Source organism: Pteropus medius, unplaced genomic scaffold, assembly GCF_902729225.1.
Source record: "Pteropus medius unplaced genomic scaffold, Ma_sr-lr_union100, whole genome shotgun sequence".
NCBI lineage: Eukaryota > Metazoa > Chordata > Mammalia > Chiroptera > Pteropodidae > Pteropus > Pteropus medius.
Window position 1 is genome coordinate 17,816,869 of NW_024354502.1, and position 72,089 is coordinate 17,888,957.

The window sequence follows — 72,089 nt, forward strand, 5'->3', positions numbered from 1 at the left end:
TTACAGTCACCCCTTAGCCTGGACTTTAAGCGGACAAAGGGAATTGTTCTCATTGTTGTTCTCATGGGGGCAAGGCCCATTTTCTGTGGGGAGCAAAGGGTAGAAATAAAGGCTAGAAGAAAATTGAACAGGTGGGTAGGTTTGTAACATGGCTACCACCAACAAATCCCTCCTGTCCCTTTTCAGAACGAGTGTTTTTGTAATTCGGAAGGCGTGGAATGTTAGATCTGGGAGGAAACTGCCATCTCTTCCCTATTTCAAGAAGAGGCTGGAGAAGTTGCAGTTAGTCAGTCACGCGGTTGGTTACTAACAGAGCTGGATCTCTGGCAGATCTTTCTGACTTCAGGCCTTCATGTTTCCAGGACCCCAACAGCTCCCTAAACCACTGCAAGGAGAACACAGTCCAAGGCCTTCAAAAAGCTTTCAGAGGCAGTAGCTACAGAAGTTCCTCCATCAGTTTTCTTCTAATTTTTTTCTTCTTGCCTTCCTTCCTTCCTTTGGTCTTTCTTTTTACCCTTTTTTCTTCTTCCTTCCTTTTTCTTTTTCTTCCTTTTTTTTTCTTCTTCTCTCTTTCTCCATGGTATACTTTATTTGCAACCAAAGTTTTCATCTCAGTTTGCTTATTGAGAGTTAGGGAGCGGTATGAAACTCAGACCATTGATTTTCAGATTTTACCCCTGAATCATGCTCAGGGGTGATGCCGTCCCTCCTCCTTCTCCTACCCTCTGCCCCTATCCCTCCCTCCCACCAAAAAAAAAAATAATGAAAGCTTTGTACCCCAGCAGAACCAGATAGGTGTTCAGCATTCCATAGGACCGGTTTCCCAGGGCAGCGCAAAAGTGACTTTCCATGGTTTCCACCGGGAAGGATCCCAGGGCAGAATGGCAATGGTGCTTTATCTCATTGTCATTGCTCTGCAGTTCTCATCATCACAAGATCCTTGGCATCAACCCCATAACCACTGCAGGTCTTCGATCCCTGTTTGAGAAATGCCATTTAAACCCACGTTGTCCTCTCCCTCCACAACCTGTCTATACCCAAATCAATCCATGAATGATTATTTACTGCCTTCTGGGTTCTCAGAAGTGTATAGGAGTAATGGCCCACCACAAAATATCATCGTAATGCTGGGTTCCTGCCCTTAAATAATATAGAATCTAGTTGAATTCACAAAGCTGCTGGAGAAACAGCACAAGATGAATTGGTCACCGACATTATCTTTGAAGAAAAAGCTTTATTGAACTCCTACATTGGGGCAGAACCTGGGTTTTAACTGCCCCAGGAGTTCAGAGAAGAGGGAAAATGCTGGGGGAGAGGAGAAAGCTCAGCATGGCAGAGAGGAGAGGACCTTGGGGCTCACGTGGTCCAACACCCCACAGCACTGAAACAAACATAAACATAATCCACTCTCCTTCTACGAAAGTTTTCAGAGAATTCGTTAGAGTGAAAAGGAGAAAGTAAAAATCATTTTAATCATTAACGTTCCCATGGCCCCCAAACACCTGCCTTTACTATTTTGGTGTAATGACCTCCAGACTATTTTAACTTTATTGAAGAATAATTGACAAATATAACTGTATGTAATTAAAGTATACTATGTGATGATTTTATATATATAAATATAAATATATACATAACATACATATTTATAAATATATAATATATGTAAATATATATAACATTTTCTATATCTATATCTGTAGAATGATTACCAAGATCAAGATAATTAACACATTCAACAGCTTATAGTTTACATAGGTAACTCTGTGGGTGTTTGTGTGTGTGTGTGTGTGTGTGTGTGTGTGTGTGTGTGTAGAATGCTTAAGATCTACTCTGAACTACTTTCAAGTATATATTCTTAACAACAGTCACCATGCCATACATCAGCTTCTCATCTCTATGCATGTTCTTAATTCATTTACACCAAATATGCTGATTCTAAACTGCTTTTATTACTTAACAATATATCTTCAACACCAAACTATGCTAATAAATATAAATCTGCATAGTCATTGCAACATCTACACAACATCTCTGGGCTTGTTTGTATAAAGATTGCTGATTGGTATACGGATATTCCATAATTTACTTTATTCTTTATTAGTATGTTTGTGATTCCCAATGTTTCACTACTATAAACAAGTTGGAATCAACTTCCTCACACAGACTCATATTTTCATACCTGTCTGATCCTTCTCTTTGGATAAAATCCTAAAAGAATTACTGACTCAAAAAAAAAAAAAACAGTTTACATTTTTTCTTACATTATACAATTCAATGAGTTTCTTTTCATTTATAGTTGTCATTCAATAATATATTAGTTTCAGCTGTACAGCATAGTGATTAGAGATCTATATAACTCAAGAAGTAGTCACCCCACTAAATCAAGGACCCTTCTTCTTCTTACATATTTTTTACATTGTTGGCTATTTTTCTTATGTACACTTTATATTTCCATGACTATTTTGTATCTACCCATTTGTACTTCTTAATCCCTTTGCCCTTTTTCACCGTCTCCCCCAACTCCTCCTCCCATCCAGTAGAAAACAGTTCACATTTTGATCCACGGTACTTAACTGCCCTCCAGAAGAAACTGAATAACTTTTACTCACACCAGCTTTCCTCGGCAGCACGAAGTGTTATCATTCTTGTCTTGTCTTTGCCAATCTGATCACCATCAAATGGTATATAATTTATATTTAATTCCTTGCAAATGTTTTTCACCAACTTTTTTCCCTGACTCATGCTGGTACAATGCATTTCCAATCAATTTCCCCAGGACTTTCTCTGATGCTGGATGGAACATCTCCAGGCAAATTCTCACTTGATTGTAAAGCTAGTAAAGTTGTCTCAAAAATAGACCGCATTTGCCACCACGACAATGCCAGAAGGAACTGTCTTTCCTGCGCATGACGTTGACTCAAGCTTCAAGAGGCTGAAGAGCAGAAGGTCTGTCCTATTAGAGATGTGATGCCTGGCCCGTTATGGAGCCTGGGGTGGCCGTCCTTCACCCTCACCAGCCTGTTGCAATTATCTCCCAATACTACTTCACAAACTGTAATATTTTTGTTTACTCTGAACTTAATTTTGGTTTTGAGCCCCATTTGAGAGGCAGAAACTTAATCTAAATTGAGTTGGGTGAGGAGGTTCTTCCACAGTGATCAAGACTGGAGACAGAGGACACACTGGGGCTCCTCCTCCACCTCCACTGGCATCGGCCTAGATGCCACCCTTGGCAAGTTGGATTATCAGTCCATACAACACAAAGCTGTGTCCTCCATGTTCCCAGATGCAAGGACCCTTGAACTCAATGGAACAGGGAAGGGAGAACTTGTGCTTTTATTGGTGGAAAGAGGGCATCCCAGATATGAGAAACAGCACAGGCAAGAGATGGGAAAGTGCTAGAGTCCAGAGTTTTGCCTCGCTAGAACAGGGGCTTCCTTCGTGGTCTTGTGGAATAAGTTTTCATGGATAAGGTGGTGCCAGAACTTGCAGAGCGCTGTTAAGTAAGTAAGGTGCTAGGAGATATTCTAGGTTATCTCAGTGCAACTATTAAGGAAAAGTTCCATTTAATTTCCTCACAAAACAGTGTTCTACTATTTAAAGGGAACTAGATGATGGCACTAACAGACAGAATGTGGGCTTTTAAATCAGACCATCCTAGGTTTGAAGCTGGATTCTGCTGCTTATTGTCTGTGATATTAGGCATCAGCCCAATGGGAATAATAATACCTCTTTTGTAAATCGATACTTCTGTGCATGTGAGAAAACATACATAAAGCAGGACTTAAAAGATGTTCTCTTCCCCTCTTCTGCCTTCTTCCTTTCCTATTTTTAGCACCAGGCCTCAGACTAACTCATAGCGTGCCCTATTCCTACCCAAATTAATCTACTGGTAATATTCCTTGGGTTACTAGAAATGCATTCATGAATATGTATGAATTGTACACATAAATTTGTATGCTGGTGCATCACATGTGTTTCATATCTTCTACAAGGAATTCTGTTATGCTTTTTAATATTCAGTAAGATTTGTAAGAAATATTGATCAAAACACTGTGTAAAATGGAAGTAATGTCCAAATTGGCATTACAAAGTTTTTATAGTATCATCTATTCTAGGAAGAGCTCAAGCCTTTTTTCCTCACAACTCTTTCCTTCTCCTTCCTGCCCACCACCCAGGAAGACTCCAAGGAGGATCACGGTCAAGGATGCCATAGGGAGCAGTGCTAGAGAGCAGGGTTTTAGTCAAGCCCAGCAAAGAGGCTGAAGCCCTTGTGTCTGGCTCTGTGTGAAATGGTCACTCTGGTTTGGCTATTTGGAGATTATCTCTTCTTTGTGGCTAGTGAAGCATCAAAGTCTTGACTGATTAAGCCTCCCTCTCTGGAGATGCCCCCACCCCCACAGGAAGACCAAAAGATGAGATGACCAGCTCCGCTCCTGAGCAAAAGCTCTGGAATCAGAGACTCGTACAGTTCACTCTTCCTTCAGGAGAGATAAGAGGTCAAACACAAGTTTAGGGTCTGGATCTAGGGATAAGAGTCTTATTTCTAGTATAAGCCAGTTAAGTCTGATCAGGCAAACAATAGCAGCAGCAGCAGCAGTAATAGTTAATATGTATCCGCATATTGATGTGGCAAGTGACTCTGTGGCACGCATTGTGCTAAGTGCTTTAAAATCATTTCTTACCTCATCAGAGCCCTATGAGGTAAGTGCTATTATTATGTTCCTTACAAATGAAAAAACTGAGGTTCAGTGGGTTTTTATAACTTGCCTGAGATTAAAAAGGTAGAAAATTATAGAGTCTAGATTTAAACCTAGCCAGTCTGATCTCTAATAGTTCCATGTAGCCTCACCTCATTCACCAGAACAAGAGATCCAGCATAAAAGGCCCCTTAGGTATCTTCTCTCCTCAGAGCTTCACCAAGAACTTATAGGTGTGATAAAGAGGTGTTTGAGGATTCAGAATCCTTAATCCAGCAGTCCCTCATCCTTTTCCATGTTTGAACATTTGACCATTAAACATCTCTACTCCTACAATTTTGTGGCTTGGCTTGGAGCACAGTGCTACCTTAAAGCAAATTTTGAGAGGCTCTCATAAGAAAAGAATGTCAGGGGTTCCAGTCAAGCTGGCAGAGTAGATAAACACTGTGTTCACGTCCTCCTATGACGAAGATCAAAATTACAACTAAACTACAGAACAAACATCATTGAGAATCATCTGAGATCTAGTTGTACATGCCTTAAAACTAAGGACATACAACAGAAGCCACCTGGAGACTGATAGAAGAGGTGGAGACATGGAATGGGTGTAGTCCCACATCCATGTGTAGTGCTTAAAAATCAGGAGGGATATTTCCACTGCAGAGGTTCTCTCCAAGGAGAGAGAAGTCCCAGCCCCATACCAGGGTTTTGGTGCCAGGAAGAGAAGTCCCCACAACTTCTGGCTGTGAAAACAAGTGGAAATTGTGGCTGAGTGAGGCAGAGAGCAGCTGGATCCCCAGGCATTCTTCTTAAAAGGTACGTACATGAACTTACTCACTGGTAGACTCACTTGCTCTGAACTCCAGAAATGGGGCAGCAGCTCTAAAGGCAATAGACACATATGGGGAGGAACTGAATTGTGTGGCTTCAGGGCAAGAGCTGAAGAGATAGCTCTCTCCCAGACAGAAGTGCTGGCAGAAGCCATTGTTCCTGTGTTGAGCCCTCCCCCAACCCATCTTGCAGACGCAGGTAGACATCATATCTGAGTCTCCATCAACCTGGCTAACATTGTTCATCCCTCCCTGGTGATTCTCCGAGACTCTCCCCATCCAACTTACGGGCCCACCCAAGCAGCATCAAGTGGCTTTTCCACAGCCTGTCTTGGCTTATGCTGTGGACTTTCCTAAAATCTCTCAGAGGTTCTCAAACCCCAAACAAGCAGCATCCAGCATGCCACATACCCCTTGTTAAGCAGCCCCAAGCCCAAGCCCAACACTAGTGGCAGCCAGCTTCAGGTCACAGCTTAGCCTCTCTCAGGAACCTCCAAGACCAGCAAAAGAGGCAAAAAACCTGCAGATTACTTTGTAGCTCATACCAATTGGCCCTGGGTAGGGTGCGGGCAGTGGCTGACTGTGGTCTGCACCAGAGCCCTTCCCAAACCAACACATTTGGTGGCCAGCTTCAGACCATACCAGAGCTCCACCCAACCACCTCCACAAACAACACACCCAAAGAGTAGACTCAGCAAGCACCAGAATCCCGCTCAAGTAAATCTACTTCCTAGGGTCGGCTCCTGCACAAGAGCTCCTCCACTGTAGTCATGGCCAGTCCTCACAACCAATCAGCCTGAGGGTCAATCCCTCCTATTGACATGCAAACAACAATCAAGGTTCATCTACAATAGGAGGGCACACGCAACCACACAAGGGACACACCTGGAGCACCTAGCTCAAGTGGCCAGAGACACTGTGCCACTGGGCTCCATAGGACACCTACTACATAAGACTACTCTAGCACCCAGACAAAGACTGGGAGACAGAGCACCTCTACCTAATCTATAGAAACAAATACTGGGAGGCAGCCAAAATGAGGAGACAAAGAAACATGTCCCAAATGAAAAATCAGAACAAAGCTTCAGAGAAAAAAAAAAAAACTAAACTAAATGGAGATAAGCAATCTACCAAATGCAGAATTCAAAACATTGGTTATAAGGATGCTCAATGATCTCAGTGAGAACTTCGACAAAGAGATAAGAAACATGAAAATGAATCTAGAACATTAAAAAGAACCAGTTGGAAATGAAGAACCCAATAACTAAAATGAAGAATACTCTAGAGGGAATCAACACTAGATTACATGAAGCAGAGGATTAAATCAGCAATTTGGAAGATAAGGTAGCAGAAAATATCCAATTAGAACAGCAAAAAGAAAAATATCCAAAAAATGAGGATAGTTTAAGGGGCCTCTGGGACAACACCAAGTGTACCAACATTCATGTCATAGGTTACCAGAAGGAGAAGAGATTAAGAAATTTAAAACTTATTTGAAGAAGTAATGGTGAAAAACTTTCTTAACCTAATGAAAGAAATAGACATATAAGACCAGGAAGCACAGAGAGTCCTAAACAAGATGAACTCACAGAGGCCCATATCAAGACACATCATAATTACAATGCCAAAGGTTAAACATGAAGAGAAAATCTGAAAAGCAGCAAGAGAAAAATAGTTACCTACAAGAGAGCTTCCATGAGACTGTCAGCTGATTTCTCAACAGAAATTTGCAGGCCAGAAGGAATTAGTATGAAATATTCAGTGATGAAAAGCAAGGACCTCCAACCAAGATTTCTATACTCAGCAAAGCTATCATTTAGAATCGTAGGACAGATGAAGAACTTCTCAGCCAAGAAAAAAACTAAAGGAGTTCATCAACACAAAAACAATATCACAAGAAATATTAAAGGAACTTCTCGAAGAGGAAGAAGAAGAGGAGGAAGAAGAAGAAGAAGAAGAAGAAGAAGAAGAAGAAGAAGAAGAAGAAGAAGAAGAAAAAAAGACCAAAAATATGGAAATAAAATGGCAATAACTACATATCAATCAACAATTAGTTTAAATGTTAATTTATTAAACAATCCAATCAAAAGATATATGGTGGCTGAATGGATAAGAAAACAAGACCTGATATACGCTGCCTACAAGAGACTCACTTCAGATTGAAAAATACACACAGGCTGAAAGTTAAGAGGTAGAAAAAGATATTTCATGAAAATGGAAATTTAAAAAAAGCTGAGGTAACGATACTCATGCCAGACAAAATAGACTTTAAAACAAAGGCTATAACAAGAGACAAAGAAAGACCCAGTAATTCTATTTCTGTGTATTTATCCAAAGAAACCAAAAACACTAATTGAAAAGACATATATGTGTATATGTCTTTTCATTGCAGCATTATTTACAACAACCAAGATATAGAAGCAACCTAAGTGTCCATTATAGATGAATGGATAAAGAAAAAGTGATACATGTATGCAATGGAATATTACTCAGCCATAAAAAAGGATGAAATCTTGTCATCTGCAACAACACGAATGGAACCTAGAAGGTATGCTGAGTGGAATAAGTCAGAGAAAGACAAATACCATATGATTTCAGTTATATGTGGAATCTAGGGAATAAAACGGACAAACAAAAAAGAAACAAACATATAGATACAGAGAATATTTTGATGGTTGCTAGGCGGGATGGAGTTTGAGAGGATAGAAAAAGGCAAAGTACAGATTGGCCGTTACAAAATAGTCATGGGGAAGTACAGTATAGCATAGGGAATATAGTCGATAAAATTGTTATAACAATGTATGGTATCAGATGGATGCTAGATTTATCAGAGAGATCACTTCACAAGTTATATAAATGTATAATCATGATGCTGTACACCTGAAACTAATGTAATATTGCATGTCAACTATAATTGAAAAGTAAAAATTATTTTTAAAAAAAAAGGATGTCAGGATTCTCTTTCACTTCCTCAACCCCTGAGCAAAGAAGACATGCTGATATACCTTCCCTATAGCAGAGAAAAGATGGAAGGTATTCTGCAAAAGTATTTGTTAAGGCCACGTGGCTTCCTGAAATGGTTGACACTCACCATAGACCATCTCCAAGTCTATGAAAAAATAATTATTTGTATTATCTATCTCCATGAACTCCTATTATTCTGAGGAACTTCAAGGGAACATCCTTCGCATCTCCCTGAATATGAAAGAAAACATGCAGGAGAGACATGATTTATCCCTACCCCACCCCTTCAGAGTCTCTAGAGTTAGCTGTTAGTTAATATAGACCCAATCCATTCCTTCTTTTATTCTCTCTACTTTCTCATCCACAATGACAGGCAAGACTGAGGCCTCTCGATTTTATAATGTGGAGAGCTGTCAGCAATAATCAAGGCTTTCTCATTCTGGTCTAGCAGAAGGGAGATGGTGTCTCCCTTCAATCATCAAACGAAGGCCTTTCCCTTAACCTGACTGGTCCCTTGTAGGTATATATAATGACTGCTTCCTAACGAGAGGAATATTGTACACTGATTTGCTTAGGCCTGGGTTAATAATACCCATCCTTGAACCAAAGATTCTATGAAAGAGGTGGCATTTTATGAAAGACTTAGGCCAGTTAAGACCCATTCCTGGAGGTGGACTGGGTCTGTTCTACCAAAATGTATTCTACATAGTTCTGATGGTGGGGAGTGTTCACATCCTCAAAAATTTGGATGCAGTTAGGAGAGGAAAGGGAAGGGGTCAGTATCAGGTGGGAGATGGATGAATATACAAATAAATATATAAAGACCTGAAGAAAAAGAAATAGAAAAGGTTAGCAGTGATTATCTCAATGGTGGGATTAGAAATAATTGTTTGCTCTTTGTATAAGCATGTCATTCTTACATAATTGGTGAGAAAAGTTACTTTTAAAACAATTTACATACAAAATATTTGTCAAGAGAGGAACCAAGTAAAAAAATACCAAAAAGAGGACAATTCTCTAAAATGCCATACAATGGAGAGACAGTAGTATCACATTCAAATACATAAAGAAGAATGTATTCCTCACAGTTTTGCCAATTGGTCAGTTGGAATGAAGACACACTAACCAAGAGGTAGAAAAGGAATAGTTTAAGGACATACAAAAGCCAAACTTCACATCATGTGAGATTGTTACAGAATATTGAACTGCAGCCCCACATATTCATGAGACAGATAACCATCCAAGTCAAGGATGATATGTAATAATAAATTAGCCAATTTTTGTTAAAATTTATTACATGCAAGTGCTTGCATGTCTGATCACATATAATAACCACAGTACTGCTCTGAGGTAATATATTCTTCCCACTGGAGAAAATCGGTGTTAATGCCCTCTGGCCTGCATCCCCCTAGTTCTCATCATTATCACTGTGTCAACATCTTCATCCTACAAACGCTAGCATTTCTCTGCCTCAGGAGAAGGCTGCAGGTGCATGGGGCAGGCCTGAACTACTACAGAGTTCACAGTCCGGGGAGTAACCCTCAATAATACAGAACAGTACTTGGTAAACACTTATCAAGTATTAAATACTTGATAAATAAGTACTTGATGAATAAATAGCTTCCTCGCCCTATGGATGGGTTAGCTCCGAGGCATGTTCTATACATGCCGGGGTCAGAGGATCTCCGTGGGATCCGGTCTCAGCTGCCCACAGTGGCGTTCTACTCACGGACACACTTGTGTTGGCTTCCTTTTCCTCCTTGTCTCACTTTCCCGCTACCTTTGCTTCGTATGCTCCCAAATATGATCTACACTCACATTTTTTTACCTCAGGGTCTGCTTCTGAGAATATCCACTCAAGATACTCACTTAAAAGATAAAGCAAGTGAGACTTAATGAGTGAGTAACTTGTCCAAATCACACTACAAATAAGTGAGTAAGGCCAAATTCCAACCCACAGCTGACCCCACTTAATCACTAATGCTGCCCCAAACACAGCCCATGCACTGCTTACTGCAGGTACTTGAGAAGGTTTCAGATTGTACATGAATAAATTGCTTTGTTTTTATTTTAATGTGTATTAAAGGTAATACAACATTCCATCAAATTTAAGAAACTTTCAATTGTAATATACACCAGCTAAGAAAAAAAAGAACATGGCTATGACCCAATGTTTTCTTATCACTTGACGTTTTTATTTTATTCTTACTGAAAGAACTCTTTTAGGCTTCTTTGGACATAAACATCTTAAAATAAATTACACTTGGGCATACATAAAAAAAGAACATATAAGCAAATTTAATTGGCTAAAATATTTCTTAAATTTCTTTACAATCAAGTTTTCAATTCTGAATCGCTTATAAACTCACGGTCAGTAATGTCCGTAATTGGCCACACGACGTCACTGTTTGTGCCGTGGGGTGGCACTGGGGAAGCTGCGTTTCTCAAGGGTGCTCCCCCACTGACCAGGAATTTTCATCAACACTGCTTGGCATCCTTTAACATTTTATCTGGCGCTACCTTCTTCTCACCAGAAGGTGTCGGGCAAGACAACTAGGCCCTGACTGCCGCCTAGTCAACTACAAGTGCAAGGATGGTCATTGGCGTCCATTGCAAGACACACCGTGACTTCCAATATGTTTACAATGTGAAAAAATGTGTATCAGAGATATAATATATAATATTATATTATAATAGCCAACTTGACTGGGCTACAAGATGCGCAGAAAGCTGGTAAGACATTATTTTCAGATGTGTCTGTGAGCATGTTTCTGAAAAAGATTAGCATTACTCAGTATACCCAGTAACAAAGATCCACCCTCACCAATGTGGGTGGGCATCATCCAATCCATTGAGGGCCCGATGCAACAGAAGAAGGGTGAATGGCCTCTCATATTGAGCTGGGATGTCCATTCACCTGTTTCTCAGGCCTTCACACTTGGACTGAATTATACCTCCAGCTTTCCTGGGTCTCCAGCTTGCAGATGGCAGATTGTGGGACTTCTCATCCCCCATGACCACGTAAGTCAATTCCTATAATAAATCTTTTATAATATACGCATGTATATATCCCATAGGTTCTATTTCTCTGGAGAATCTTAATACAGATGGAATATGTAAAAAAGGACATACGTTCTTAGTGCAATGGAAGATTATTAAATATGTTCGTAAAATATGGCTCTAGAGCTCCACGCCAAGTACTCTGGATTAGGAGCTATTACTTAGAAGACTATTAAGAAATTAAAGCATGGAGGCATGGAGAGCTGCACTCCCTGTGTTAAAAACTAGAGAAACGTGGAGAAATATCACTTCGATGCAGAAAGAAAATCAGGGAAACGTCTAGGTTTAGACCGAGAGCTTCAGAAGGGTGGACACTTAATGGAATGAAGAATGAGGTGATGGGAATGACAATACAGAGGGCAAGAGGGTGGTTCTAGGAGAAACTTCCAGGCTTCCTTTAGAACGGGGATGATTTTTATTCCCTTTGTCTCACCTCTAACCTCAAAGTGGAGTGTATGTGTGTTGTGTATTAGACACACAATAAGTACCTGCTGAAAGAATGGGCGAATATATGAGGAATGGCAAACAAAGAGTAAAGAATAGCATTTCTCCCTCTTCTCCATTGTCTGCTTACTCCTGACCATAGGGGAGACCCTGGTAGAATGTGGAAAAACATCAAATTTCCAAATCTTGACTGCTATACTTATCATATGGGCACCTTGGACAAGTCAAATATGATCTCTAAACTTCAGTTTCCTCCCTATAAAAGAATAGCCACACCTGCCCCCCTCCTTCAAAATAGTATTAAATCACATGTGTTCATCCAGCCTATACTACCATGTACAAGCAGACCTGAGAGGTATTGCAGGTTCAGTTCCAGACCATCGCAATGAAGTAAGTTCATCATCTTTTTTTTTTTTTTTGGTAGATGGTCTTGCATTCAATTTGTAAAATACACAACATCTGTGAAGTGCAAGAAAGTGAAATTCAGTAAAGCGAGGTATACCTGCACTTTAATCATATACGAGGAAGTGTTCCTTCCCCACAGAGCTCAACCAGCTTTCTCTCAGAATCTCTCTCTTCCTCTCTCCCTCCCTCTCTCCCTCCCTCTCTCTTTCTCCACCCCTTTTCTCCCCTCAACCAAACACACCTCTGGATGTTTCCAACAGTCACGTGTTGGTTATATGGAACCATAGTCAAAATCTCTCCTTTAAAAAGGGGCAAAAGCATTTCTTCCACTTTCTTACCTCAATGAAATGATAATTGATAACAGCATGAGAGCACTTGTCTTGTACATTTAAAGGCACACCCACCAGGACTCTTTTATTTCCAACAACAAATTAACAAAATGATGAAGAACAGGATGAACGACAAAGATTTACTCTACTCAATTCTCACTTTATCACACTGAATAAGCATATTCAAAGTAGAATGTAGTCAGAGACTTATAAAGTTGCACCAATTGCATAGTTACATAACTCTTACACTCTTTCTTTTATTACTTTTTTTAACAAATAAAAAAAGAGCGTACCTTCTCTCTTCTAAGTCATCCCAACTGGGTTAAACTCTTGGGGGAAAGCGATTCTGCTCTTCTCACTTTTAGGTCTTTAAAAAGGCTCCTAGCACAATTCTCTACTCAGAATAAGCACTCAATTAGTACATATTTATAGAAGAAATGAATGGGGGAAAAGAGAATGAAAACTATTATTTCGCAAATCCATAATACAAATGCTTCAAAGGAGAGGAATGTCACTGACTCTTTTTATTCCCTTCTGGCAAATCTCCACAAGATTTTAAAAATCTGTGCATTGCATTCTCAAGCTATAAATCCCATGGCACTCAATAGGTTGTGAAATACAGGAGAAATTCTATAATGGATATTTCTACATCTTCGTTTTGACATGAAAATTCAAGAGTGAGCAACATCTAAGAAAACTTAAACTCTCTAGTTCCTACCAGTGAATTTGGCTACATTTATGCACGAGTGTAGGATTCCTAGGTTTCGGCCGCAGAGTGAGGAGGAAGTCCTGTGGATGCACCAGCGCTGTGGCTCGGAGGTGAGGATGCCCAGGAAAACATGCACAGTCCTCACTGATGCTCCCTGTAGAGGTAATGCCCACGTCGAAACGTTGGGCCCGCCTCACCGCATAGGATCACTTCCCAATGGGCATAGAAACTACTTAAATGCTCTGATGTTTTTTTCTTGTCCTCACTACCCACCACAACGTGCCTGTCTGTACATGAAATTCTATGTGCGGGACCCATTTCTTTGAGTTTCAAGCTGTATGTATTCATCCATTTATTCAGTGGGTATTTATTAAGCATCTGCTATGTTCCAAGGACTGTGCTACGGATACAAAGGCAACTGAGATGTGGCCCCTGTCTTTAAGAGAATTAAAACTAGTGGAAATACTGATAAGGCAGAAATACTATTGAGAACAGTCACATGTTAAGCTGTTATTGATACCATCTTGTCATGTTTTTGTTTGTTTTCTGCTTTTTGGTTTCTTGTCTGTAAAAGGAATAAAACTGCCCGTTAAGCTTCCAAAGAACTTTCTCACGATCCTTTTGCCTTCGGTTTGAAGTTCGAAACACAAGATGACGCAACTGTGTCTCATGCCAAGTAATTAAGTTCTCTTAGTTTAGAATATTAAAAAATAAACAGAGGCCCTTGTAGTTACTAGATGGGATGACATCCAATTCATGAATAGCTTAATAAAGCCAACTAGATCTTCAAAAAAAAAAAAAGTAAACAGCATGGTGGAACTTATGTCCCTTGAGACATAAAGTATTGTTAATTAATATAAGTTTAATGAAGTCACAAAATACATCTTCATACGAAATAATTAAATATAACAATAACAGAATAGGAATTCGGCAACTATACTCCATGGCTTGCGGGTGACTTTTAGTCTCCTGAACACTCTTTTCTTATTTCGTCCACTTGGAAACCCTCTGGTCTTCGCTCATCAGGCACCGGTCCCTCCCTCCCTCTTCCTCTGGGAGCTTTAACACCTGGTGCTAGTGATGCTGTGCTTTTCTGTCCACTTCCCTGGCCTCCGGTGCTGTTTCGTGTTACTACCTTAGCTACTTAATTCTTTTATTAAATTCTTTTTTCTAAGTAGGGCCTATGTTCTCCATTTCTGTTCAAATCCTGACATTTTCTGAATCTAAAACATAAACTCTTAAATCAGTGGTTCTCAGTTGGGGACAATTCGCTCCCCAGTGGACATTTGGCAATGTCTGCAGACACTGCGGACTGTTACGACTGCGGAGGGGAGGACGGGATGGAGATGCCTCTGGCAGATAGAGGCTAGAGGCAAAAGATGCTGCTAAACATACTACAGGAATTAACCAGCCCCTATTAGTAAGAGGTTGAGAAACTCTGACTTAGAAGAAGCTGGAGGAGGGGGCTATGGTCACAGGAAGCCTATCAGAGGAGACCTGGGTGTGTGAAGAAATGCAAGTTTCTTCCCCTCGTGGCAGAGATTTCCATGTTATAGTCCAGGAGACCTGTCATCTGTCAGAAGCTTAGTTTTACAGATTTAAAGTCACAACATACTCCAAACATAACCTCACAAATAGCATTTTTATGCAGATCAAAACCTTAATGTTTCACACTTTATTAAGAATTAGTTGACAACTAGCTGGGAACAAGATAAGATGCCAGCCATGTGAGAAGAAGCCTTTAACTGCGGATGTGGGAAATAGCAGCATGTATGTCTTTGCTTTAGTCTTGCCTTGACAGCGTTGAACTTTATCTGAGCTCTGTGTTCCCAGAAAGCAGCTACAGCTACGAAATCCCCCTCTGCCCCACTGTGTTCTAAGGGCGAAGCACAAAGGACCACTCTGCCCTCACACAGACTCCTCTGACTGGACAAGACTCGCTTGCTGTCCACCTGTCTTCAGGTCTCCTGTCTACTTGACTCTTTAAAACTCCAGATTTTCTCCCTTTTCTTCGAGATGGTCCATAGCAATGAACATTTTCCCTACTGTGATAGCCCAAATAAAATCATCTCCTTCATGGTCCCTCCGACCCTCCTAGCTGTCCCCCTGTTCTTTCTCACTACATTTCAGGCAACTGGACCTCAGCGCTGTTCAGAGGAAGACTAATGCCTCTAAAATCTCCAGGCTATGCAAACTGTGCTGAGAGAAAGGAGTCAAGTTCACTTTCTCATCCACCTTCCGTGATGGTGTGTGAAACGCTGCTCTGCGGATACCAGTCTCTGAGGTGTTTGTAGTGAGTCTCGCCTGAGGCCAGGCGTTGGGGCTCTCTCTTCCACACCACTGCTGCCCTGCCGGTTCAGGCTCTCCCACTCCGTCTGTTTGTGTGCGTGTTGGGGGTTAATACTCAGGATAGTTAGAAAAGGAACCCCACGGGATAATCCCTGAGGAGGCGAAGTGCCCGCATGGACCACCCTCCTCCAGGAGCTGTGAGGAATACGGCTGGCTGGGTGTGTGGCAGGTGAGGAGTCAGGTCCCAGGGGCTCCTTGGCGTTTGCCACCTTCCAAGCTTTCCACACACTTCCCTCACAGAGCCTCCCAGGTGACCCCGCACCTAATCCCTGTGGTCTTTTCCCTTAAACTCTCTCCTTTAGCTCTCTTCTTATTTTTATTACTGTATACACTGTAAATGCTACCTGCCCTGGGGCTTTCTTTTTCAATTCTCAAGAACTCAGTTTGAAAGTCAAAAGAACTGAAAAGTAACTCTTCTCTTACTTTTACAATTTTTGCATTGAAATCCCAATCCCCACCAACACCCCCACACCCCTGCCCCACCCCCCGCCGCCGGGTAGTCTGCCTTAGACAGAGGAGGCAGTTGGTCAGGAAGTGTAGGCAAGAAAGAAAAACACTAAGATTAATACTAACTGAAACCTCGATACTAATTCTTTTGGTATTCAATGGCCGTTAATGGTTCAGTACTGGCAACAGGATGGATATAAGGCTTTAATAAGAAGGAGGAAAGAAAGATGACCCCAGGTGAGACCTCAGGGAATGGGCCTAGTGGGGAAGGTGAAGAGCAATCAAACCTCTGACCCTACATGCCCTTACGACTCTTCCCTGGTAAAGAGATCACCCAGGAAGTTTAGGAGGCTTATGCAGACGTTATTATTGACAAGTCGTGGTTAATAGGGCTCTTAATAGGTTTAATAAGGTTAATAACTTTTCTGGGACTCCTGGGCAATGTTCACAGCCCTATCTTTTTGTTTCGGAACAACTTCTAAGTCAAGGTTTATATTCTCGATTTGGGTTTGAAGAGAAGTGTGCGGTGGGGAAAGCACCGGATTTAAATTTCAGCCCTTTGGATCAGCCGATGTTCTGGGTCTGCCACCGCCCAGCTGGGAGGATTTGACCAAGGGCAGCAGCTTTGGGCCTCGATTTCTTCATCCATGGCGGAAAATGGGGTTATTGAAGCGTTAATACTCAATGAAGTTGTGTTGTTTTTTACTACAGCCCAGTGTGTATGTGTAAGGTATTTAATATGTATTTGCCATAGAAAATTGAGTCAAACTAGACTAGAAACAGGAAAACTGAGAGTTTTATCCCCAAATTCTCCCAGTGAATGATAGAATTAATTCTAAGTCTTCTAGGTTTGGAATAAATAAAATAAACTGAAGAAGATGTGCTGCCCTTCACACACAGAGCATGCGGACCCAAAAGAGAAATCGATCCCTGGGAACAAAAGTCTACTTCTGACTCAAAGGTTTACTCCAGGCTCCTCCCACTGGCGTGTCCAGCTTCTCCACTGGAGTTCGTCCTCTGCAGCGTAAGGAAGCACGTGGAAGGACACCCAAGGTCGTTCAGTGAGGCTGCCCGGAACATCAGTTATGTTCTGGTTTTGAGTGGGGAGGCAGAGTAATTTTATATTATAAGACAGGTAATGGGGTACATTATGGTCCAGAATGCAAAATGCACACGATGTTTGGGATAAAAACCAGGACTTCAAAGTAATTTCAAAATAACAGCAGACCATTTGGGGCCACACAGGCCCAGATCAATGGACATTCTTTTAACTCTTATTTGCTGTTATGTGTACGTCAGTGGGAAAATTTGAATAGCACTGTCATTGTGTTCCTTATTCTCTTTTCACTGGTGAAGACAACTACCAAGTTCATTTTACCTCTACTTAGGACAGATATTCAGCCCTACCAGCAGACTTCTGTTCTCATTGTTAGTTGCCTATGTCACACCAATAGTTAAGTCGTTTGAATAGCTCACCTGATATGTGTATTTTCCTACTTGTTTTATTCTCTTCTCCTTTTCTGGGACTCCTGGGCAATGTTCACAGCCCTATCTTGCACATAATAGGCACTCAATTAAAAATTAAACTAAACCAAAGACTACCAAAGGCTAATAATTACCCCTGGCATTAATAAGTCTCATTATGGAAATTTACTATTTAAAAGTACTATTTTAGAGCACACACTCTCTTCTGATTCTCACAACAACTTAGTGAGAGAGGTCAAAACACAGCCGCCAGGTCAGAACTAGGAACCATGTCCTCAGAACGCTTTTCATTTACACAATCAATCCACAAGTATTTACCTATTATGTGCTCAGCTCTCTTCTAGGCTTTGGGAAACACGATAGATAGATAGATAGATAGATAGATAGATAGATAGATAGATAGATAGATGATAGATAGACAAATAGAGATAGGTAAATATAGATATAACTCTCCTCGTGCAAGAAGAACAGATATAAAATATAACTAAGTAATCACCAATGCACTAATTATTAGAAAAAGAAGTTCATGGAGCCATGTTAACACATACAAGGAGGCTCTTATTTGGATTAGTGACTATTAGTTTCCTATCAGCTGTCTATAAAATCTTTTAGATGCTTCTTTCCTGTTGCCTTGGGACCATTTTATGTCAGGAGAAGAAAACGTGCCAAGGAAAGTGCTAGAGCTGAAGTAGCGGAGAAGCCAAGTAATGGGAACAAATATTTGGCCAAAGATCTGTTTAACAACCCAGCCTGTCTCTCCGGGAGAGTTCGAGGTCCATAAGGATATGCATCTTTTTTATTATCTTCTTTGCCATAGGCTTAAATTTTGATGGGGCAGTTTTTAGGGCTTAAACACTTGATTGCTACTAATAACCAAAGTAATAGCACAACTGTTTTTAGGTTTAATCTATGGCATTTAACATAACTTTGAGTACGGATTTCTCCAAATGCACTTGCCATTCCTTGGAGCTAACCTGCAAGGACATCAAATCCTGCTGGAAAAATCACAAGTAACGAAAAGAGACCTGTATACTTATCTAGACCCTACAGATCCCTTATAATACAGAGCAGGATGACTGACAATGACTAACATCAGTTTGACAGATATTTTCCCCCTGCAGTCCTGTTTTCGTGAAGCTTCTGAGTTTGATTTTTAAAAATTCCCTTACTTTTTTAAAAGAAGACTCCTCTCTTCACTTCCTCACTCTAATAGAGGTGACTGCCAAATGCTTGTCTGCAGTTAGGCCCGCGATCTTCTGCTGGAGTCCACCAGGGGCCGCTGTTCTGCAAGCAGTAACATCAAGGGAGGACTTGCCCGCCACCGCCAAACAGGATGACATTGCTGGTGGAAGCAACAAGAATATTCCCTTCAAAATGTTTTCCAACCTTGGAAACACTATATTAAGTGAAGGAAAACAGACACAGAGGCCACATATCATATGATTCCATTTATACGGAAGACCCAGAGTAGGCAAATCCAAAGAGACAGAGAGCAGATTCGGGGTGTCAAGGACTGAGGGAAGGGGCAGGGGGGATATAGTGACAGCTTAAAAGGTTCAGGGTTTCCTTTCAGTGATGATGTAAGATCTGGAACTAGAAAGAGGTGATGGTTACACAACATTGTAACTGTATTTAATGCCAGTGAATTGCACATTTTAAAATTAAGATGGTAAATTTTGTTATGTACATTTCACCACAATTTAAAAAAAAAAAAATGTTGTTTTCTAGCATTCCTTGCTCCCTGGCATTTACATCTTCTCTGTGTCTTATGAATCTCCTATTTAGAGATCGTAAGTGGATCCTACAAGAAATGACATCCGGTCTGTGTTTGCTGAATCTTGCTTCCATTCTGGAGGAAGCTCCTGACTTGAGTCTCACATTCCCACAGCTCTGACAGCAAATGGATCTGACTTTGAATCCTGCATCCCCCAGCTATTATCCACAAGGCCATGGGCAAATTCTTCAACCTCTTTCTTAAAGTGTTCTTGTCTGTAAAACGGAAAATGCCTTGCTTCTCATGAGGCTTAAATGAAGCAGGAGCTATGAACTCATCTATTGCCTATACTCGGTGAAGGTTTATTTTGGCTTTACCAGTCTGCACTGATCCACACATGGGTCTAGCTTTTTTTCAAGGTCCATATTAAATAATATTTTCTGTACAAAGTTATTTCTGATACCTCACCTCTTTTTATATCTTTTATCTCTTTAAATTTCCATAATACTGGGTTGATGCCTCTTATATTTACCTCACCTGCCTCTTACAACAACTATAGTGTGTCTTTGAAATCTCCTCCATTCTTTCCTTATATACTGTATAAGTGCCTAAGATAAGAACACCGTCTCACTCAAAGTCTATGTGGCACACATAGCTAGGCTGCCTCACTGCACAACTCCAGGGTGACAGTCACATTGTAGTGTATGGGAACTGCCTCCTCTAGATGTGTGCAATGCGCAGACCTGCCTGCAGTGATGTTTTGTGTATAGTACATACTTAACAAGTATGTGTTAGGATAACCTCTACAATCTTCATATTACTGATCTGTAAATCAGGGGTATCTAGCCATAGAACTCTTTTTTCTCCTGTACATTATAAAATACAGATAGAAATGGAGAAATCCCAGTGGAAGAAAGAGAGGAAAGAGAATGGATCCTGACCTTCCCAGCACCCCACAAACCCGCCTCCCTCAACAAGCCTTTGATGAATCCCCAGGAAACCCCTGGACTACGTCATTTCTGTGGTTATAGGTAGGGCTGATGTTTCCTGCCGGCGCCCTCAGTGCCTACAGGGTAGTTGCAGTGGTGAATTTAGGAGCTAAAGCACCTGAGATGAGTGGGCCCTGAGACTTGGGTGTGGATGTCGCCTTTCTCTTCGTCAGTGTTATATTCACGAACAGGCATGAGGAATATGAGATGAGATATAGAAGGAAGCGCAAGAAATGATAATCCTGTGTATAATGTCAATAAAATGTAACTTAAAACTTGCCAAAAAAAAAAAATTGAAGGCAAGTGTAAAGGACACATGGGGGAAAGTCTTTGCTCTTCCATCCAAGATGCCGCCCCATTAGTGGTGAGTTCTAGGGGTGCAGATGTTCCTGCTGAGTCTAATGTGGACTATCTCACAAGGATTGAGTCCGGCTGCACATCATGACAAATCCAGCATGCAGTGGCTTATCCAAATAGGGTGGGGTTTTTTTTCCTTCACATAACCGCGAGCCAGAAAGTAAACAGTACAGGGTTGGTATGTTGGCTCCATTATGCTGCTAGGAACATGAACTTTCTACTCAGCCAGCCTTGACATAGGCCTTTGTCCTTGTTCTTGTAATTTAATGCCACAATTTTGGCATCATATCAGTGTTCAGTGTGAGAATAAAGGTACTTTCACCGATGTTTGTCCCTTTTACCAAGAGAGCAAAGACATTTGCAGGAGCCCCTAGGATACTTCTCTGTAGTGTCTTCTTCAGAATCTACAGCACCTCACCATTTACAAATCCAAGCAGCTCTCCTCTATTGAGCAATTATCATGAGCCAGGCACTCTGATAACCACCTTACATGCATTATCTCATGTCTTCCCCTTCTATTACTTCGACAATTATATATTGAATGCCTACTATGTAAAAGTAGTAGAACTTAGCCTAACTGCCAGACAGCACAGTCATTCGTTGACCCAGGAGGTTTACATTTCTGAAGACTTTCACTCTGAGAGATAAACCACGAATGAATCAGAGGGCCTTCCCAAAGTGTTTGTGTCTCATCTCACGACAGAGACGAAACACAAGACACACACACACAGAGACAGACACACACACTTTTGGGAAAGCCCTCTGACTCATTCCTGGCTTCTCTCTCAGGCCAGAAGCATTCCGTTAGGAAGGAGTTGCTTTTCAGATTTCATTCTAATCAAAGGTGTAAATTTCTGTCTATTACAAGTGGCCCAAAATGTATCTAATCAGAACTGCCAACTATCATGTACGGCCGGTCCTCAAATAATGCCATTTTGCTAAATTGTCACGGTGAGTGCGGGTGCGGGTGTGAGTGGCTCTGCCACGGAAGGACGTCCTGCCCAGGGTGGGTCCCACCTGCACTCTGAGCTGCTGGGAAAGATTCCGGCCACTCGCAAACATGAACCGGAACAAGCGGATTGGAAAAGAAAATCTTACTTGTTTTCATTTATCTTTCTTAAATGTATGTATAGCTAAATTTATTTCATTGTTTAATATTGTAAGTATTCTGGGTAATAATTTAGAAGTTGGTGATGTTTTTGCGACCAAAAATATGCCACAAGAGCTCAATTCTTGTTTATATCAATTAGCTTGTTATAAAATTGGCTTCATTATTTGTTGTTTTGCTTAAAGACGCAGTTTCCAAGAACCTATCATCGACGTTAAGTGACGATGTAATAATGTCAACTACACATATCACTTTCTCTCTTTATTCTGAGAGCCAGTTAATCTGAAAGCTCGGCTCTTTGCATATGTTTTACATTTGCAAAGAGAAAAGAAAAAGAACGGAAATCTTTACTCAAACTTCAACATGTGTGTGGCGGGGGAGGGGTTCTTTGATACTTGTGCCAAGAAGTGAAAAAAACAGCCAAGGACTCTGCCCTCAAGAAGCTATATCTGGCTGGATACATAAATTCTGGTCATGTGTAACTGTATCTTTCATATAAAAAATACGGTCTTATTATTTTATATTCATTATTTTATATTCATACCTTGTATATGTTACTATTTTATATTTATACCTTGTATATGTTACTATTTTTGTTGATTAATACATCCTAAGTAATGATGTTAGTTGACTGGACTTAACACTCATACTTGACTCATCAGGTAACCTAATTTTTAGTTCAGAAAAAGTGGTCACAGTCTTGATAACATGCCTGGCAATGTCGAGCACAAAAAGTCCTCAGGCAATGTTCCCTAACAACAAGGATAAGTGGCAGCAAGATTTCAGACACAAGCCACTATCCTCAGATGTGAAAGGGAAAGGCAGCAACATGCCGGAGGCCATTTGCTCTGCCGGTTGACCTAGTCTGTTTATGCTTCACTGATGGAGCCTTTTTCAAGCTCTAGGAGATGCGCCTAGTAGACACATCCAAAGGGAAAAAGGGGAAGACACATCCGAAAAGGGAAAACATCCTCTACCTCCCCTCTCCCCTCACGCTTTCTTCCTACCGGCCTCATTTCAGCAGTGTTTTCTTCTTTAGCAGGGTTTCTCAACATCGGCACTTTGGCCAGATAATTCTTTGTTGTTAGGAACCGTCCCATGCACTGTAGGATGTCTAGTAGCATCCCTGACCTCTACGCACTAGATTCCAGTGGTACCCTGCCAGCTGTGATAAACAAAAATGCTTTAGCCATAACCAAATGTCCTGGAGGTGGGGGCAAAATCTACCCCAGTTGGGGATACTGGTCTACATATGACAGGAGAGAAGGTAGGAATGCACAAATACACTGGCTTGTCTTAGTAGAGACAAATGGCAGACTGGCTCTCTCCCTACCTACCTATCCAGTAACGATAAGGCAATAATGTAAGAACCAAGAAGTGAGCACCCACTGAATGCCAGGCACTCCTCTAATACTTTACTTAAAGTATCTCTCATGTTCATCACATTTCTAACAGGAGCATATTTCCAGCTCCATATTCAAAGTGAGAAGAAAAAAAGGTGTGTACAGTTGTCTCCCTTATCTGCAGGGGGTACATTCCAAGATCTCCAGCGGATGCCTGAAATCACAGATAGTGCCAAACCCTATATATATTATGTTTTTTTCTATACAGTTACGCACTGCATAATGCAGTCGATGGACCTTATGTACGACACTGGTATACCACGTAGCCTAGGTGTGTAGTAGGCTATATCGTCTAGGTTTGTCTAAGTGCATTGTATGATGTTTGCACAATGACAAAATTGCTTAATGATACATTTCCCATTAAATGGCACGTGATGTGTATACATACCTGTGATAAAGTTTCATTTATAAATTAGGCAATTTCATGGGTAGAAGATTGGTTTTTACATAGATCTTCACAACCTCAGCACGTGATTTCTTCTCTTTCCTTATCAAGTCAAGAACTTTCACCTTTACAGTTAAAGGAAGTACTGTAAGGTGTCTTTGGCATATCCGAATTGCCAGCATCACTACTCTTGCGCTTCGGGGCCATTATTAAGTAAAATAAGGGTGACTTGAATAAGCATTGCAGTATCTTTAGAGTCAATCTGCTAACTGAGAGTGCTACCAAGTGACTCATGGGTGGGGGGGTGTACGCAATGTGGAGACTCTAGACACAGCGTGATTCGCAGAAATTTTATCACACTACTCAGAATGGTGCGCAATTCAAAACTTACGAATTGTTTATTTCTGGAATTTTCCATGTAATATCTTTGGACCACGGATAATTTAAACCTCAGGAAGCAAAACAGACGGCGGGAGGCGGGGTGGTGGTACTGTACAAAGTTTAAATCACTTGCCCTCAACTAGCTGAAAAGTAGAAGATCCATTTGCAATTTGGTTTCTCTTCCTCTAAGTCCCATGCACCTTCTACTACACCTTCTGGCTCTAATCAATTGGTTCATCTCTGCTGCTTATCATCTGATGTACTCACTACTGTTTCTAAAAGCCAAGTGTCTTGCCCAAGGCCACAATGCTAGCAAGGTCAGTGCTGGAATGCAAATGCTTTCTGTACAACCCAGCCCAGGAAAACCATCAGAATGTAACTTGGGCTCTGAGCCTTGCATGACCCATAGATAGCCGGCCCGGGCATGTAGTGAGAAAAACAGCCGAGAGAAGAGTATTCTGTGAAGGTCAGAGCTCTGAGGTCAGACAGGTCTAAAAGGAATCCCACCTCTGCCACTTTCTACGTGCATGAACCTGAGCAAGACCCTCTCTTTCTTTGTCTTAGTCTCCTCACTTATAAAAGGGAAATGAGGATGATACTGTGCCCCTCATAGGTGGTTGAGTTGATTAAATGAGGCAGTACAAGTAAAGTACTAGGCATGGTGCCTGGCATATAAGAAGCTTTCAAAAAACGTTCGCTCTCATGATTGAATTTAGTTACTATTCCATCGCTCCTAAGTGGTTCAGGTTTATCCTCAAAGGTCTGTGACACTACTCAAAAATCTTTTACCCACACACTGCTCTTTTTCACACTCTCCATCATGGAAACTTCATACTTTTACTACTCTCCTCAAAGTTCTGACTCCACCCCACACCACCCCTTTTGTTTAAACCAGTCCGTGCCATGTGTTTCGCAAGGCAGATAAAGACCACGTGAAGTATTTTCTCCTCCATTCCGCCCATTCTAAACATATTTGCAACACCTTAGCAATCGGTATCTATATATTTATACTTCACGTCCTTTGATTCTTTCTTAAAAGCAAGATGACTCCTCTTCAAAAACAAATCCCTTCCATTATGCCACCTTTCAGAACCTCTTCCATTATTAGTGTGCCCCTTCTCCCCTCTCCTGTATTTTTAATCTTATCCTCCCCGCTAGGTTTCTCCCCTACACCAGCAAATGCTGATGCTAGGAGACTAATCTTCAGGCTGAATTCGCATAGCAATTATAATTTATTACGAGTTTGTATATTTATTTGAGACGGTTTGTGAGCATATTCAGACTCATAATCACCTCCTGAGGCCGCACTCCATGTAAATGAACCTCAGTTTTCTTGAAAGAGAAATGTGATTCCCCGCTCCTACTCACCACTCAATCTGTTACAGTCTGGTTTTTTTTTTCTTTTTTTATAATAGAGAACATTTAGAGTAAGTGCCCTGGTCACAGCTATTTCCTCAGTGACCCTGTTTGACATGCCCTACTTTTTTTGGAGGAGTTTCTCCCCACCCTAACCCTTCTTCACATCAGCTGGGAGCTGCCTCCCTCTTACACATGTGCTTAGTCCAGGGTGAGCCTAGCCGACAATCAAGGAAGGCCCTGACTGCAGCGACTGATCCAGTGGGCAGGCATATGACCCGAATAAGACCAATCAAAACCCTTCTCTGAAATTTCCAAACTGGAGTTGCAAGGGGAAGGGTTTTTGTCCTCTTTAATAGTAAAACTATAGGAATGGGAGGCTGAAGGTGCCGGTAGCCTAGTCTTCATAGAGAAGCTTGCTAAGAGAATTAAACTGACAGAGAGGAGCTGAGCTAAGAGACCAAAAGATCCAGAGTTCCAGTCTAGCCATTTCTTAGGCCAGCTGCATCCCTGCCCTACCCATATTTTGGTTATGTAAGCCAGTTTATTGACCCAAACTTTTTATACCCTTAAACTTGGTTGGGTGGGTTTCTGTCATTTCTAAACAAGAGAGTCTTGCTTCTCCACTGGTCACTATTCTTTCCATCTCTTTCTCTTTGTCCTTAAACTTCTTGACATAGAAGTCTACACTTACTATCTCTAATTTTTCACCTTCTATTCAGTGCCAAACCCATTGCAATATGACTCCTGTCTCTATAACTCTACTATAGTGGAGCTAGCAAACAATGACTAAAGACTTCCTAATTAAGAAATCCAATGGCCTGTTTTAGGTCTCATCCACTTTGATCTCACCACAGAGTTGACACTATAAATCTACAAGTTTCTTCTAACCTTTCCAACATGCCACTCTCTCCGTGATCTAGTCCCTTGCTGGCCCTTGCATCCCAAGCTTCGTCACAGGAAGCCTTCTCTGTCAGCTTCGTAAGGTCTGGTGGGTCCCAGAGTCCACTGTTAGTTCTCTCCTCCCTTGACATGCTCTCCCTGGAACATCTTACCTATGCTTCAACTTCTCTCTCTATGGCTTCTGCTTATCATTTCAGTCTTATTCTTTACCCTCAGCACCAGATTTGCACAGTAAGCATTTCCACTTGGATGCTCCACAGGCATCCAAAAATAACCTCATCATCCAGTTCATGACATCGCTATTGACCCCGCTCACTTACTAAATATTTATTGACCATATGCTATGTGCTAGGCACATTCGAGGGCATATCCGTGAATGAAGTCCTAACTCCAGTGAAACCTGTATTCTGGCCAGAAACTTCACTCACTTCTCCTTCTCCTTCCATGCCAATTAGTCTCCAACTCTGTAAATTTTTATTTCAGAAATATAGACTAAAGTCTATGCCTCGGCTCTATCACTACTGCCAGGCTCATTCTCTCACCGCCTTTTTTCAATAGCCTCCTATTTGCCTTTGAAGACCCTTTATCCTCCAATTTATTCTCCACACTGATGGCAGAGTTTTCTTCAGAAACAGAAAAAATTGTTTATTTTCACTTTTCTGCTTCAAAATCCCTGCTGGCTCACTATCACTAGATGATAAAATTAAAATTCCCTAATTAGACACGTTTATTTCTACACAATCTGGTCAGAACCTAACTCTTCAAACTATTCACGCTGCTCTGTCGCATGCTCACCACACTGCAGCCCAGCCACACTCAGGACACACCAAGCCTCTCACGCTCCTCCAAGCTCAGGGCACTCGCATGTCTCTGTCCCCTTGCAACTGCTGGGTCCGCATCTAGAAACGGCCTTCCTCTCCCATTCCACACCTTCCTCCTTTTCCACTGATTGATGCCCTAGTTATTTTTCCCAAGTTTGTAAGATGTGGTCTCTCCAATCCAGCTCATCACACTTACTCCTTCCTTTGGTTCTCAGAGCACGTTAGTGATAATGTATGGGCTTAGAGCATTTTAAAGTATATCCACTTACAAGTGTGTCTCTCCCACAAAACAACAGGCTCCACAAGGACGGGGACTGTGTCCCGTTCCTTACTGTGTTTCCTACAGGCTACGTAGAATCTACATAGATGTCAGCATATGTGTAGCCCTAATGGGAGGCGGGGAGCTAGCTAACATTGAGCTCCCACTCACTCAGTTTTCTTTTAGTTACAGTTTTTGATACCCGAAATCACTGTCACTAGGTTAAGCATAAAGAGATTTAAAGCAGGTACTAGGGAGCTTACAAAATTGCTGGAGGGGCTGAAGGAGCAAGTTCTAGACCAAGTGGCCAGGAAAAACTCTCAGCTCTCAGAATCACAGATAATAAGAAAAGTGGATGCTGCTGCTGCAGGAGCCTCACCCTTGGGAAGCTGCTGACAGCTGAGTCACCTGGCCTCCATCACAGTCTGTGTCAGCAAAATGGGTGCTTACCTCCTGCCAATATGTTTCTTTAACTCCATTCTGCATTCAAGTCTTGTTTGGGTACATATAATTAATGGAATTGAAATCACAACCAGAAGTCTAGCTTCAAGAGACTCTGAGAAATGTCCTTTTCAGTTTTCCAGCTTCTGCAATGAGGCGGGTACTCCAGGGAGTTGGGGGTGGATGCTGAAAGGGCAACACGTAGCACCCACGAGCATCTCCATGTGGTGGGCACCTCACCAACTGGATAAGATGTGTACTACTGTCCCCACTTTACCAACAAGGCGACAGAGGCTCCAAGAGAGTAAAACCTTGCCCCATATGACATAACTCTAATTCAAAATCAAATCTGCCTCATTTCAAGATCGTATTCTTTCTAGCATTCTAGTTATTTTTAAATGTTTTAGTTAGAGATATCTCACGTGGGTCTAAAGGAAATTAAACAATGAAACACAAGAAATATAACAAAGTCTATCCCTTGTTGTTACTGTCATGTTACCGCTACTCTAGGGAAGATGTGTTTGTGGTAGAAATCTTTGTCTTTTTACTCAGGTCTTTACTTTGTCTTTTTACTGATAAGATTAGTAAATGTACAATGCATAGAGCCTGGTAAGAAATATGGTTTTTCCTGAAAGTCATGGATTTCAAATATAGACTGAGTGACTCCTTAAAACAGCCAGCCTTGTTTCCTAGGGCCCCGTTAATGTCCTAAAGCACGGCATTCTCTCATTCTGACCAAATGTGAAATTACCCAAATTAGCATTAGCATCAGACTTGAACGGCATCTTCTGCCTCTACACAGAATGTTCCTTCAGTGGCTTCCTGAGTTATTTATTGATCAGATTGGTCTTAGGGTTGAGAAAGTCAGTTAGATTGACTGAACCCAAACAGTACAAACAAGAAGAGCTCTTAAGAAATATATCGAGGGCTGAGCTCAAATCAGGTTACCTCGCTGGAGAAATGCTAAGAAAGAGCAGCAACAGACGGATCGCCCACAAAGTGCCATCATATCACTACTCAGGACAACTGTCTGAGGGTCTGTAGAACCCAAAGCTGGAACTCTAAACAGTTCATGAGCAAAGGGTGAAACAGAATCCTTTGGTCCCAAACAGAAAGTCAGGCTCCTGTGCATGTAGAGGAATGTGGCTGCATGTACGAGGAAAGGCATTGGACTAGGAGGCAAGAAATCGGTCTCCAATCCCTCTGTGTAGACCTGGGTAGGGCTTTGTCCAAGAGAATCAGTGCTGCTGTGTGGCGTAAGGGCCAGAGATTCACTTGAGTGGTTCTCTAGAGCAGCCAGCAATAGGAATACCATTAGGTGGATAGAAATCTTTTATCATCAAGGTTCAAGGCCAGAGAGGCCAAGTTCTATCACTAGTTCAAGGGATGTGTGAGGCGCTATAAACTGGAGACAAAAATAAGGGAATCGGATGTTAACTGAAGATGATAATGCAGCCAGAAAGAAAACTAAGAATTGCATTAAAGCCTGGGGTGAATGACAAATCATTCCATTTTCAGATTACCTGAGGCTCATTTATATTGATTATTGCATACCTGAGTTATTGTCCTGTTTTTTGCAATTTACCCTCCAAAATCCTAATTCAGAAAGACATCACACTCTGATCACACGCTCCTGTCCTTCCAGTATACCTGCACATCCAGCTTGACTACACTTGTCTAGGACCTAATGGAAGCATCAACACCACCCCCACGCTCTCGTTTCTTCCCCAGAGCAGTGGGAGTCAGTGCCTGGCTCATTATATCTTATCAAGTATCCCAAAAGCACTTTCATTATGTTCTGAAGAGGAAGCTGTAAGAAGAACTGAGCACAACTAAGAATAGACACGAAATGTATATCCAAATCTGAACTGCAATAACCCATTGGTCAGATAAATTCCAAGGATTTGGAATGGAGGAAGAGCATCCTAGGATGACTTTGAGACCAACAGAATCACACTTTGAAAAAAAGATGAAAAAGACATTTGGCAAAATCTGAGAGGAAAAGAGAGCTCTCCTGCTCCCAGTGAGACATCTTAAATCTCCATGACACCTCACTCTTTCTAACACTAGTTAGGGAATTAGATGAAACCTGAGTCCTTCTTTAAAAATCAACCAGGTCCCTCCCCACCCCAGCACCAATTATTATACCTACTTTGTAGATCGTGTGTTCATAATTGAATGCATTCAGTTTTTCTTATAGCAACACCCAACATACTTTTGGGAGATGAGTTCTAACTCTCTGGGTCCATTGACCACAGAAGTCAAAACAGACTTTGCCTCTAATCCATGATCAAAAACCAAGCCTTAGCACCATTTACCATGTCACTGCTGTCATTTTTTGAGCCCATTTTTATGCGAGGCTCCTTACCTACATTGCCCTATTTAATCCTCACAAGAAATCTATAAAATAAGTACTATTATTGTCTTTGTTTTTCAGATGAGAAAATGAAGGCACAGAAAAATTAAGTAACTTGCAATAAGATATAGTAGCGATTAAATATCAGAGCAGAGATTAGAGGCCAGCTCTGACTGACTCAGTGTCTGCCCCCTAATCACTATGCTACATTGTCTCGAATCAGCTGGAAAAAAGTAAAAACCACATTCGAAGAGATATAGCAGCCCAAACAGGGCAGCATCCTTTCTTGAAAGGTAAAAGAAACCATGGCAGACCTAAAGCAAAGTAAACCATGGTTCCAAAAGCTGTTGCATGTATTTTGCCTCTCATATCTATCTGCCTCTTGAGTTTGGGCTTTACAAAAGCCTGTGCTCTAAACTCAGAAGCAGTCAGAAGTGCTTATCTTCAGTCCGTCTCATAAGTAGATGTACAAGAGAAAGTGGTGAGGATAATAACATCTCACAGTTTGGGGACATTAACCACGTGACAGGTGTTACACTTCAGTTTACATGTTTTGCTTCATTTATTCTTCTCACAGCCTTGAATTTGATACTGTAGAATCCCTGTTTTACAGATGGATATGCAGAGAAAATGGATATACAGAAAGGTTAATAACTTGCCTTAAGTCATATAGCTGGTAAGTAAAAGAACAGAGATTTAAACCTGGGAAATTTGACGCCAGGGCCTGTGATCTTGTGCCTTCTTAAGAAGTTTCTGGGGCCAGTGCAAACTGGATGTTAAACGACACCTTTGGTTTTTTTTTTCAGCAGAGAGGGGTTCCAATATTTCACATTTTCTGCGTAGATACAGTGTTCTATATCTAGTACCTACTAAGATACAGTGTTCTGCCTCCTTAGCTCACCCTCCAGCTCCAAGCTACATAAAAGACTATGACATTCATTGAAGGTCTGCAGAGGCAGGGAGTGACGATTGCTCTAGATAGGGTCACTCTTCTTTCCTTTGAGTCCCTCTTCCTTGGCAGAGGGTAATCCTGCCCATCGCCATGTTAAGCCAAGTAAGGGGCTTCAAAAGAAACATTCAGGGAGCAACACACATGCTCTTTAGAGTTTAAAGGGTGTAGGGACCAGGACCTCACTTAAGCTGGACATTCACTGTCCACAAAAGACCCCAAGCCATGTCCTTTGCCTGTCCTTCTTGCCCCTATAATCAAACCCAGACAAGCCCAAAACAGTAGATGCTGGTAACGGGTGAGGACAGTTGGAGAAAAAACTGACTATCCTCCCCTGGCCCACCACAGGTTCCCCGGCCTGAGATGGGACCAAGTGCAGAGGAAAGAGTTTTCACTTACTTTTTACAAAGACAAAACCCCAATGGAAAATTAGGATGAGGCGTCATGCTCCTTAGAGCCCCAGACTGGAATAAGGCAAGTTTAGAATGAAATGCTGCTCACTTGCTTGCTAGGTAAATAATTTGGGAAAGGAATGTAACAGTTTTCAGTTTCCTTGAACCAAGAAAAATGAGAAAGTGGGTTTCCTGTGAGGACTAAATGAGATACTGCATGTGATCTCTTGCAATGCCTGACATGTGGTAAGAAATCAATAAATGATAGGTATTATTATTACGAATGCCTGTGATGTCACGTTTCATCCTCCCAAGTCTGTTGGAAGCCCAAGCAGTTTTTTCTGGCCTGCATTGCCATAGCAGTGCAGCATAGCAAAATGGTGTGGACTTTGGGAAAAACAGACTTGGGCTCAGTTCAAGTTTTTTCACTTATGGATTATGCACTCTCAAGCACAGTATTTACTTTCTGAGATTTAGTGTCTTCATCTGGATTTTTGTCTTATTTACTGACTTTTGTTTTTTCTTTTTCTTTTTCTCCAGAGCCTGGACACTGTAAGGCAGAAAGGATAAATATTTATTGAACGAATGAATTCTTCCATAAAATAGTAATAACAATACCGATCTCATGATTTGGAGGATTAGAGGAGATCATGCATACGGGGAGATAATACACTAGCAAATTAATTTTTGTCTTATTTCTGCTTGTCTAGGAAATTCCAAAAACATAAAAGCTGACCTTTTTTTTCTTTTTTCTTTTTTCCCTTTCTCTTTCTCCCATCTCCTAGCAGAATAGGGCTCTGTCGTGGACTTCCTGGCCACAGAGGGAGAACTCTGGTTGCATGAGCTGCTCCAAAGACAAGCGCACTCTGGCCCTTCTGGAAGGAGGAGATGTGGAGGGGAGTTATGGAGAGTAGATGGGGAGGAGGCAGGTGCTTTGAGGGAGAAGGGAGTGTTCCCGCCCCTCGTACTATGTAGACTGGGATATGGAGGAGAGCCAGACCTGCTCCCAAAGATGACAGAAACCCTAACGGAGGTGACACCAAGCTCCTCGACATTGGGAAGCCTGGACAATGGCCCAGGGACTAAGATGACAAAGAAAGAAGACACGCAAAATAAGTATCTTAATAACAGTAGGCCAAAGACCAGAGGACCTTTCCTAACCCCCTGGCTTCTGCAAATCCTGAGGTTAGGGTACCCCCGCCCCAAAGGAGGGGAAGAAGCCTATTCCTCTCCAGCAAGAATTGAAATTGAATTTCTCACTAACCCTGCGGGTCTGGGCCCAGCCCAGATATAATCTGATTTAATAAAAAAGGAAATATGATAGGTGTTAAACATGACTGTCGTGCAGCTAATTCATATAGGTCCTGAATGTACATAGCTCCTGATCTCATGTCTGGCACGCAGTAGAAACATAACAGATGCTACTTCCCCCTGTTACTGACCAAATATTCTGTAATGCTCGTTTGTTGATCTTGGAGATGAAAGAAGGCAATTCCTGCCCAAGAGAAAAACCTCATGTTACAGAATAAAAGTTTTCTTTACTTTGCGACATGAGTCAAGTTCTTTGACCTCATTCTCTCTGCTCCCTCCATCTCCACTCCCCTTGCCAGATGAGTGCTCCCCAAACCTCTTCACCCACTGTCTTTTTATTCCTTAAAGGTGTTATGCAAATACCCATCTCTCTGCCCCTTCCTTGAATTTGTCTTCCTGCCTCGATTATTGGCTCTTCTTTCCATTCTTCTAAGTCCTGTCTATGTTCCAAGTATCACCTTCTATCTTTATTACTTTACGAAGACTTCCCAGTGCCTATCAAATATAGTGTTTGATCCTAATCGAAGCTCTATTTATTCAAATGTGCTTCTTTTTAAAATTTTTTATTTCAGTTTATTTAAATTTTTTTTTTAAGTCACTTATTGCTCCCTGTACCCCTGACACTGGCAACCACTAATCTGTTTTCTGTATCTGTGAGCTTGTTGTTTTTTTGTTTTGTTTTGTTTTTTTAGGTTCCACATATAAGATCACCCAGTATTTGTCTTTCTCTGCCTAACCCATTTCATTTAGCATAATGTCCTCAAAGTCCATCCATGTTGTCCAAATGGTAAGATTTCATTTAATTCTTTTTTATGACTGAATAATATTCCATTGTATATTTACCACTATTTCTTTATCCATTCATTTATCCATTGATGTACAGTTAGGTTGTTTCCATATTGTGGCTATTGTGAATAATGCTGCAGTGAACATGGGGATATACATGTCTTTTCAAATTAGTATTTTTATTTTCTTCAGGTAAATACCCAGAAGTGTAATTGCTGAATCATACGGTAGTTCTATTTTTTATCTTTTGAGGAACTTCCATATGTTTTTCCATAGCGATTGCACCAATACACAATTCTACCAACAGCACACAAGTGTTTCATTTTCTCCACATCCTCGTCAACTATTGTTATTTCTTTTCTTTTTGATAATAGTCATTCTAGATGATATTTCTAGATGATTGTGGTTTTGATTTTCATTTCCCTGATAATTTAATGATGTTGAGTATCTTTTCATGTACCTATTGGGCATCTGTACCTCTTCTTTGGAAAAATGTCTGTTCAGATCTTCTGCACATTTTTTAATTGGATCGTTTTGTTATTGTTGTTGTTGGTGGTGGTGGTGGTGGTGGTGTTGTTGTTTGCCATTGGGTTGTATGAGTTCTTTGTATATTTTGGATATTAGCTCCTTATCGTATATACGATTTTCAAATTTTCTCATTTAGTAGGTTTCTTTTTCATTTTGTTGAGGGTTTCCTTTGCTGTACAGAAACTTTTTAGTTTGATGTAGTCCCACTTGTTTATTTTTACTTTTGTTGCTTTTGTTTTTGCTGTCAGGTATTGCCAAAACGTATGTCAAGTAGCTTACAGCCTATGTTTCTTCTAGGAGTTTTACGATTTCAGGTCTTATGTTTAAGTCTTTAATCCATTTTGAGTTCATTTCTATGTATGATGTAAGTTAGTTGTCCAGTTTCATTCTTTTGCATGTGGCTGTCCAATTTCCCAACACCGTTTACTGAAGAGACGTGCTTTTTATTCAAACATACATTCATTCAACAACCTTTTTTTCAAGTGCCTACTATAGTCTAAGCTCCATGAAAGCCAAATGTTTTGGCCTACTTTGTTTACTGCTATATTTCCAATGCTTATTATTGTGGTTTGTTTTTAGTAAATATCAATAAATATTTGTTGAATGAATGAATAAATAAATTCTGGAGATAAAACAGTGAAAAAAAAATAAAATTTTTGTTGTTATTAACATTGTTTCTTATTAGTGATTATAGTGACAAGTTTTTTGTCTCTATGACTCATAAATGACAATATCTCCCAAGGTTCTATTCTAGATGGTCTTCTTTCTACATACACCCTCCAGTGGTAAAGCCATCCACTCCTGCACCTTCAACCATCATCTGTACACAAGTGAATTTGTCTGATTAAGGATTGATTTTTCTTCTTTTAGGGGAGAAAAAAAAAAGATAACTTCCTTTTTATCTACATGAATGGAACTAAACAGAGACCCATATCCTTAGGCTAAGGGTACATTGCAGCCTTGAGATCATTAACTCTCTCCAAAATACAGAGAGGAAAGAAGGTCCAAAGACAAAGAAACAAGTTAGGATTGAGCTTTCTCATCAATCCGGGTGAATTCAAAGGAAATGGAGATTTTACATGAGATTTCGGGTGGCTAGAGAGAAAGGTTGTCCTGGTATCCACAACCATAGATCTGGCAGAAGTAAAAAGGCACTTTCATTAACGGTTCCAGTAGGTTACAACAGCAGACCAGCCAGGTATTTCATGTGTATCATCACCATCCTGACATATTATTCCCAACTCACAGATAAAGAAATTGAGGCATCGAGAGGCTCAGTAATAGTTTATGAAGTCTGCACATAGCCAGGTTGCACCAAACTGGAGTCAAAGCAAAAGCTTTCAACCACTATAACATATTGGCCTTGAAAATATGAAGTGACATTTGCTTGGAAGGGCAAAGCCTCCAGGCATAGGGTTATCCCAGACATACCATACCAAGAGCCATTAGAAACAAATATATATCTTTAATTCTGACCTTCTTCGTAAGCTCTGAATCATGTTTATAACTGGGTTCTACAGAATTTCACCAAATTGTCCCACTAGCACATTAAACTCAAAATGTCTAATGATGAAATCATTACCTTGTCTTCCACACCAGATTCTCTTCCTGAATTCTCTACTCCTGTTAATATTATCCCTACATTTTCAATCACGCTGTCTAGAAAAGTTAATACCTGTTTTTACTCTTCCCACTCCTAACCACTGTACCCCTAATTAATTGTCACATCCTATAGATTTGACTTCTGTAATACCTTTAAACACGTCTCCTTAATTCAACTGCTACAACTTCATTCTGGTTTATATCCTTCACTGCATGATAGCTGCTAGCCTTCCAACTGTTTATACTGTACCACTCTCAAATCTATCCAGAAAAACCTCTATTAGCGTAGTCTTCCTGGAGCACAATTCTAATCACTTTGTTACCTTATTTAAAAATCAAACCTTCTCTGACAGCCCTCACCCCCTGCAATTCCATGTCAGAATTCATACAAAATCCCTCACCCGCCATTAATCTCCGAGATACCTTCCAAACTATATGCTCTTGCCAAATGGCTTTGTAGGTACATACTCTTCTACCTAGTGAAGTCCTCCTCATCTCTTCAGTAATGCAAACCAACCCTGTCCAAATTCTTTACACACACAGACACACACATATACATCTCTATCCATATGTCTTTCTCATGTTTTATTTTGAAGGGATTGCAGGATCATGGAAAGGAAGGGGTGACAAGAGAGTCCCTACTCCAGAGAGCTCTATAAAAGTTCTTATTCAACTGCCAATCAACCAAATTGCTTTTGTTTCTCACCATCACTTTCAAAAGCACACCAATCCATTCCGTGTACAATCATTGTATTGATGTCACTCCTGTGCTCAGAAACTTCAATAATCCCCTTCGCCTTCTGCTAAATTCTGTGCCCAGCCTGTTTCAGTGCTCCAGTGCGTTCCTACATGTCTCATGCTGCGCTATGCCAATTCAACGCTTTCTTTTGAAACTGTCTGCTTTCTCCTTCTATTTGAAACGTCTTTGCCTAGGTCACCCCAGAGTATATGTGAATTCCCACTCCTCAGAACCTCTAAATCATTTGTTTGCACCTCTTTATGACACATACCACATACCACTTTGTACCTTAGTTTTGTGATAAATTCCATTACCAAGTTGGAAGTTCCTATGTTAGATAACCAGTCTGTCCTATATCCCCAGTGTGATGATTAATTTTACAGGTCAGTTTAGCTAGTCTATAGGTGCCAAGTTGCTTGGTCAAAGACTAATTTAGATATTACTATAAAGATGTTTTATAGATGTGATTAACATTCACAATCAGCCGATTTTACATAAAGTAGATTAACTTTCATAATGTGGGTAGGCCTCATCTAATCAACTGAAGTCCTTTAAAGCAAAAACTGAGGATTCCCAGGGGAAAAAGAATTCTGTTTCAGGATTGTAACATGGAAGTCCTGCCTGAGTTTCCAGCCTGCTGGCTTACCCTATGGATTTTGGACTCAAGACTATAACCTCAACTTCTACCTAAATTTCTAGTCTGCCCACCTATTTTACAGATTTTGGTCCTGTCAGCCCCCATAAGCATGTGAGCCAATTCCTTAAAATCTCTTTCTCTCTTTATCTATCTCCTTTCCTATTGCGTTAATTCCCTATTGATGTGGATATGTATATACGTAGCATATATGTGTGTGTGTGTGTTCTGTTTCTGACTGGTATGCATGATTAGGTCACATTTAATTTTGTTTTAAAGCCAACCAATTTATATCTTTATTTCATTTATCTCAATAACACACGTCTTCCCTCAGTAGAAAGTCTCTCTCCCCAACCCCTGGCCACAGAGAAGTTAAAAACTACAACGGGCTAGTAAATTGTACCTATCTTTCGAAAAGTCCATTCTCTTCATTATAGGGTTTCTGCAAAAGAAAAAAGAAAGAAAGAAAAGAAAAAAAAGTGCTCTCAACCAGTCACTCTGGTGATCCTGAGCTGTCCTGTCTACTCCTGGCCATGCTCTGGTGACAGGAAACTTACTGTAGGACAGTGTTTCCGCCGAGTGCAGGGAAGTGCTGGAGTAGCATCTCTCTCTAAGTCTTACTCTCAGCAGTGCTCACAGCACGTCATAACTGGCCTGGGCTTCCTAAGCCATAATCTATTGTTGGCTCAACTCTTTAAGGTTATATACACACACACTCCGGATGCCTTGTGTCTACTTTTTAATAATGGTGCTGGCCTTGGCCACCACTCTAGACTGCCCTCCTCCTTAATCTGCATTTCCTCTTGAGGCCCCCATTTATAAACAGCTGTCCTCCATCATGGTTGCTTCGATCCTCCAGACATGTCGTAGAACATTGAACCTCAGATGCAAAGGCGCCGGTTCCCTTCCTTCAAGGACTCTCATTGGTCCCCACCCTATTTTGCCCACATCTGCATAACTAAAAGGCATCACCAATAACTTAGTGGCAATTTTCTCATTATAAAATCGTTTTGAGTATCATTTACCATGTATCACCTTCAGCTACCCCCCAGGAAATACACCCCGAACGAATCAATGAATCGATAAATCACTTCTCCTTTTGTCCATGCATCCTGTCTTTTCCTCACTCTAGGCCTCAGGAATTTCTCGGAGTACTGTATTTTATGATATTTATATTTAATAAAAGTGCATTGCAATCTCACATTTGGCCTGTAGATTTTGGGTGCATGAGGTTCAAGATCTTTTGAAACCCGGGCAAGGGAAGCTGAATTTAATTTGGTAAAGAATAGGGAGCCATTGAACCTGAGCACTTAATTTCAAAGTAATAAAAGACTAATTCTCTGCTTTATCAAGACTATAAATTCGGCATACTAGACACCGAGATTTTTTAGAGCAAGGAATAGTTCTATTAATTTGTTTTCCTTTATGAGATGCTACTGGTAAGCCTTCATGCCTGCAATGCAGGATCAGAGTTTCCATAAACTTCGGTAAAAAACAGTCCCAGATTGGAGAATTTTCAAATATTCCTCGCTTTTGCCCATCACATTTCAAAACAGAGAGCATTTACCTATTCAAGGTGAAATCCCATGGAAATATGGCTCATGCCCAGTTTTATAGGATAATTATTTCTACATTTTTGAACTGGCACCATCTTCAAAATATGTCAGCTCAAACTGCACAATAGACATAGGTATTAATTAGCCGGGATAATTATCCAGACTTGTTTAGACTAATCAAGTGATGAAACAGCTTCAATCTGTTGGATTTTTCTTGAACAACTAACAATAAAACATGAACTTGTTATCACTAGTAAATTGCACAAACACAATTTGTTACTAAAAAAGAGATTCTGCATTCCCTGAATGCAAGTCTTGCTCACAAAGCCCAGTCCACAGTCAAGTCTGCCTCCAAAAGTACTTTGAAGAAAAGTCTGCGTCCTTACAGCAGAAAATCAATACTGCGCGCTGGCGGGGAAGATGGAGAGTGAAAACGCCCTCTCCTCCGATGCTAGGGATGCCGCAGCCCAGAACTGCAGGCTGCAAGACCTACTCCGAATAAAACCCTTCCTTCCCCAAGCAAAGGGGTGCGGCTGACGCTCAGCCCCGAAGCTGGCACTACAGACGCAGAGCCCTCTGCCTTATGTAATTTCATTTCTGTGCAACTACAGATCAGTGTGTGCCTGCAAAATTACATAATGTGCCATTTACCCTGCTGTTTATTCCAGCAAACCTATTCTTCGCACACCTATTTGCCTGCCTGCCTGCCTGCCTAATAAATCGACAGGAAGGGAGGGAGGGAGGGAGAGGCAAAGTTTTCCCTGTCACACTGTTCTCACCTCTCCTTCATCTTCATCGCCCCTCCCAGAGTTAGTGAAAATCACAGGCCTCAGAGCTTCAGTGAACAGGAGATTTTTGTGGATCGTTCGTTACACAGCTCTCACCGCTTTCTGAGAAAGATAAATGCTTTTTATGTTGTGTCTTAACTTGGTTATGTCTTTCTTCCCAGGTCTAAAACAAAGCTTCCCTTCGTCTTGGCATCTCCCTTGCTGCTCTCCTGTTCTTCCTGAATTGTTCTGGTATTTCTGGCTTCCCCCTACGCTGAGTCAGATCCGAGTAGGGGTTGCAGAAAGCTTCTACCGTCGTCTCTAAATACTAAAAGGTAGGCAGGCTCCCACAGCTTTTAGCAGCCCACATCCTCAGGCTAGTATTTTTCCGTTATAGTGGTGATAAAAGATAAGACATTGTTCAAATGTTCATATGCTGGGAACAATCTTAAAGCAGGGCTTTGGAAATACAAAACATTGCTAGTTCCCAGGGACAAAATTCACATCTTTCTTTGTGCCACCACGAAGCTCTTCAACACCCGCAGCAGAAGGGAGCCCTAATTACTTAGGGCTCTCCAGATGAGCCGCGAGAAGCGCAAAAGGGAGCTGATGTATAAAGGATGAGGGACTGGGGATCTTGCCCTGAGTGAATCAGAAGTCGATCCTCAATTCGAATAAGCTGCCACCACCTTTCCCTCCTGAACTCCCTGAGCCCTGCTCAGAGGGAGGCACTTACTTTTTCTCATTGATCTTTTTCACTATTAATTAAATCAGAATGTGAAATGATTTTTGAAGAATTAAGCTCTCCGTATATGAAACAGTGTATGTATATGCACTATTTAGGTCGTGGCATATAAAATAAGGGAAATGCGTGTGTGTACTTGGATTTACACAGTAGTCATGTTTTTGTAAATATGGATAAATTAGACTTTAGAAATCACATCAAACTCTTGGGGGCTTTATTATTTAAAAACATTTTACTGAATATCTGCTTATAAAACATAAGGTTTCTGATAATATGGTTGTTCTCCTGTTTTTCTTTTCAAGTAGAACATAATTTCCTCATCTTAAAATGAGTATAGTAGTATATTTCTTCAAATAGAAAATTCTGAAAAATTTCCCAGATTCCTATTCATCTACTGCAGTGCTCGTTAGGGTTAGATTTTGAACAATCTATAGCCAAATCCTGGAATAATCCAGATATAACTTCTATATCCCACATAAGCCCTTTAGTTTTATATGTTCAGGAAAATATAGCAACCCTGCTTTAGATGGGAACATACCTTTCTATAGGTGTCCTTGCAAGACGGTCGTCCCCTGCCCAGAACTACATTTCTACATTTTCTCCTAAGATACAAATATAAATGTGGGGAATTTCTGAGATACCCAATATCCTTTCATCCTGACCACTTGGCAACTCTCTCTCTCTCTCTCTCTCTCTCTCTCTCTCTCTCTCATATAAATTGTAATTCACTTTAATAGTGAGTTTTCTGACAATTATGGCTTCCTAGAAATGAAATGAGCCTACTTTTGAGATGGCAATTTTCTTCTCAGTGAAGACACTTTAATAAAATCTGGATGACCACTCATCAGTATGTTGCAGAAGTACCTTAGAGACTGAACTTGATACTAAGCAATCAGTAAGATAATTTTTTTAAGTTTGTGTGTGTGTGTGTGTATTTTTTATCATAAAGTGCACCTAATATAAAAATTACCATAAGTGACATTTAGTAAATTCACTATGTTGTGCTACCATCACGACTATCTAGTTCCAGAACATTTCCTTCCCCTCCAAGAAAACTTGTACCCGGTCAGCAGTCGCTGCCCATCTCCCCGCCTCTTTCCCCGCCCCTGGCAACCACCGATCTGTTTTCTATCTCTATGGATTTGTCCGTCCTGGATATTTCATGCAAGTGGAATCATACAATATGTAGTCTTTTGCGTCGACTTCATTCTCTTAGCATCAGCAGCCCTTCTGGGTACAAATCGTCTTTAATTAATTGCTTTGAGATCCATCTTTCAGTTCCATCTTCCTGCTTCTCTTCTCAGCCGCTCGCCCGTGTCACTGGCCTCTTACTCCGTGTGAAACCCCTGGTTTGGATTGCCACCTCCACGGAGCCCCTCTGGACACCACCCCAACAGCCTTTGTGCCACCACGTGTTTCAGGCCTGGCCAGGGCCGCCGGTGAAGCTGGAAGAGCAGCAAATCACCCTCAAACTTTTCCAAGGTTTTCATATTTTAATTATTTCATGTTTCATATTTCCCCTTCTTGACAAATTTAAGTGATAATTATCTGGTAACAGAAAATCTCCCCTGAAGTGTCACAACGTGCTCGTACTTAACAGAGCCACACTCGGATCTGCACCACAGATCGGCTCCAGGCAGAACGTCTGCTTACGACTGAAGAGCCGGTACTGCTCACCTCATCCTGGACGTTCATCCACAAGTAATGGACCGAACCGCGTCTGCATTTCCTTCCGGTTATAGCAGCGCCGTAAGGAGGAGCAGACTGAGGTGAGCTGCTGAGAGCGCTGGGCTCCAAGCAGGAAGACCCAGGTTCAGATCTCATCGGTGTCATTTGCCACCACCATCACTGCGGGCGGGTCATGGAACAACACAAACCTTTCGTTTAAAAAGATCATTTTAAACGGAGGCTAACCTCGCCATATTGTTGCCAAGATCAAAGCCAAGAATACATACACGAAAGCTCCTTGCAAACTGTGGTTATCTTCCCCAAAGGTCCACTAGCATGTAAGCATCGTGAAGGCAGGAACTTTGTCATAATTTCTGCTTCCATGCCTAATGCATCGCTCAAGTCGTAGCAAACACTCTGTTAAGATTTTAATACATTAATAAAAGAAAGAATAGTGTTATTATTATTAGTCAACAAGGGCCACACAATTAGCCTCCAATGTGCATCACTATAGATACTATAGAACTATCCAGATCATTTGTGCAACCAAATTATCGCAAGGTAGTGTCTTATCCCAGGATATTTTTCTAAATAATACTAGATTTAGGAAAAAAAAAAAAAAAAAGGAGAAACAGCGTTCTACTAACGTAGAGAGCAGGAAAGAAAAGATGACTTCATATGAGATGAGCTCTTGTTAGAAGCCTAAGAAATTTGACTCAAAATTTGCCTCTTCTAGGATGCATTCCTTTTGGTCTCTACTCATGCGTGCTGTGATTATGCTTTTATTTCATGCCCCATCACCAAGCAAATTCACCACTTCGTGTGTGTTACATTGTTACTGCTGTGTTTTTAAGTCTAGAATCTTCTCCTGGACTGAAACTAGCTAACATTCTCCTTCCTCCCTTCTTCCCCCTTCTTCCTTTCTTTTCTTCTTTATTGTTTCTACAGTAATTTTGTTTGTTTGTTTTTAAGCAAACTATTTGAGATGTAAAGGACAATATTTTAATGTGAATCCCTGACATATTATTTCATCCTAAATACTTCCAATTTTTACCTTTTTTTAAAAAAAAGATATTTCGTCACATGACCAAAATGCCTTTACTATACCTAACAAAATAAAAACTTCTCTTTTCATCTAGTATCCACTCCACATTTAAATTTCTCTAAAAAAGAAAAATGTCCTTTCATAGCTGGTTTATTTAACTCAAAGTCCACTCTCAACCTTTAATGTATTAGAGACAGAAACTTTGTGTTTTGTTATTCTACTTCTTGGCCTTAGTACAGCTGGTACTTATTGCTAAGTGGGGACTAAATGAAGGATTTTTCTTTTCTATGCAATGGATACTTATCGATCCCCTCTATGTGCCAAACAATGTCTTAATTGCTGGTGATGCAAATTTATTTATTTTTTCCTTTTTTTTTTTGTTAAATTTATTGGGGTATCATTGGTTAATACAATCATATAATTTTCAGGTGTATATTATCATTTGACATCTGTATATGCTATTGTAGCAAATTTAAATAAAACACTTTTTGTTCTCTAAAACCTCAAAATCTGAGTGAACCAAACTGAATACTGAAGTATGAATGAGTTCAATCATATTGAATCTACCAAGCCCAATATCTGCTTTTTTTTTTCCTTCAGAGAAGACTTTGGGGTGGAGTTTGATGAATTTTCCTGATAGCAACTTATCACTTGATATGGCTAAAAACACAAGTAAAAGTTCTATCGTGTGAGTAATACTTCAGAAAGTTTGCTTAACACACGTTATTTTCTGTTGTTGGTTCAGAAATGGCTCTTCGTGTCTTTTTGTCAGAAAGAAACTGGATATTTAAATATTAGATCACCCTGCTCATTGGCAAAACAACCCATGATTTCATGGCTTTCTGTTATCTACAAGACAAAGGGCCACCTCCTTAAGCAGCCTGCCGGACGCTCTGTAATCTGGCCTTGCCTACTTCTCCACACTCATTTCCTGAATCGCATCTTAGGCGCCACTAAAACTGAACAGCTAATGTTACCCCACCCTTAAATCCTCCTGTATTCATCCCATGGCTCATGTCCTTGGCCTCCTCCAGGCCCTAGCTCGTGCCGTTCCTCTGCAGGGAAATGTTCCACCTGCTCTTTACATGCCCTACACGTGGCCCCTACACATCATTTAAAACCCGGTTTAGGTGCCCCTCCCAGAAGCTTTCCATGATCCTCCTTGGGTCACGGTACCCCTCTTTGGGCTTCTGGGACACCATGTATAAATCTCACTTAGCACGTAACAGGTCGTGCTGAGATAATCTGCTGACAGTCGTCTGGCCTCTCCCTCCTTCCCGCTCCCTGGACCAGACATGACACTCTCCAGGGCTAGGACTCTGTATCCTGCATCTCCGTTTCCCCAGGGCACAGTGGAAACTAGGAGGCCCTCAAGAATTCTCTGGGCAGAATTCCTAGAAGATGACAATGGTAATTGAGCAGACAGTTGCACACATTTAAGAAGTAAAGGTCATGATGTTCCTTTCAACCACTTTATGATGTTGGAGCTGGAAAGATGCAAGGGAATGTTCTGGTGTACCCCTCTCATTTGGCAGTAGAAGAAAGCAATGCTCAGAGAGGGCATGGGAATGAGTGTTCATGGAGACCCGGTGTGTCACTCAAAGTACCAACAAAAAAGCGTCAACCTGCTTGAATAAGATAATTCCAGAAGGGTGTGTTTGTTTTACAAGGGGACTATTTACAAAAGTGGGATGAGGTACAGGGGAACTACAAGAGACAATACAGTAACCTGAAGCTAGAAGCAGCAGAGGGGCTGGTAACTACCCCTAGGGCTAGAGTGACCAACTTGTTCCTGTTTGCCCAGGACCATCCCGGTTTGAAATCAAAATCCCATGTCCTGGCAATACCCTCAGTTCCAGCAAACCAGGATGGTTGATCACCATGCTTCATGCTGAGAGAGAAAGGAAGAGAGTGGTTATTAAAACCTGAAAAGAAAGGCAGTCCCCTTATCAGGAAGCACTGATCTTCAGACAAGGTCACGTTTCATTCAAAGTGACCTCGCAGGGAGGAAGACGGGGGAATGGAAATCCTGACCTCACCCTCCTCCTTCCTTCTGAACTGCAGAGGCTGTGCTGGGCTTCCCACGAGCCAAAGCCAACCGACAGCCAGATCCACACTGACCAGCCTCCAGGGCAGAGAGCAAAACGATGAGGGGTGGCGAGTGTGCCTGATGCAGCAAACAGAGCACCCAGCTCAGCCACGGGCATGCAGGACCCCAAGGAAGATGCCCCACCCCCATCCAGGAGGGACCTCTCAAGTCAATGCGAGTAATAAGATGGTATCACTCAAATCTTCAAACCCTCTTCGTAATTTCCAACAAAATGGGGGTTGGGGAGAAGGGTGCCTTTAAATTCTCATGTCCCCCTCCAGCTCCCAGCCCTTCTACAGTCTACTCATCACCTGCCATCCCACGGGCATTATCTCTGGCAGGCTCTGCACAGACCCAGATGTAAGACTCAGCCTTTCCTCAAATTCCACAAACAACGACCACTCACAAAAGGCAGTTTTTGCGTTTTTCTGATCACATGAGAGGTTTGGAGGGAGACCGAAGAAGACTTTACATTGCAAGCAACTTCCAGCCGAACAAAACACACCAGGGCTGGGAAGTCCTTCAGCCCCTCTGACCGCCCGGAATGCGTCACAGGCCACCGAATGTTCAGCCTCACCCTGTATCCTCATGCCTCTCTTCCCCCTGCAAACTCTCCTGTCATACCCTCCTCCAACAGCACAGAAAATGCCTCTGTGTTGAGCAGTGTGCCATTTCCTTCTGGGTCTCTGCAGGACCAGTCAATACCCAAGCCCTCCAGATCTCCCCTCTTCCCCAAGAGATGTCACAGAGAGGTCTGCCTACCAGACCCAACTCCTCTCCTGCGATGGATTCTGCGGCCAGCTGTCAGTCAAGAAGTTTTTCACCTCCCGTTGTACAGTATTCCAAAAAAAGCAGTTGATTTTGGTGTAATCCTTTGAGAAGTTTATTAATCAACTTGCATAAAAGCCTGTATCAGTGGTTTCCTTGTCTCGTAGAATTCAGTTCTTCCTCTGAACATGTCACAGTGCATTACCGCACTCAGTTAGCATATTTGAGCATCGTATAGTCATTGGAGTAGCACAGCCATAGCATACCAGGCTCATCTTTTTATTTCAAAGGCTCATTCAGGCGGCTTAGGATCTCAGCTCTTTAAAATTACATTGAGATGAATCTTACTGCATACAGGCTGCCAGTCCAAATATAATTTTGATTTCCAAATCCTATAAGGTTCTTTACCTTAAAGCATAATATTACAAACGCCATCGGCATGCCTAGGTCTTTTATCAGCTTTATGTTGCCCTTAATGTAGGAGCCAAGTAAACAAAAGGCCATGTCCTTTTAAGAATGTTCAGACTGCTAGAGAAAAGCTTCCTTTTCTTTTTTTTTTTACCCTTTTTTATTATTAGTTTCAAGTATACACTACATTGGTTTGACATTTATACAGTTTATGAAATGATCCCTTGATTACTCTATCTTCCCTCCGGCTCTGCACACAGCCATTACCTTACTGCTGACTTCCCTATGCCGTGCTCCCCATCCCTGTGACCATCTGTTAGCTACTAATCTGTACTTCTTTAACCCTTCGCTCTTTTCTCCCAGCACCCCCTAGCCCCCCTCCCCCCCCACTCCCACTCCCTCCCTCCCTCCTGGCCATCACCAGATTCCTTTTCAATGTAGCATGGCTTGATATAGAAAGCCGAAGGGAAATGGACGAACCTGGTTCAGAGCACTGGAGGACTGCTCCCATTTTATGCTGTGTCTTTAGTAGCTAATAAGAGAATGTACTTGCTTATTGCTTGATTTCAAAGTGGAGAAGGATCTAAAGGAGACTCCAGAGAACTAGGGACAAACTAAATTATTATTAAGTGATTTACATCGCAGAGTATGGGATTTCAGAGCTTCTGCCTTGTTTAGTCTTAATCCAGACTTAAATATTATATAGCAATTTTCATCTTTAGGACCTTGCTTTTGTTGTCTTATTTGTTGGATTTGATCGATTTTAAAGATTCTTAAAATTAAACACAATCTGAAATTATGTCTGTTTCTATACTAATGTCCACGCATCTGAGTTGTAGAAATATTTTGTTCCTTTACCTTTATAAACTGCACATACAGAGTCAGAGAACCATAAAGGAAGAAGGTTTGGTTTAAGTCCCTATTAATTGGGTTTCCTATTACATCAAGGTGGTAGATCTGGAATCTCCGCAATTCTCTTGGGAAGAAACTTCCCTCATGGTCACAGGATGGCTGCCACAGCTGCAGCCATCTCACTTAGCTATGGTCAAAGGCAGGAATCAGGCGAGTGGTCAGGGCAGTTAGGAAGCACTGTCCTTGCATACTACTTTCTTTTTTATCAATGAGGAAAAATTATTCCCCCCAACCCTCTTTCCCCAATATACTTCCTTTACCATCTCATTATCCCAAACCAGGTCTGGTTTCAAGAGAGGCTGGAAAAGCAGACATTTTATCAGACAGTGGCAGACAGACAGGAGAGAAGGTATTTAGGCATAGCTGGACAGTTTCTGAGCCTGCAAACCTTGCATTACCAAATGAGACCCCTCACAGGAAAATTCTCTAGCGCTGCTATATTTAAAAATTTATCAGAGCCTCATGACTATAATAACACAGAAGTATATATCAAATCGAGCAGTATCTTGAATAATTCAAATGGTGACTATAAGGAAAACCTTCCTATAAGAAAATAATTCAGAAAGAAAAGCAGAAAATGGAATACGGGAGAAGATTCAGAAGTGCTTAAAGTTGCCAACCAAATGATCTCCTAGGCCTTTGATCCTCCAGGACATGACTTAGTAATAAATCAAAAGTGGAAGAGTAAGCAGTAATTCTTTCACAAAATCCTAACATGCTCTGAATTAGGAATAGATTGTCCTGATGAATGTAAATCAGAAAACAAATTGGGAAAGGGATGCGTGTCTTCCTTTGCAGACGTCTCGCTGTCCTCTCAATAGCCACCCTCGAGTCCCTTTTCTCAGCGCAAGCCCAGCAGGGCCTTGTGCACAAAGCTGAATTAGTCAATGCAGAAATTAAGCTCCAGTCTCACAATAAGCATTTGGTGACTTACAGAGACATGCGTCATGAGAGAAATGTCACCAACTTGGCAGATGTAAATGTCTGAAAGAAAACATTCCAATAGAATGTACTGAAACACACAAAATTCAAACAACAAGCCAGCTATCCGAAGTAATCCATGCATATCCGGGAGGTGAGAAGACCAGATTCTTAAAATAAAGTTCCAAATTAATGCCTCTTCCTTGGTGTATGGAAATGCCACATCTGGGGTTGTGGGAAATGGCACATCTGTGCTAAGCGAATTTAGGTTATTCGTTAAATGCTTTTTGGTTGACTAGTGATAGGATTTCTTTCTACTAGCAAATATTCATCAGCTTCTTGACTTGCTCATCCTGATCAGAGATAATCCAATCAAATCCAGGAATATAACATTTTCCCCTGCAGCTTAATAGCCACATACATTTGCTGTTCATTTAACTAAGAGACGTGGAATCAGAAGAAAACTACCAGAGGCCTGTTCTTTGCTTTCTTTCCTGGACACTGGAAGAAATACGGGAAATGGAGATGAAAAGGTGAACATAGATGAGGCAACCGCCTTAGAGGCAGGGATGAATGAGCAAAGGAGAGGACCTTGTGGCAGAGGCAGTGCAGCGGTCCCACTAGGCAGGAGATGCCACACACAGCAGACCAGCCTTGAGATCTCAGAAGCCTCCAAGCAGAGTGCTTGCAGCCCAGAGCCTGCAAATAACCGGTGCTCAGCTCCACTGGGAAGCTGGTGACAGGGGACTGCTTCCAGCCCAGTCAAAGCAGACTGGAGACCCTATACCAGTGGTTTTCAGTCGGGAACATTTTGCCAACCCCACTTTCCCCCACCCAGGGGATATTTGGCAATGTCTGGAAACATTTTTGGTTGCCACGACTGGGGGGACGCTGCTGGCATCTAGTGAGTAGAAGCGAGGGATGTTGCTAAACATCTTACAATGCACAGCATTGCTCCCAACAAAGAATTATCTAGCCCCGAATGTCCATAGTGCCCAGGTTGAGAAGCCCTGCCTTAAACCCTGAAACAGGAAATCTGAGGATAGGAAAGGGGGATTAGCTGCATGTTACTCATCTCTGCCACCAGCGCTCAGTAAATTATACCGAGAGTAATAAACTCATTCTAAAACCAGCTCTACTGCTAATATATGTGAAAAGTTTGAACTTGATCAAATCTGTTGATCTCACTCTGCATCAACTTCCTCACCTCTAAACTGGGGATGATAATATCTACCTAATAGAGTTGGTGTAAATCCTTCATATATTATTTTCTAAGCTTCGTTACAGCCTTCTGCTAATACTATTTATCTCCCAGAATTTTTTAAGAACTAGATGAAATAATGCATGTGAATTTATTATGGAACTTAAAACACTACAGATAAAAGGAACAAGGGATTAGAAAGGTTTTCTGTGCTTCCTATATAACAAAGTGCTAATATTTCATAAAAGAAGATGATAAACTGTGTGCCCATTTTCTTATTGATAATTTTCTATTCATTAGAGTAAGATAACTAAGTTATAAAAATATATATTCCCCACCATGCTACTTATGGAAGGGAGTAAAATTTTTTTCAGTTGTAATTTTTAAAAAATGGGGCTCATTCTTGGGACTTTTTTTTTCTCTTGTCTACATCCATTCCATAGACAAATTCATCAATCTCAAGACTTAGGTACCAGCCTAAGACTGTTTTCTCCTGTCCAGAATACTCTCCTGCAACAAAGACTCCGAATTCATTTAAATATCTAGTTGGCATCTCAAATTGAGCATGTTTAAACTGAGCTCCTGGGTGCCCTCAAATAGTAACTCCATCCTTCAAATTGCTCAGACCAAAAATGTAGAAGTCATCCGTGACTCCCCCTTTCCCACATCCCAAATTCAATAGATCAGTAAATACATCCAGAATTGAACTACTTCTTGCCCCCTCCGTCATAATAATCTTGATCAAAGCTACCACCATCTTTCCCTTGGATTATTGCAATAGTTTCCCAATGGCCTCCCTTCAGCAGATTTTCAACAAATCAGCCAGACTGATCCTATTACAAAATAAGTCAGATCTTGTCAGTCCTCTGATGGAATTCCTGCTCCCCACTTCACTCACAATAAGAGCTTCCGTCCTTATAACATCCTCTAAGATCCCACCTGTCCCGACCCTCCCTCACCTATTGGCCTTATCGCTCACTATTCTCCAACCCCTCTAGCCTTTCCTGGTGCCAGTGGAGACAGGATCCCTGCATCTCTGTCTGGACCACTCCACCCTCACATCAGGGCTCAAATGTCACCTCTTTACTATTCTATTAAAAATTGCAACTTGCCCTACCTGGCACTCGTTTTTGCCCTTCTCAGCTCTGGTTTTCTCCATCGTAATCCTTGGCATCTGACATGCTACTTTTGTTACTTAATTATTGCTTTGATTCTCTTCCCCCACTAGAATGAAAAAAGCCCCATGATGGTAAGAATTTTTGTCTTTTTTGTTCAATACTTTATTCCCAGCAACTACATCAGTGTTTGATTCATAGTAGAAACTCAAGAAATATTTATTAAATGAATGAATAAGTTAACTATTAGACTATTAGAAGACACACACACACACCCCTCCCAACGATAAACAATAATTTCTGAAGGGACATTCTGATTTTGTGTAAGGAAAGGAAACTGGTCACTAGTGTCATCTGTACAGCCGTCCCATCTGGGCACGGGTACACCATTTAACACTGGTCTGCAGAGCAGCTTCAGTTCCCCTTTCCTGGTTCCATGGAATGCTCAGGAACCTGCAGGTACATAGAAAACAAGGCCCGTTGTGATACGTGTCCATCAGAAACTTTATACCCTTCTATCTTCATTTGCAGAAAAACCTGATGGAAGTCTGTAGTTAAAATTTTCCTTCACTTTGGACAGATCGAATTCTTTAGCAGGATGTTCTTGCCGATGCTCCCCAAACGCTTGTCAGTTGAAGGGATGCAGAGTAAGAATTGATTTTTGGGTCGTCCAGAGAAAATGCTCAAGGTGTTGGGATGGAAGGAGAGCTCTTCCAGATGCGTATAATTTGGCTACAACTCTATTTTTATTTTATTATTCATTTTATTTTATTTTATTATCAGTAAGGCATATATATGTATATATCTATTTACACTGTGTTCACCTCTCATAGTTAGATTTCTTTCTGTCACCACATATTTGACCCCCTTTACCCCGTCTACCTCTCCCTCTGCCCCGCTCTCTCTGGTAACCACGAGTCTATTGTCCATGTCCATGAGTCTCTATTTAGATCACGTATTCAAAAGGTTAAGAGACCTTAAAAGATCACATGCTTTGATCCAAATAGGTAAATAATGTGCGGTTTGGTGTAGTTAGAGTTTGGGGCCAAGTTCCTTAATCTCTCAGAGCCTCTGTCTGTTCATCTGGAAAACCAAAATAGTTAATACTACCTTAGTACCTGCCAGGCTTAGATATGGCTCTCTGGCTGGACTGAGCCTTACTTTATTTCTCTGAGTGCAGAGAGAAGGAAATTGCAGGACTCTGGGAGCCAGACACCAGTCAAAGAAGTTTTCTTTTCCTTTATTTTCCATCCAAGAAAATGCTATAAAAATTCAGATATTACCCTCACTGCTCCCATCTCTCTGCCAAAGTTGGAATACTTTGCTGTCTAGCAGCCCCAAGCTTCTGAACTGGAGCAGCTCATTTAGTCAGAGAGGAGGACCAGAGGAGTTTGCCTGCAACCCTCATATACTTTAGACACAGTCTGGCAACTTCTTTAAAGGCAAAGGATGTTCTAGCCCTTTAATAGATTCCCAAGAGGGAATGGTGGACCAACAGAGATAGCCAGGCATCTCTCTTCCACCATTTGGGGCATATTTATTTTTTGTTGTTCTGTCCCATAACAGAGACGTGGGAAGCAAACTAATATACTTCCAGAGAGATTTTTCCCAGGAAATTTGCAAACATTACATGTTCTTTTTCTTTTTTATTACGTATGGTCTATCTTCCGGGAAAGGGCACATGGGTCTTTAGAGCATCTTCACTAAGAAAAGCAACAATTGTCACAGCTTGTTATTTCTAATGCTTTCTATAGAAAAAAAGAAAAGAAAAACAAATTACATGATGAGTATATGTGGTGGGGGTGGAGGCAAGCAGATGCTTAAAGCCCAAGAAAAGGATTTCACCACAGGAGCTAAATAATAATTACATATTTCATAGGGGTACTATGAGGTCTTAATCAAATCAATATGTAAATGCATAGACAGTGCCTAAACACTCTGCACTTAATAGATGTTAGTTCCCTTCTGCTCCTTTCTCTTACATCAGAATGATTGCTAGTGAAATTGAATACTTCAACAGCTCCTTAACACCTCTTATTGCACCTAAAAATGGGGCAAACATGATGATGCCATTATTTAAGCAGCCAGCAAGAATGAGGCAAGTGCCGGTGGAGACAGGATTTATTCACTCTGTGGACTGGTTTCAATACATGCACGTGATGTATGGACAAGTTAGAGAAGTAACAAGTGAAAATCAATTAAGACACTTTAGCCATAGAAATTATTAAATTATTCCTAACAGAGGATCAATTAAATGAGGTACGATACACCCCTACCATGGAATACCAAGCAGGTGTTATCAAGAATCAGATAAAGAAATTTGATCCTATTTTACACATATTCATATCTGTGTGATATATATGATAAGTGTGTGTATCTTAAAGGGCACAATTCAAATTATTAAACATGAGATATTTGCTGAGAGGAGAAAAGTAGATTTTCACTTTTTATGTTTTACATGTGGCAGAGATATTTAACTTTCATTGACTATCCATATGCTCCTCCATTTCCTCATGCAGCTAGGTGGGATTGTATGACTGGTTCCTGCCCTCGAAATGAGAGCAGAGTGGCTTACATCCTTTTCTGTCTGGGATACTTAAAGTTGAGTTCTCCAAGCAATCTCCATGCCACTAAAGGGAAGCAGCCTGAATCACTAAGTTACCCAAACATGACAATTTCCCAGGGAGTCCCTAACTTGAACAAAAAAATGTAGTATGAGTATGTAAGTGTGTATGTTGCGAGTAGGGGGGGCATACTGTGTAAAGCCACATCATAATTCATATAGTGTATTAGTTATCTACTGAACATAACAAGTTACTCTTCAAACTCAGCAGCTAGAAGCAACAAACATATATTATCTTACTGGTCAGGAGTAGTTCTGACTAAGGACCCCTCAAGAGGCTGTCATCAAGGCTTTAGACATCTCAAGGCTCCACTGGGGCCAGAGAATCTACTTCTAGTCCCACTTATGTGGCTGTTGTCAAGTCTTAGCTCTTCAGTGGCTGTTGACCAAATACATCAGTGGCCTCTCCATAGATGTGCTCAAGGTGGGGCAGCTTGCTTTCCCAGAGGGAAAGATTCCAGAGAGAGAAGGACAAGAGAGACTCTAAGATGGAAGTCACAGTCTTTTTTATAACCTAACATCAAAGATGGCGTCTCATCACTTCTGCCTTACTCTTTTTGTTAGAAATGAGTCACCAGATCTATCTCATGCTCAAGGGAATGAGAATTTCAAAATAGCGAATATCAGAAGGTGGATCATGGGAGCCATCTCAGAGGCTAACAACCACATGCCCCATGCCTAGCCTGTCTTCTACTCTTTGACACTATTTAGAACAAGCATGAATTACTTTTATAATTAAAAAGTCAAAGATTAAAATCTAATATTTTATGTTTTTTTTAAAAAGATATCCAGCTAGAATTTCAGTTCTTTTCCTTATTAAAAAAAAAAAAAGCCACCTAACATGATAACCAAATGGTAAAACTATCCGTTTTGCCTTCAGTCAAAGTAACCCATTATTCTCCTGTTCTTAAATGCACATCTTGGAAGTGACTCATTTTATCCCTTTTCTATTTGTGCTTTTGTCACACTAAAGACATTTCTTTTGCTACAATCTAAACTACTGGGAGGTCCCTGAGCATTTTCTCTAGAAAAACAGTTTCCTCTCCATTTCCCAAGTGTTAATTGTATAGAGCAGCAGCCTCTAAAGTGAAAATACAAAGTGAACCAGACAGTAGCCTCCTTCTAAAGTCAGGCCCACGAAGTTCCTAGCAAGCGAGCTTTGGAGATGCTGCCTTGCAGTAATCAGCTACAGATTTGTTCATGGCTGCAACGGTATAGCCACTTCGAAATTTTAAGGTAATAAGGCAGCCAGGCAATTAGGCTAAACTAGGACTAAACAGTTCACCAAGCCAGGAGGATTTGGGTCAATCTTAGAGGGTTATCACTCATCTCAGGTATCTATTTTTCTTGATGAAACTGAAAAGGAAGAGGGTGAATATAATAACATAGTGAATGACTATGAATAAAGAATAAGGATAAAGTTTTCAAAGGGGTTCATCGATATTTGGAAAGAGAGAACTAAACAGGCAAAGGCCCAGAGGCATATTTAGTAAGAGAAAAGTCCGAAGTACAAAGAAGCTAATATAGGAGACAGGCTGTAGAAAACAGGAAATAAAATCAAACAGAATAGGAGATATTGGAGAGGTAAGGTTGACCTTGATGGTGTAGTAGATTTCAGCTCTAGTAGTCATCAAATTCCACATTATTTTGAGAGTGGACACACTTGGACTGTCTGTACTCTTTTTAAGAGCTGGGTAAGATTCAAGTGAACCTAACAGCATGGTAAAATTGGCAAGTGACTGTAAATCATTTTTAATAGTAGCAGTTTGTAAAATAATGGGTCCTGTGGGAAGAGAATGAGGAGTTTTCACCACAGCTGGGTAGTTCCTATAATTTCCCTCAATTTTCCTCTAAAAATCCCACATCAGCAATGTAATTGTCTGCCTCACTGTCTCCCTTCCATCCCAGATGGAAGAGAGAGAGCAGTGAAGAGAATAATAATGTGACATTCAATAAAGTGTTCTCGGTAGAGCCCTGGGTTGGGCTGGGGACTGAGGGCAGGATCCGGAGAAGGGGGTGCAGCACCACTTCTCAGCACAGTCCTTTGCTCTACCAGGTCAGAGCAAACCAGCACGGACCCCTCTGGGGCCAGGAGAGGGAAGATTTATAACACTGGAATTTGTCACCATCCTCCTTTCAGAGCATTTTGATTTATGTTTATTTTACTTATTGGCTTTCACTCAGGGTCCATTTGAAAGAGCTTGGAGGCACACAACTAAAAAAGAAGAAAAGCATTTTTTAAAGAAATTGTATGAAATTTCTATGCCAAAGACAAACTTTAGCCCTTTTGTTCTTTCTCCTAAGAACTGAAGTTTTTTTAGGCATAAGAGGGGGAAATATTGGAATTGTAACAGACTCACATTCTGATAATAGCCCAGGACCTTCCAGGAGACAGATCACCTGAATTTCTGCATTTGCCTTGTCTCCCTTGTGTCTGCTAGCTTTAGCGTCTATGGATAGATAAAGATTTGTTGGTTGTATTAGTTAGGATTAAATGCAGCTTCATGTGACAGGTAACCTCACCTAACAGTGGATAAACAAAATAGAAATGTGGCGGCCCCACAAAGTCATTAAAGATCCATGTGTCTTCCATCTCACTATTCCACCATTCCCAGGATCTGGCCTGCACACTCACTCTGCACAAAAGTGGCTAGAGCTTGAGGACTAAATCTGGTGTTCCAGACAGCAAAACAGACAAGAGAGGACACACATCAGCTATTCTTTAGGGAGGTTTCCAGGGCTGCCTGTATGAGTTAACTACTCTACAACGATGCTGTTAGATTCTTTTCGGGCTCATGCCTGTCTGATCTCGGTAGGGCTCAGCAGGATGGTTCTGCTTCAGATTGCAGGTCTGACCAGGTTTGAGACCACCTTGAAGTCTGGACTCAAATCTGCTTCATGTGTATTCATTCTGTGGCCCAGGCTGATAAGAGTCAGCAGCTTCTTGAAACCTGTTTTTCCCATGGAGGAGGTCAATTGCTCTCAGGAGGGCAAACAGAAACATGCGATGCCTCATAGGGTCTAAACTTTGAACTGGCACAAAGTCACTCTACCCACATATCATTGGGAAAAGCAAGTCCCAAGGCCCAGTTCAATATCAATTGTATGAAAAGGTATACTATTCCCATGAAAGTTGAGAGAAAGAGCTGAATATTTTCTGAATAATAATATCATAAATAATGCAATGAGTAATTTATTTGGGGGTTAATTTTGGATATGGTGATAGGAAATGTTGACATCCCAGTGACACAATGCACACATTCAATTGATTCAGAGCATTTACTGAAAGACCATCCCTTTCCCACTATAGTGCCATGTCACCTTTGTCTACAATCATCATGTAGAATTTCTTCCTTATTGAAAGAGCTCTTTTAGAATTATTTGACAAAACTTATAATATATCACTGTTTAGCATTTAATATATGCATAAGGAAAATAGATTAAAATAGTCCTAAAACTTCTGCTCATTTAGAATATGACTCTTCAACTTTTCAACTCAGTCACTGATAACTGCTTTTCCACAGAGTGTGGTCCTCTCTGCCATCGAGAATGTTGGCATGGCAGCAAAACAATGCTCCATTGATGTCCCAGGATTTTCTGCATGTTTTGATTTCAAAGTGAAGAAAATGACAACTTTAGTCAAGGCAACAATGATTTTAAGATTCATCCTAATTTCATAATTGCTAAAATATAAAAATATGAGTGGCTTAAATATCAAAGAAATATGGTTTTTGGTCAGGTTACTAGATGCCTGAAATAGACATTCAAGTGGTTTATTGAAGAAGTGCTCTTTAGGAGGAAAAATATCCTGTACAGGAAGGAGAGAAGCAAGACAGGAAAAGCAAAGAAGCTGAGCAAGAATGTGATCTCAGGAGAAGTCTAGGTTTGTGATCTTTTAGCATCAATAGTCAAAACAGCTGAAGGATGGGTGTACTTTTAAAGGGAATATGAGCTAGGCACCATAGTGTTTTATATAGTCATAATACCTAAAATTTATTGGGCACTTATTACATAACGGGCACTCTGCTCTTTTTAAAAGTGAGAAGATTGAAGTTTGGAGAGGCCATTTAACTTATCCAGGGTCACGCAGCTGGTCAAGGGCAGAGTTGAACACAGGTAGTCTGACTCAAAGCCCCTTGCTCTTAATTCCTATAATTTCCTACTTCCAAATAAACTCAAACAGGTAATCAAGTGCATTATTTATGTGGTGGAAAGGCCAAGCGCCTTGTATACACAAAGCTGGCCAAATAAACAAGACAGGAAGATTATATTTATTTTTAATGTGTTGGTTATTTTTCCAAACTCACAATTCTGTTTTATCTTCAATCCTGGCTTTTTGTTGTTGTTGTTTTGTTTTGTTTTTTAGATTTCTAAACAGGTTCTCATCCCATTTTTAGAGCCAAGGGAGATTGACGAGGGATCATGAAGGATCTTGGCTGATTTTCTTATAGTGGCAATGATTACTTTGGTTCTTTGTAATTTTGATTTTCATTAATTCTTTTCTTTGACACTTAAAACCATTTTCTTCCTACATATCTTCAATAGCTTTAAATAGCATTTCAAAGGCACATGCTGTAGAAGTCTGAGGATCGCATTCGTGCTTACTTGATTGACTTAACCTCAAAAGAAGCACAAAAGTTGGATCTTTGCAAAACTGCTTAGTCTCATATTAAAATTTTCATCTCATTTTTTTTTTACTTCAACCAAAGTTAATTAATCTTAACTTTCCCATCCTTCCCCACCCTCCATAACCTCATCCCCCATAATGAACGCAGCACCTTTAAGTGACAAGCCTCATATAAACCAAGTCAACATGTAAATCTAGGGCTCAAAATACAAACCAGTGACCAAAGAGACTTGCATTGGAATCCAAAAATCAATTCCAGGTATCCCAGGCTTCTATTACAATAAGTAATGCAAGCTCAAGATTATCAGGGTTACTCAGGTGCTGTACTATCCCAAGGTAGATCTTCTGGTTGCGCCTGGTGGAAATCTAAGCCCTCGTAACTAACTTTATGCTTCATAACTGAGCCAAGTGATAAGCAATCCAAAAGCCCCAGTGGTTCCTTGATGGCACATATAAAAGAAACAAATGGCACTAAAATGTTGACAGGAATGAGCATTGGCAATTGGCTGGGGGTAGAATTTCAGAGAAACTAAGACACTCTAAGGATAAAACTAATCTCTATCTTGAAAATTGTGTTTAGCTCTCTGTGTGCAGGTAAGACAGAGAAATGTAAGAACTCACATTTGTGCTTCAGTTTCCACTGTTCAGCATCTTTTGCCATGCTTAGAGAGTCAGGGTTGGGGCAGAAGGCACTGTTTGTTGCCCTGTTGGACAGCTCGAGGTAAAAATCAGAGGGGAGAAGGGATGATCTTCAGTATCTTCTCAGTTCCTCTTTGAGTGATTCTTTCCTTGATATAACTAGTGCCTCTTCTTCCCCATGGACACCTGTACTCTGGACCTCATTTCCCCCTATCTTCTTTGTGACAATTCAGAGAGATTTGAGTAGAAATCAGTGCCTTCCGTAAAGAAATAGAATCTCTAATGGTGGACTTCTAGGCAACTCTGGCAGACTTTTGAAGAGTAGAAGGGGCCTTCAGAATTCACACTGATGATGCTTTATAGGTAACACCAATGACAAGAAACACACTGCTGATCTGGAAAGTGTTGCAGGCAAAGACGTTGAAACAGTCTGAAATCCTTATCTCCTACTCATACTTCTGTGTTTCTCCAGGTGCCATTTTGTTTCTTAATCTTGATGGCAAGGAGGACAACCGAGTGCTGGATTCTCTAGTTAATGAATATAGACACATAAGAGTAAAAGGTTTTGCTTCCCTAGGGTGAGAAAATGGAGCAATGTTGAATTTTTTCATGAAGATTCAAATGAATCTTAGTGCCTTTGCTTTGTAAGCTAATAAATAAATCCCCTTGATCCTAGAATAAAGTATTCCAATATTTATGAAGCACTTAGCAAAGTGTCTTCCCAAATATTTTTTCATTTATCTTTCCACAGCTCTATGAAATAGGATGACCTGTGTTTCATTATCCCCATTTTAGAGATTAACGGACAGACCGATGTCTACACAAGAGTTAGGTGGATACCTCAGGATGTGGCCCAGTTTTCTGGCTTCTAGTCCTATGATTCTGAAGTTTGAGCACATACTGAAATCTGTGTCAACAGTTACTTCATCCTCTGCTCTTACGAGCCTGACATTAGAGATTGGCTTTGTCAACAAATCTATTCAAACTAATTTCATGTGTCTTCACTTTTCTCCTTTCTAGTTCCATTGGTTTTTGCCTAAATAGACTCATTTTATCCTTCATCCTTCTGTTAAGGTAAAGCACACAGACGAATTGTCTCTTCCACCTGGGAAAGGAGTGAAGTGAGACATTGAAAAGATAAGACAGAGCAAGAGGAAAGCAAGACAGAAAATCTTTTTTTATTACCTACGTTTCAAAGGAGATTGCTTTTATGATAAAGCTACTCTGAATAGCTTCTTTAAAATCCTGGTAAACAATAGTGAAAGATTATTTTAGTAAAAGGGCCACTTCGAAGAATTCAAGAGATGACATGTGAGTGAGAACTAGATCCAAGGAAAACTATGGTTGTTAAGAGAGGGAATTCGCTGAGCCAACTCTATGCTTCCTGGGTAGAATGGGTGCTTCATGAACAGAAAAGATAAACACTCCTGTCCTCAGAGAAAGACAATAAAGCCATAAAGTAATGAATAATTCAATTTTATAGTAGGTTACCGCTGTTTAAAAGGTAGAGCAAGATACGAGGAATTAGGAGTACTAGAATTTACAGTTGCAATTTTAAGCAGAGTAAGGGGGTAGGCGTCAGTAAGAAAGTGATTTAAGCAAAGACAAAGTTGAGGTGGTTAGCCAGGATAGGCCAGTGCAAAGGCCCAGGGCTAGAGTGTGCTTGTGTGTTTGAAGAATGGCAAGGGAGCCAGTGTGGCTGGAGCAAAGTAGTAAGGGGATGCATAGCAATGATGAGGTTTTAGTGGTAAGGGTGACTTGCTTTCATTGGGCCTCAGAAGGCATCTGCAAGGATTGGAGCTTTTACTCCAAATAAGAGCCTCTGAGGAGACATGAAGCACAGTTTTCCTGGATCACTCTGGCAGTTATGTTGAGAATACTTAGAAGAAAGGGGAAAAAGATGAAACTGGAGAGACCTATTTGGAGGCCACTTCAGTCAATGAATTCTTAATTTTTTTATTTTGATGATAGAATTAGTTTTTACTACTCTTTTTGCAAATTCTTCATAGATGGCCCTACATTTGCCTTAAATGTGGAGATACTTGAAACTCATCGTTCTCAGCTTTGAGGCTTCACACAAAACCCCAAGACAGGAAGAGTCCAATTTTAATGGCCTATTACAGTCACCTTACATTAATGAAAAATGCTTCTCCTCAGGCCTGGCTATCCCTCAAGGGCGTGGCCACTGTGTGTGTGTGTCAGCCACTACAGGAGTACCTGGGCAATTTCAGGGTCAGCAAACATCACCCTACAGTCCCTAATTAACAAGATCCTAATTGCATTTCATGTGTTGCCTATTGGATACCAGAATCTGTGCTAGGGATATTACAACCTAAATAAATAAAGTCAATCAGTTAACAACCAGTCCTCAATCTTGAGCTGTTCCCAGTCTCGTTGGGACGGTGGGAGAGTTGGAGAACCAGATCCATCAATAATAATTGCACTACTGGGAATAACGGGGGGCGATGCACCAGGAGATGTATGCACCCAGCGCCATGGGAACAGAAAAGAGGTGCTTTATTCTGCCTGGTAGACACAAGACTCCTCAGACTAGATAGCCTTTGAGCTCAGCCTTAGAAGTTCTGTTGGGTTCAGACAAGTGGAGATGGGAAAATATATTTCAAGAAAAGGAAACAGCTTGACCTGAAGCAGAAAGGCTGGGATTATAGGGTATGTTCAAGGACTGCGGAGGGGCCTTGTGGTCAAAACCAGGTTAGTAGGAGGCGAGTTGATGAGAGGGCATATGATGGGGGAACAGAGGAAAGTGTCCTGCATCCAGGTCATTAGGGGCGTTGACATTATGCCAATAGTGGGGAACTAGCAACAATACGTAGGCCAGGGAGTGATAAATATTGTATTTCAGATTTTAAGAAATAATCTGGAATGCAGAAGAGGAAGAAAGCCTAAGCAAGCTCAGTGACCCAAGAAACAAAAAGATGGGGACAAAGTCAAGGGACATTTTGTAGGTAGGTTATAAAAGGGCTGGAGTATGAGTATCATGTAAACGACAGAAAAAAAATTATAGATAAACATATGCAAAGGAATCTCAGGACAGTGATACCCTTAACAAGCTAATTGGACTAGGGAGGGAGGTCAAGATGAATGATCGCCATGGTTTTCTGCGTATCAAGATTATTTTCTTCACTTAAAAAATGCTTATTATCATGCCAATACTTCTATGCCTCAAATATATGCTATCAGAGCTTGAACATAAGAAGTCAGATGAGCAGGCAAGCAGAAAGACAAGGTAAAACTGGGAAGGTGCAGCCAGGTAAGAAATTGATCCCCAGAAATTGATTAGGATCTTAAGAGCTCTGAAAATGCCCTAGGCAAACCAAGCATGATTCCAGGGTCCACAGGGCCTGACTTAGCACAGAGAATTGTTGCTCTGAGATCGAGGACAATGACCCTGGTTCCCTCCTCACTGAGGATAGAGAGCCCTGGTCCATGAGCATGGCAGCTGAAAGGCAGCCCAGAGCCTGGAGGTGGCTCTTGGCCTTGCCTGCAGAACAACCTCGCTCCTGCTAAAGCTGCTTTCTGCCAGACGTGCTCTTCCATTCAGATCATATTCTGTCATGCAATGAAACCACTATTTTTCTTGTGGAATATTTTTACACATATCAGCACGTGCAGAAAATACAAAATGTGTTTTAAAGAACAAGGAGCTACTTCCCCTGACAATGGGTCCTAGAGACTACACCGAATAAGGTATCAGGGCTGTAGAATTCCTTTACTGCCCTTTTCTCTTTCTCATCTTTGGAGAGAGAAGAGGAGGAGGCAGAGAGAGGAAGAAGCACTTCAAGGAGAGAAAGATGTTGGTGGACTAAGAGGGTGGTGGGAAGGGAAAGCAGAGGAGAGAGTCAGGAGGAGGGAGGGGAGGAGACCTGCAGTGCCGAGGCCAACAACCTGAGTCGATTAAAACACCTAAGAGCAAACTTTGCATGAAGATTAGGAGGAAAGAAGAAGGAAGAATGGAAGGAAGGAGGGGAGGGGTGGGGGAGGAATGAATTGTCCTAATATTAAATGAAAGTATAAATGGAGTACAGGCCATCCTCAAAAGCAAACTTCAGTTATATGTTCCTGTCCCACAGGAGGCCTCAAGGGTCTGCCCAGAGTAATAGCAGTGGGACCTGCACCTCCTTTCTGCTGGTGCCTGGAATTGACAAGACAGGTGTTGCCTTATTTATTTTCTGATGTTCACAATTCCAAGCCAGCGTTTCCACTGCATGTCCTCCTCTCTTTCCTCAATTCGTGTAAAAGCATCGGCTTGCTCTTTCACCACCCCTTCTCCTTCTAATTGTTTCACTGAATCCCTCTCTCAGATGTCTGGCTCACCCCTGTGTCCCAGACCCAGCTACAGTCCGTCCTTGGATCATTTGTGCCTTAGGAAGAGCAGGCAGGCACATCAGGATCACCTCGTCACAGAGTCCTCATTTGCTCCTGTCTTCCTATAGTCACAGAGAGCTTGAAGTTCCAGCTTTGTGTTTTAGAAGTCAAACAGCTCTCGAATGCAGACTTTATCACTGAGGTCCCAGAAGGCAGAGACTCTGGGGTTATTACGGGCTGGAGGCACTTTTTAGGTCGAAGATCAATGCTGGCAAGTGGGTGGTTTCTCTGTGGCCAGAATACCTGCTGCAGGTCCCTTCAGTGGAGTATGAGCGGGCCACCTCCCTGAGTTCTCTTGGCCTGTTTTCTTTGTCTGTAATACGATGCTGCTGCCGAAATGGGACAGAGTGTGGGAAAGTGCTGTGTAAACTAAAAACCCTAAACCAGGGATGTTCGACTTGTGTTCTAGAAAAGCCTGGGATTCTTCAGGGGAAACCCAGCAGGAAAGGGAACTTACTGAACTCGCCTCCTGGCTGCCTCCCCCCAGTTCAACCAGAGGAGCTGAGCTTTTATTAGAGGTTTGCATACAATTTAATTGAAAGTGGGGGGGGGAGAGTTCAGTACCCCTAAAAATTGGAAAATTGTTGTATTTCACAAATTATTTCTTTTCTCCCTCTTTCTCCTGCAGAAATGTCCAGTTAAGACAAACGCCTCCCTCGCAGCTACTCTATTTTTCAAAAAGAGGGAGGACAATCATTCCTGAACTCCAGCTATGATCCCTTGCCTGCCAACCGTGTCCCTTCTGTGTGACCCTCAGAGAGCATGGAGGACGGCGGCCCCCACCCCATGCGAAGGACTCTTCAGACACTCTGGAAAGTTCACCCAGTTGCCCTTCAGCTCTATCTCCCCAGGCAGCATCGCCCACTTCCTCTCATCTCTCTTCCTGGGTGCTGCTCAAGCCCTCAGATCCCTGCCCCCATCTGCCCACCCAGCAGCTCCCGAGGGAGCCAGTGAGGAAGCACACTGGGTTTAGCAGGGCTGTCTCAAAACTGGAACAGCCCCAGGGTGAACTTCTGAAGGGTCAGAGAACCAAATACAGGCGGAGTTGGGGAGGGAGCTCTAAAGAGGGTGAGGAGAGAAAGAATAAGAGACTTGAGAGGGCTGGAGAGCGGAGGCAAAGGCGGGAAGCCTCCCCAAGTAGGGGCTCACTTGCCAGCCATCCCTTCCAAATAAGCACCTCCCCCGAAGGGACACCTGGGACTGTGCAAGCAACAAGCAACAAATACCACCAGCACCCTCCACCTGCCCTCATCCATCTGACACCCACCGGGCCCACCTTAGTCAAAGCCTGCAGAAGTTGTTTGATTTGTGTCATCCTTCACCTTCTCTTTGACACCCTCCCCCACAGCTTTGCCTCTCCAGAGTCATTCAAGCTAAGGTGTTAAGTGGCTTAATGAGTTACCTCTCCTGAGAGGATTTGTCCTTATAAAGAGTCAGCTCAGCTGAGCAACTTTTAACACAAAGGATGTGACAGTGAAACGTTAGACATCAGAATTAGACCAGCAAGGGAGATGCTTGGCTGATGAAAATCACAGCCCAGTGAATTCTGCCATCTCTACCCAGGCTCAGGTGAAACCTGCACCTGACACCAATTACTTTGCTGACAACTCTTTCTGTGTCTTCAGTTACAGCCCTCCCCGCAACACATACCCAGCCTCCTTCCTAGAATGCCCTAGCCTTTCTTGAGGTGGAGGAGGTTGACTGCAAGGCCCCCTTTGACAGCTCTCCATCTGTCCCCCCTTTTCTGTTTCTGAATTGTACCGAGTTCTGGCTAGAGAGCTGTAACTTTGGAAAGCATGTAATAAAGTGAGATCCCTTGATTGAAAGGGATGGCTTGATTGCTACTTTGATGAGAACACCATTCTTCTGATATATAGAGAACTGCAGAAAGCATTTGAAGGCATTACATGACCTTTCATCCCATCCCTAGGACAACAATGTAATTAACTTGCTTAGTCACCCCGCTTCCCCTGGAAAAGATTTAGAACTCTGGTCTATGGGCATATTTATGGCCTGTATTCCTTGGAATAGAGAGTTGTTATTTTCCATGAGAACTGCAAACAGCTTTATGTTTATTTTAAGCTGTCTATTCTCTGCATTTGTAATTCGTTAAGTATTAGTTATGGCTTATCTGGGACTTAAGCACAAGAAAGAAGCTGCTACTTCGAAGTGCAGTAAATAATGTAATATGTAAGCTCCAGCTGGGTAAAGAAATTGTAAAGCTAAAGAATTCAATTTAGTTTCCAACTCCCTCTGGGTTGTGTACTTTACAAACCCTTGGAGGCAAATCTCAGAATTCCAGCAGGGTTCAACTGGAATATTTTTTAAAACATTGCTTGAATTAAGTAGGGGTAGGGTCCCCAGGATTCCACAGGAGACTGTCTAAGCCTGGGGGTCTCTAATCCCTGGGCCGAGGACCCTTACGGGTCTGTGGCCTGTTAGGAACTGGGCACAGCAGGAGGTGAGCAGTAAGCAGTGGGCAAGTGAGTGAAGTTTCATATATATTTGCAGCCGCTCCCCAGGGCCAGCATCACCGCCTCAGCTCCACCTCAGACCATCAGGCGTTAGAGTCTCATAGGAGCATGGTCCCGGGTGCCAGAAAGGTTGGGGACCGCTAGTCCAACGTTATACAATAATTTCCCACAAAGGAATGTCTTGATCCAAGAAACATTCCACCTCTAATTTAATAGTCTCAATCTACTGGAGAAGCCCAAGAAGTCACTTTCCCCACAACCCAGCTTCTAAATGGAGCTCCATTGACCAATTGTTTATTATCATTGGAGCTAAAAATTTTAAGCTCATTTAATATTTTCTGCACAGACTTGCTCCAGGATGCCTCAAATGACCTAGATGCTGCTGTCACAATCCACTTTGCATTGGTTATCTGGGAAACTCCCAACACAGCAAATTGAGGACAAATAGAATGTTTTCAGACAGCCATCTGGAAGGAGAGGACTGTCCTGTCCCACAGGGTTGGCACTGTAATTTGGCATCTGTACTTCAAGCCTAGCTAAGTCGCACTGCCTTTGTAAGATCCCTAACGAAGTGGACAGAAGTGGAACAAAAACAGTTCTGCCTTCCTATGCCATGGATGTGGTTGTGAATATGTCTCTCCAGGAATAGAGCTAAAAATATTTTGAAAGTGATAGTAATTCTTTGCCCTTGAACTCAACTACAATAAATAACCTACATTACTATATGTAGTGATTCCCACACTGCTGTGTATGGCATATACGATACGTTCACACGCATTACCTTATTCAATCCTCATAACAAGCCCATGAGGATAGATAATCAACTCGTATTTTACAAAGTGGTTGCACAAGTTCACACAGATATTGAAAAGTAAAGTTTGGTCAAAACTAATGGATTCTCATTCTGATTCTTGGTTTTGTGCTACTTTTATTACTCTGCTTTGCTTCTCAGTTTGATTTCACAGTAATCTTTTTAAGAAATTCAGAGTCAAGGGATAGAACTGTCTGTCAAACCACTAAGATAGAGTTAACCAAAATGGAGAAGAGAATTGGCTGGATGTGAAACCCTTATAGAGCAAGTTATATTTCTAGATGCTCAAAAGGACAATTTGCCTAAATGAGTAAGTACTTCACTGTCTGTTAGGTGCTGCGATTCAATACAAATTATGTACGGCAGAGAGTTGCAAACTTGAAGATCGATGGCTTATGCATTCATTTTAGGACAAACATTTTAGGATTCTGTAGGATTACACAATGAAAGACAATTTCATTGGGTGGATCTTAGGAGAGAAGATTAGACAAGTCACGGTATTCAAGGGAGCTAGGTATTCTATTATTAGCATCCAATCTGAGCTTCATGATGTGCAAGGCAAAGCCAAGCCTAGAAATTTCCACTAAATGCTAACCTAGAAATTTTTACTGCTTTAGATTTCATCATTATTCTAGGCAACTGTATTTTTTTTTTAACAGAGAATGTTAAGGCAATTCTTTTCTAATAATTTAAAAACATTGTAAAGTCTAATATACATACAGAAAAGTACATATTATTATAGTTATATGACTCGATTTTCTCAAGCCACACGGTCTCTAACCAGCACCCATGTCAAGAACATTATCGGCCTCCCAGTGTCCCTCTCTTCCTTCCTTTAAGCCAGTATTCTTTTCCCAAGGGTCATCTCTATTCTGACCTGGATTTGATCCTTCTCCCTAAAATATACCAACTAACCTTTTAAAATATTTCATTTTGAAGCACTTTTCATCTGTGTGAAAGATTAGGAAGACCTCATATAATTACCAAGTTACAATAGACCACCCTAATAACAATCCGGTCAATATAGTTGAAGCCCACAAAACCTATTTTCTGAAGCCTTTTATTCTTCATAGAGACCACAGGGGAGACTCAGGCAGGCCGCATTTGGAGACAGTCAGGCCTGACATCTGAATCTTCAACTTTTTCTCGGAAAGAATTCTTTTGTAAGATGATAAGCAAGAGTAAATATTTTCAGACCGTTTCGAGACATGCTTTTGAAATCTCTCCTATAGGAGGTTGGGTCAAGCTCTCCATTTCTATCCGTCTACTTCTTTCTGTTAAAATCTTGATCTATTGTTCGGCACAAGGATTATTCCTCTGTCAAACCCAGAGCTACATATGTGTTGTTAAAAAAAAGTAGTTAGTATTCAAGTCACCAGGAGAAGCCCTTTCTAAATTAAATGAAATTTCAGTATGGTTATATAATACCAAATCAGATTGTCTGATTTTAACAGAGATTTGGTTAAACTCAATTTTATATGTAATTTTCTATTTGTAGAAACTAATAGAAGGAAATTGTAATAGACATGAAAGAGAACAGAAATCTTATAGAGTTTGTCATATTCTGTTATGTATTAAAATGATAACACTGATTTCATGGTCCACTATTTCATTAAATTTCATGCTGTCATTAATGCTTTTATAATTAAAATAGCCTTAAATTTAATTCAGAACTTACTACATATTTACGACTTTCCCCTAATGCTTAGCAATCAGATTTTAAAGGGTTTTCCCCTTAAAGGGATGTGATTAACCTTTGCACCAGAGCCTGTATTTGATTTTGGCAGCCCAAAGAAACAGGAAAGAAAAGCTTATTTGATGAAAATTTTGCATAAAGTATTTCCTAGTGGGTAGGATTACATATCAAATAAGGTTACTGTGCTCTAAGGGATTTTCTTTTGCATTATTCGTCTGTGGAGGGGCTATCCTTTCACTGAATGCAGCACTGACTCCCAGTCTTTTGAAGTTGACACTTTATTATATGTGTGTATGTATGTATAAACATACTATATATAAACATATATATTTCCCTTTTCTATCCACCTGTGATATTCCCTTTATTATAAATGTTTATATGTATGTATATTCTCTCTATATTTATATTATATGCACATATATAAATTTTTGTGCCTATATACTATATGTGTACACAGTATATATATAAAAAAATCTTGTGTCTCTATATGCTATATATATACATATATATATAGCATATAGACACACAAACATTTATAATAAAGGAAATGTCACAGGTAAATAGAGAAGAGAAACAAAAACACAGAAATGTTTTTATATATATAGTATGTTTATACACACACATAAGGTGTCAATTTCACAAGGTTGGGGGTCAGTGCTGCATTCAATATACGCTTTTTTGTGTGTGTGTGTGTGTGTGTGTGTGTGTGTGTGTGTGTGTATTCTCTAGTTATCTGTGCTATTTCCTTTGTTATACAAACATTCTGTGTATGAATAGATGGCTGGATCAAAGATGATGGGTTCTGATTCACTTCTCTGAATTCTTGAGCCAGTTCCAAATAGCTCTGTGATACATTTAAACATCAGTTAAAACTAATAATAGCCAACATTTACCGAGTGCTAAGTTCTAAACATGTTGCTAAGTGCTTTAATCTGCACAACAACCTTACAACGTAGTTGCTGTTACAAGCCCCATTACACGCAAGAGAAAGCTGAGACTTAGGGAAGTCGAATGCCTTGGCCAGGCCCCACAGCTGCCAGGGACAGAGCCAAGGCTCAAACTCAGATCATTCTAATGACAAAGCCACATTATCGTCTACTGTGCCATAATGCCACCTTCATGCTCTTAACCTCTGTGCTGCTTATCTCTCTTCTCTTTTTAGAATTTTGTTGATAAAATATTTGGAGTGTTCTTCCACATTAACTTTAGAATTAAGTAGTAATGTTTCCAAGCATTCTATCTGGATTGAGATAAAAGTTGCATTTAACCTATCAAAATATTTGAGAATTGATTTTTTTCATAAATATTTAATCTTCCTATGCAAGACTATAGCACTGTTTTCTACTTGATTGCCTCTTTTTTTAACCTTAATAAAACATTGCATTTTCTTCACATAGGTCAAAAATTATTTTTCCGAAGTTACCCCACGCCATATTTTTATTGTTACTGACAGTAAGATCTATTTTATTGTAGTATTAAATATCTATTGTAGTTATTGTCGAGAACCATGCAGGGCCTGAGATTTTACACTAATGACAAGCTAATATGCCAGCCTGTTACTGTTTCATGAACACTGGAGCAGACATGAGATGCCTGGGTAAGAAAAAGAACTTTATTATTCACGGCAAAAGCAGTAGCCAGAGTGTCAGCGTGATGCTCACATGGCTTCTCCATCTCCTTGTGAGGATGAAGAAAGGGACTCAGTGGATGTCTGCACACACAGCAGGTAGCATTTACAGAACAACACTGAGATTGTGGTGTTCTCCCCTTGAGCGGTAAGCAGAAGTAAGCCCGCTCTTTGCGTAGGTGCAGATATTATCTCACCCCTCGCAGAAGCTCGCTGCAAACCTAAGCCTGAGAGATGGCAGGATAAAGAGTCAGCAGGCGCCCTGCACTCTTGGTATATCCCACAAGCATGTGCATGGACACTCAAGGCCAATGGCAGATTGCCTCTCACGAAAGGTACATATGAATGTTCTTTGTTTCTATGTACTTGTCTTGTAAGCAATAACTTCGTTAAGCTCTTAATTGGAGTGGTTTTCGACTGATTTTTTTGAATAAGGTACAATCATTATTTCCTTTGCACATAGTTTTAAAAACTTACTTATATGTCAGTGTGGTCAAATAACATGATCAGGGTTACCTAGATAATAAATTCTATATCTAGAACCTAAACCCTGGTGTTCTAATTTCAAGGGTTTAATCTTTTCAAAATAAATTATTTATCTGTATTATTTGAAATTATATATTTTAATAATAGCTATTACATGGCTATATAGTGTTGCCATCATCTGTTTATACAAATGTCTCTGAACTTAGATTCTAAACTCTTTAAACAGAAGCTGAATTTATTCATCTTTGCAGCTCTGGTGTCTTGTATAGTGCATGGAGTGGACCAGGATAGATATGGATGGATGGATAGATGGATGGATGGATGGATGGATGGATGGATGGATGGATGGATATATGAAAGCATCTCTGCTCTGCATTTTCAGTATATCTAAGAATACTTATTTTTTTTTGCCAAACTTGTTCCAAGGAAATTCTCTGTCTAAAATTTATTAGGTTATTTCTGGGTAAACAGAATATACTAATATAAATTTCTAAAGTGACCTGGCAAAGGTTAATTGATTTGATTTTAATAAAGACTATAATGTTGGATAGGGCTGAGTCTTCACATTCAGTTTTCTTTAATAGAAAAAAGCAAATACGAAGCAAAGTCCTCATATTTTAAGCACCATCATTCTTAGCTTTTATTTCCTGAACATGGCATTTATATAAAATAAAGACCAAAATAGCCTGCTCCCAGAGTTTACAATTTGCTTTGGCCTAGTACTGAGTCTTCAAAAATGCACAATTGATCATGTCACTCCTTTTTGCATGAGAAAGACACACACACACACACACACACATACACACACACATACACACACACACACCCCTTTCAGAGGTTCCCCTTTGTATTCAAGATACAATCAAATCACTTGGCAAATACCAAAACCTCTATGATTTGCCTACTTCTCAGGCTTTGCCACCCAGGATGACATTGCCCCAAACTGAAGCATCAACAACTGGATTTTCCCGAGCAAGTCCAGGCTTCTTCTATCTGTAACATCTTTCCTTACACTTTTCCCTGGCCAACAGTTAGTCATCTTTCAAGATTCATTTCAAATTTCATATTTCCTGGAAAGCTTTTCCTGAGTTCTCCCCACAGTAAACTAACCGTACTCTATGATATGTCTCCAATGAACTCTAATTATACTTTATTCGGCACACCCATAATACTTTGTCGCAGTTACTAATTTGCGAGTCTCTGAATTCCTGCTGTGTTTAATTCATGTTTCATCTCTAGAGTCTAGCACGGGACCTGGCCTATGGTAGGAATGTGTAACTATTAGCTTCTCTTCCCTGCCCTACCCTTCCCTTCATGACCAAATTAAACACAGTAGGAATTGGCTGAGGACTTCTATATTGCTAAAGGGCACTTCCTTCACTCCCTCAGTGAACAGGGGTTGCTCTCACAAACACTCCCCAATAAACTTCCTGCTTGAAACTCTCCATCTCAGAATCTATTTTCTGAGGAGCCCCACCATAAAACAGATGTCTTATAATGTGATAGAATTTTATGTGTGTGGGTCTACGGAAAATATCCTATCTAAAATATTTCTCCCATTACTTCATATTTTTAAGGCTTTGGAATATTTGTAATTCTGTTATCTAAATGTTCCTGAAAGTGATATCTAAACCTACTATTAGCTAAAATGACCAACTGAATGAACAAATGGACCCCATGTTTTCAAACATTTTTCTTTTTTATTTATCAACAACATAATTGCCAATCATCACTTTAATTCAATATGAGTGAACCAGTGTTTAAGGATGAGCTGACATACTTGTTACCAATAAACAAAGCTGATTTTTTGCTAGCTTATGAACTTTTATTGCAAAGTAAAAAAATAATGTTTAATCCTGGTTTCTTTTTCAGATATCAATAATAGCATATAGAATCCCAATCCCGTTATTACCTTTATGTATCCTAAGAATAGAATCTACTCCAATTTCTTCTTTTCAATTAAGAAATAAAATAAGAAAGGAGCAGAAGCCAAAATGATGATGTTTCATCAATAGGACTTCCATCTGTGATTATCACCACTATTGGTAAATTAAGATCACCTGCTGATTTAAATGAACATGTGTGTTCTTTTTAATTAATTAATTAAGCTATCTCTTCTTTGACATAAACCAGATCTTTATTCAAACCAGCAAAATATCAAGACAAGAGAGTCAGTGTCAACTTGTTAACTAGTATCAATATCTGAAGTTCCGGAAGGAAAACAAGAACTTTTGTAGCAGTTTTATGAAACCGTATTAATAAAGATGGTTTTTAATAAGAGCACATCCTCCACTGACAGAGTTAACTAAGAGCAAAACTATGAAATAGGACAACTGTTTATAAAACTCTTCACTTCCTTTTGAAAATAATTACCCCCGTTTACTCC